The following is a 60948-nucleotide window of genomic DNA, read 5'->3' as shown; positions in this document are numbered from 1 at the left end:
ATCGGCTACAAAACGAACATTTCAACTGAGAAAAAAAAACATAATAATATAGCTAAACAATTATGACAAACGATTATGACAGACTTGAACCAATTAAACCAACGAAAATGTTTGTTTTTCTCAAGTCAAACCCGTGTTTATGTTAATAGGTTTTTTTTTTATTCATTCACTACATGTGTTTCAATTCTTCAATTCTTACATTTGAAATGTTAATGGTATTCATCTTCTTACTTGTCGGAATTTTAACAGTTTTTAGTCACTTCAAAATTTAACTATTCCAGACTGAATGTAAAAAAAGGTGGGCGTCCCCTGGGACTTTTTATACTAACGGAACTCGTCTCTTATCGATTTTTAGTATAGACACTCAAGTCTCTGGCGTCCCCAAAAGAACCGTTTATGTAAATTTTGAAAAGTCCCTCCCACTGGGTGAGAAAATCCAGAGTCTAACTTCCAGCTGTGACAGGCTATTAGCGGTCCGACAGTTTGAACAAGTGTAATAAGACCTATATTAATTATCAATTATTAATCGACTTATCATAATTGTAAATTGGTGTGCAAACAAATAAGTCGCGTGGGATTCAACTGTCCAGAGTCTTAATCGATATTTCTTATGTAATTCAAGGATTTGTATAGTAAGTGTAATTTAAGAAGGTAACTGACAAATTGTATCTTGTAGTGAAGGTTGTGAGCTAATACTTTTCTTGAATACGTTCATTAAATTGTGCAGTGAATTTTGCATTTTTAAGACATTGGATATTTTCTCAAGTTACTTGGAAGAGAGTAATTGTTGGACAAATCGGTAAAAAGTAAGTACGCAGAAATTTCATTAGTACAATTTTATTGTCACTGTCTTTTGTTTGCATATATATCAGAGATTTCCAGTCTGCATCACCTAGATACAAATGTAAATATAAACTACTTCGGATCTCTCAGTGTTTTGTTAGATTCTAATATTTTTATTAGTTTTCCAATTAATATTTATTTATGTTTTACGATTTTTTCCTTCAAATGTTTTTGTAATGATTCGTAAACTTCAACATGTTCAATCTGGTACGCATATCCAGCTTTAAAAAAATAAATAATTAAGTTTGTGACCAAGTAAAATTTCAAAATAAACTCTAACTGATAATTCACATGTAACACAGAAACGTCTATATGTATATAATTTCTTTGCTGGAACAGGAAGCTTTTTTAATTATTTTTTTCACCTTTGCTATGTGTATGTATAAAGTTAATTACTCATAAATTTTAAGTTCTTAATGAAGAAAACAAAATTATTTGAGTTGACAACAATGATATTTGTCTTATATTAAGTTTGACAAATAACAAAGAACTGACTCGTTGCCTCGAGGTATTACATATAGTAGAGTGACCAATTATGACAATTATCAACAACAGAAATATCGATGTAAATTACAAATTATTGATATACATCAAATTTTATGAAATTACATATGTCATGTGTTAATTACCGGAAATAATTTGCCGATAAGAAACTTGAAAAAACATTTTTTTTACGGTAAATTTAATACCGGATTAGAACTTTTTATTTACAAGTTATAAAACAGGTAACATTATTTAAGTCACTTTGTTTACATTTTTTTCCCTAAAATAATACCAAAAGTGGCATTGGCGTTATAACGCGTTAAAATCAATGTGTATTACTTTGATCAGCTGTTGTCAAATGAATGAATCGGCCCTTCTTATGTACAAACAATGTAAATGAGCAAAAATTCTAAAAATCTGAGAAAAGATTTTGTAAAACTGGAATACATTTTAGCACTAATCTTATTTGTGACAATTTAAACGATTAACAGCTCTTTAGACAGTCTTTTTATTGAAGAAAACGGGACAATTTACGTTGTTTTGTGGCAATATTGATGGTACAGGGCCGCTTCAAGTGATGTCATATCGCGGGAAATACAATTTCGCGCCATTTCCAAATTGCTTTGTTCGTAATCTCTTGGTCGGCTGACAAGGGTTGTTTACATTTGGACATTGCCTATAATCTTTTTGCATCTGGTGATTTGTGATAACGGATTAAGTGATTACTGCTTATATTTGTTTACAGAAATAATTAGTGAATATATTTTTAACAGTATTAATGACATAGCATCGTTTATTTCTCTAATTTATAGTTTTTAATGAACCGGAAGTTGACTGTCATTGTGTCGGCGAAACTTCAAACAAAGAATAGAGACATCAATATTAGACCGATCTTCTAGAAGATGCCACGGGGAGGTGTATTGGAAAATAGGGAATTTTGTACAGCTATTGTGAAACAAGAGCCAGAGTTTAGCATCGAATCTTCACCCCAGATCTTAAATTTAGCCAGTATTTATCGCCAACCTTTGAGTGCAACTAAGGACACGCAAGCATATTACCAGAGTACCTACACTATACAACAGGGTGGCCACACCCCACGGACAATCTGCCTCAGTCCATTAGGACTAGTTGAGGATGTGAAACCGTCATTTGGAAAACAGGTAGTTCTGGATTTTAAGAATTTCGTGAAAATCGCTGAAGTGTGCAAAAGTAAAACTAAACTATTTCCTGGAAGGTGGGCGTTTTGACGGCCAACTCAATATGCAACCAAATAATGTAGTTTTTGTCTTATTGAACATTATTTACGAATAATTTTGAAATGTATATTCTAAACTTTATCTTTGAAATGAAATGTATAACATAAAAAGTGAATATTATTGTATGAAAAGTTGCATACATGTACACATTTTTTTAACTCCAAAAGCAGAGATCTGCATAATCCCAGATAATCCCATGACCATGTGCACATTTCAGATAATAAAAAATCAATACATCTTAATGTTTTGAGAAATAAAAGGTGTACATAATGGAACAAAGGGGTCTTGTCAACAGGATGTTAGATTTAATATCTTAGTATGCAAGTACAAAATGTATAGATGAGGGGGGATAGGACCTTTATCTGGACTGTGGGATTGGGTGTTATTAATTTCTGGATCTGGGAATTCTTTTTTCAAATCTTGGGACCTGGGGATTTCGGGGATCAGAACACCTCCTACCCTCCCTCATAAATCACTAGATTTTCAATTAATTACTGAATTAGTATCATTACTGTAGATCAACATATATATGAATCTATTTGGTAGCTACATTTGTAACTGACTGCCTTGGTTTAAAAATATAAAATAATGATTTCAGTATGACAAAACAATAACGGGATAGGGGCAAATAATGTTTCCCCAATTTATAATTTTTTGGGTTCAAGAACTTGATATTAAAGCAAGAACGTATAACTAGATATAGGAAGATTTGGTATGAGTGTCAATGAGACAACTCTCCATCCAAGTAACAATTTATAAAAAAGTAAAGTATAATAGATCAAGGTACGACCTTAAACATGAAGCCTTGGTTCACACCGAAAAAGAAAGTTAATGTTATAATGGACCCCAAAATTTCTAGTGTAAAACCATTCAAACGGGAAAACCAATGGTTTAATCTATAAAAAAACTAGAAGCACTAACTAACATATATACATCCTTGTGATATAATAAAGTAAATATATAACAGCTTTCTAAAATGCAAAGCATTTTGATTTCAGGTGAAAAGAAAGTTAGACCTTGAAGCTGAGACTATTATAGAAGGCTTTAAAACTCCAGCAAAGAGATGTAAAGGAAGAAGAAAGACCTCTGATGCTAGTCCTAAAGGTAAATATCACTCGAGATTATCATTAAGGCCACGTTTTTTTAATTTGTTGGTTTACGGATTTTCCCCATGAAAAAGTCGAGTCGGTCGGTCGGAAAAAAAAGAAAAAAAATATCTTTCAAGACAGAAAAAAAAAATGCGAAATAAATATACATTTCACCTTTCTAACAAAATGTGTTTTATGCTATTTTGTCATCATTTCAAATTTTAGATCGATGAAATATTCTTGCTCAGCTGTCATAAATATCGCATGACATTGTCTAATGATTTGCCGTAAAAAAGGGGGGGGGAGGGGTGTTCATAGACAAAGACGAAATAAAATCGTCTTTTCACAAACAAGAAAAACAAATTCGCATAGCTCTTAATCAATTCCAGAAAACTTGGTGAGTAATGATCTTCAAAAACGAAAATTGATAAAGAAAAAAATGTTAAAAAACGTCGTACGAAAATAAGTTTCAACACACGTGTCAAAAACGTAATAGACTCATCCACGGAAAAAACGAGAATATTGAGTTAATCTAGTGTCATGCATTCTCGTTTTTATTCCAAATGGATGATATTTTTTTTTATTATCCATGAAACAAGAAAATTCTAAATGATTTGTTGATATTCAGAACTTTTACTTCCAAGGTGCTTTCCACCTGTCCACAGCAGAGTTCGCGAAAACTTCGTTTGACCCGTCAGACATTGGACCGACAAAGCAAAATTTATTGTCAGTCCTACAAAATTTTTGCCAGTCCTAAAAAAATCTGTCAATTTGATCCTAATATAAAATAATAACATATTTTATCCAAAAATATCTTTATTATTATTTTTAGTTTTATTTTTCACAGCCACGGACAAATTAATAATGAAGGACACATTCTGTTCTTCTGATTGTTCTTATAGTCATCTTAACTATCAATTTCATCAACTGAATAATTTTCTCAGTATTTGTTATCTCCATCTAAGATTTCAATCGCCGATTGTTTGCCAAGAACAAATTTAGCAGGCCACATGTAGATCGGCACTAAGTTTTCCATAGGTTTCAGCTTGTCTATAATAACAGGAATCCAGTACCGGAAATAACCTGCAGGTACATCTGAAGACCGATGTAAACACGTATTGGAATTAGTTGCGATACAACTAATTACCGATAAAAAGGGAACTACAACGGCCGTTTTTACATCGGTCATCAGAACCGGCACTAGGTTTCAAAATACTGGTCCGAGCCTCATTTTGGCGGTCAGGACCGACCATTTTCCCAAACTCTGCCACACCTGGACAAGTCTATTTCTATGAGATTATGCATCTTACAGACTGATGACAAATAAGGGAAACGAACTTATTGTATAATGGGTTTTAAACACAGATTTTGTTCCGCAAAATTATTTGCGTAAACGACAATTCAAGGTCAGTAATAATTGATTTGTTATACGACTGCAAATTTTGAAAAAAAATTTCGTCGTATATTGCTATCACGTTGGCGTCGTCGTCCGAATACTTTTAGTTTTCGCACTCTAACTTTAGTAAAAGTGAATAGAAATCTATGAAATTTTAACACAAGGTTTATGACCATAAAAGGAAGGCTGGTATTGATTTTGGGAGTTTTGGTCCAAATATTTTAGGAAGTAGGGGCCAAAAAGGGCCCAAATAAGCATTTTCTTGGTTTTCGCACTATAACTTTAGTTTAAGTTAATAGAAATCTATGAAATTTTGACACAAGGTTTATGACTACAAAAGAAAGGATGGGATTGATTTTGGGAGTTTTGGTTTCAACAGTTTAGGAATTAGGGGCCAAAAAAGGGCCCAAATAAGCATTATTCTTGGTTTTCGCACAATAACTTTAGTTAAAGTAAATAGAAATCAATGAAATTTAAACACAATGTTTATGACCACAAAAGGAAGGTTGGTATTGATTTTGGGAGTTTCGGTCCCAACAGTTTAGGAATTAGGGGCCAAAAAGGGACCCAAATAAGCATTTTTCTTGGTTTTCGCACCATAGCGTTAGTATAAGTAAATAGAAATCTATGAAATTTAAACACAAGGTTTATGACTATAAAAGGAAGGTTGGTATTGATTTTGGGAATTTTGGTCCCAACAGTTAAGGAAAAAGGGGCCCAAAGGGTCCAAAATTAAACTTTGTTTGATTTCATCAAAATTGAATAATTGGGGTTCTTTAATATGCCGAATCTAACTGTGTATGTAGATTCTTAATTTTTGGTCCCTTTTTCATATTGGTCTACATTAAGGTCCAAAGGGTCCAAAATTAAACTTAGTTTGATTTTAACAAAAATTGAAACCTTGGGGTTCTTTGATATGCTGAATCTAAAAATGTACTTAAGATTTTTGATTATTGGCCCAGTTTTCAAGTTGGCCCGAATCAAGGTCCAAAATTAAACATTGTTTGATTTCATCAAAAATTGAATAATTGGGGTTCTTTGATATGCCAAATCTAACTGTGTATGTAGATTCTTAATTTTTGGTCCAGTTTTAAAATTGGTCTAAATTAAAGTGCAAAGGGTCCAAAATTAAACTAAGTTTGATTTTAACAAAAATCAAATTCTTGGGCCTCTTTGATATGCTGAATCTAAACATGTACTTAGATTTTTGATTATGGGCCCAGTTTTCAAGTTGGTCCAAATCAGGATCTAAAATTATTATATTAAGTATTGTGCAATAGCAAGTCTTTTCAATTGCACAGTATTGTGCAATGGCAAGAAATATCTTATTTCACAATATTGTGAAATAGCAAATTTTTTTTTAATTAAGAGTTATCTTTCTTTGTCCAGTAAAGTAAGCAAGAAATATCTGCAAGATTTTTTTTTAATTGGAGTTATCTTTCTTTGTCCAGAATCAACTCAAATCTTCGTTATATACAATATACAATGTGTATTCACTTTTTACTACCAACTGATAAATTTAAATAATATTTACCATTCAGTGATAACAAGCAGTTTTTTTACATCTTAATATTTTATGATGTATTTAAATGAGTAGTAATTGTTGCAAACTCCATTTGAATATCTTAATTGAAATTAGTTTTGGAATAAGGGAAAGGGGATGTGATTAAAAAATTGGGTTCAATTTTTCTCATTTGAAATTTCATAAATAAAAAGAAAATTTCTTCAAACATTTTTTTGAGAGGATTAATATTCAACAGCATAGTGAATTGCTCTAAGAGAAAACAAAAATTTTAAGTTCATTTGAATACATTCATTCTGTGTCAGAAACCTATGCTGTGTCAACTATTTAATCACAATCCAAATTTAGAGCGGACTCCAGCTTGAATGTTGTGTCCATACTTGCCCCAACTGTTCAGGGTTCAACCTCTGCGGTCGTATAAAGCTACGCCCTGCGGAGCATCTGGTTTTTTTTTAGAAACGTAAACTGGAAGTTTTATCTTTTCACAACAGAGAGTGTTATCAATTTTGTTAGTGATTCATGCATTTCATTTCATCAAAAAAGAGGAATTTAATTATTTTTAAGGGATAATGTATTTGTTTGGGTCGGTGGGAATAAAAAAGCATGAAAAGTCAATTTTATTTTTATTCTAGGAATCGGCAAAATCGGGTCGGCGGATCCGTAAACCAACAAATTAAAAAATCCTGGCCTAATGCAGACTAATCTTTTATTATATAGCAATGATATAAATGTTAAAATTGCCAAGAATTTTTTTAATTGGTTCATAATCTATAATTTGAAATCATATCAATCAATATTTAACAATATGTACTTTATTTTTTCAGCACGATCTCCGCTTGAGAAGACAAGATATGACACATCTTTAGGTCTTTTGACCAAGAAGTTTGTTGGATTACTTAGGAATGCTACAGATGGGGTTAGTATAAATTAATTAAGAGAATCATTTGCCATTGCTGTTTATTGTTTCAAATTGGCATAAAAAAATAAAGGTTTATGTATGCAGTTCAGATGTATGAGTTGTCATGCTTAAATGATGAATAACAGCAAAAAAAATCTTAACGTTATTAGCAGTCTTCACTGCCTAAATATAGCCATTTTAATGTCAGTTATTCATCATGGTTGGCCTCATGTTTACAGAACCTCTTGTCATTTAAAGTTTCCCATACAACTGTGAAAAGAACCAGTCAACATAAAAAATAATGCAACCACGGTATATTTTATTATCAGTATCATAAACAATCAATTTACTTACAGGTGCTGGACTTAAACAGGGCCGCAGAATATTTAACTGTACAAAAGAGACGTATTTATGACATAACCAATGTTCTAGAGGGGATTAATCTGATCGCCAAAAAGTCCAAAAATAATATTCAATGGAAGTAAGTATAAGTTGATTGTTTAAACTGGCTTAGTAACTATGACAGACACTAACTGGTATTTAAGTTGAATGCCTCTGATGACTTCATGGTAACATACTCTTCTGATATATTTCTGGTCAGCTGGACAAAACATAAATTTTGAATTTGTTAGGATAGAAACAGTTACAAAAACGATTTGGCTGATAATTGATTTATTTCGAGGCTAAAAAGATGTTTTAATACTATGCTGTTGTTGGGAGAAAACAGTAAAACATGTTAATAAAAAAATTGTATATACATTACAATAACATAAATGTTGATTTTCTTTCCTTCAGAGGATGTTCAAATTCTATAGCAGCAAATCCTGATACACCAGCTTTCTCTACAGAAATTGTAGACTTGCATTCAGGTAAGTTATAACAAAAAATACACCAACAAACTGCCAACAAATTGGTTTTAAGTATATATCAAGCTCTTTGGTTGGGTTGTTTTCTCTTAGACACATTCCCCATTTCTATTCTTAATTTTATTTCTATAGAAACAAACCAAGTGAATAACTTTAACTGTACAGTTTTGTTCACAGGTAATAAAAACATGCTTTGAAATTATCAGAAATTTCTAACAACAAAAAAACCAGGGGAGTTGAATATACTTTGAGAAAATTAAACTTGAGATGCATCTGGCATGTTTCTGAAAACCAGCTTTTAAAATAATGCCAATTCAACTTTCAATTTTTTCTTAAATAAATAACTTACAAAGTTTTCAGCAACTTGTTATAGATGTGTTGTACTGATACTAATTTGTCTGTTTTTAGATGTAGCTGATTTGGAAGCCAAGGAAAATGAACTTGATCATCTGATAGCCACCTGTACTAAACAGTTAAAGATGTTGACAGAAGATGCACAAAACTCAAAATATCCTTTTAATAATAATAATGTCTGTAACAGCAAGTGCAATCATGGTCCTAGTAGATATTCACTAATATTAACACTTTTATCTATGTCAAAATAAGAACTTCTACATGTAACTCGAGAGATTTTTCTAAAATAAGGATTTTTTATTGAAGTTTTGAACTTCCTTCAAGATTGAAGAGTGGAAACAGAAACAGTCTGACTTGAAAACCAAGTGTTCAATTTAACCAAACAAAATCCTTAAGGAAGGAGTTTCAAATGTTGGGTATGGGGAACCATATGAAAAAGAAGATGTGGCATGATTGCCAATGAGACAACTCTCCAGAAGACATCAATTGACACAAATATTAACTGCTGTAGGTCACCATACGCCTTCAACAATGAGCAGAGCCCATAAGACATAGTTATAAAAGGCCCCAAAATGACAATGAATAACAATTCAAACTAAAGGCCTTATTTCAACCACTGAATTACCGGCTCCTGACTTGGAATCTTTAGGAAATATGACCATTATGCAACGTTTATATTTAGTCTTAATCAGTTCACTTCTCCATTATGTGCCTTAACCTTATTTACGCATGCATATGTAACGTACCAAGATTTGAGAAGTATTAAATCTTTGGACAACCAAACAGTGATAGCCATTAAAGCTCCACCAGAGACCAGGTAAGATTTAGTCAACTGTTACAGCCAATTTCAATGAGTGTGTAGGTAAAGCTAATATATTTAGTTACCTTGCCTGATAGCTGAACCTAGAAGTCATTATTAGGTAAGGTATATTACTCTCCTTTCAAAGTAGTCTATTCTTACAGAGAGATTGGTTATCTGTCAGATTAGTCTACTCTTAGAGGAGTGCATTTTACCTTACCTTACAATGACTTCACAGTTCAGTAAGCAAGCAAGCTAACCAAAGATATTACCTTTGCCTACACACTCATTGAAATTTGCTGTAGTTAACTGTTTTGCCTACACACTCATTGAAACTTGCTGTAGTTAACTGTTAACTATTGGATCCACAGGGGGTTGTAAATTCTTGTGATGCTACAAAATGTATAAAAATAGTTCAGCAAGCACTTTTTGAATTTTGACAAACTCACACCTGCATATAAGCTTGTCCATCAAAGTATGAAATATAAAGATTTCAATTAAAAGGAGCAAAATGTTGAAATTTTAATATTTCTCACAGAAAACAAGGAAAATATGCAAATATTGCTGCATATGAAATTATTGTTAAAAAAATCCTGAGTACAATGACATTATCTCTTAACTACATTTGTTTTAACCAAAAAATAACACTGTACAATACAATTGATATATATTCAGGATTTTAGAGAATAAGATTATAATGAGTTTCAGATTAGGAGTTTTTAAAGAGGGGAAGTTTCTAATGAAGATGAATTACCCCCTGTCTTCAATATTAATAATCCTGTAATTCTAATTAAAAGAAATTGTCAATTTTTTTTTTAATGATTTGTGCATTTATTTGAGTACTTGAGATTTTAATAAATGTTCTGCCAGGTTGGAAGTGCCAGACCCTCAACAGAGTATACAGATATGGTTAAAGTCTCAGAAAGGTCCCATAGAAGTGTATTTATGTCCTGAAGAAGCTAACGGAGAAAATTCTGATACGACTGGTACTGTTAGTTCCAGTAGTGAAGATGAGAGCCGATCAAGTTTTTCTGCATCAGAAGATTCACGATCATGTGATGACTTTAAATGTAAGTTTGGAAAATAATTTTTAGGGTTATGACATTAATTGGTTTAGAGTTAATACCCCAATTTTACCGTCCACTGAACATAGAAAATGAAAGTGCAAGAAGGACATCCATTTACTTTTTAAATAAGTTTAATTTGAATATGCCCTATTTTAGTTAAGTCTGCACACTCCTTTTCCTACCAAGAGAGAATATGGAAAATTGTTCATTACCCTACAGAGTACAAATGTACATAAGCTGTTTCTTTTGTTTTATCAGTAGACCTTGAAGTAAACTCTAGAGAGAGAAGCACATCAGCATGTGTGTAAAACATTTCTACAAAATAAAATTAAATTTCTGTGAGGAAGTATTATTGGATTGTCCAATGTTGACAGGCTTGAAAATGAGATCTGCTGTATGTTTATAGAATAAGATGTTCAAACTTTATTATAAGACAATCAAACTCTTGTTATACCCCCGCTTTAGAAAAGTAGGTGTAAGCTGTTTTACCTCTGTCTCCCTCTCCATCAGTCCTATGAATGTTTTTCTCTGCATTTTTCTCAGGAACTACATTACTAGGATTTCTGAAGTTTATATGAGTTAACTATTCAGTGTGATGTGTATTCAGATTCATCACTCAACATCTTTCTGTTAACCTTATACATTTAACAGGGGTAAATATAATCATTAGTTGGCAGTAGCCCTGACACAGATTCATTTGTTTATTTCAATGACCAAAAATGTATTGTATATTTTACAGCACAACAACATGTGGCAACCATTCAAAGACAGATAAAACAAGAACCGGGTACGTTTCCGTCCAGTGTTAAAAATGCATTATTAGAAGACCAAGACATTTCTCCCGATTCATTCCAAAATATTTTACCACAGACGGAAGACCAGGACTTCTTTTCAATAGAACCTCCAGTCAGTTTGGACGATTACCTGTTTTCTATGGACAGTAGTGAAGGCATATCAGATTTATTTGATGCGTACGATTTTGATATACCAGTTCTTGTATAGCGATCGGTGTGAATTTGAAATCTGTTTCCACGACAACAAATGGAAATAAGAGCCTGTTCTCAGTCGGACAGCAGTAAGAAGATGTATTAATTATATAAGAAATCATGTAAATTGATATAACTAGAAATGTACCAAGTTTAAAATATAACAGTATGTATAAGGTACCTCAAATTCAAATGAATTAAACAATTGTGTAATTTATTAATACCATTTTCATTCTAACCTCACAGAACTCTGTAAGTTTGAAAATTGAAATTTAATGTCCTGTCTAAATGACCTGAACTATAAAAAAAATAATTCTAAAAATAGGAAATGCCCAACCTTAAAAGTAAACACATAATGGGAATTAGAACATCCATGAACCATATTATCAGCATAAATATTGATAGTTGTCACTGGATTTGATTGGATTAAACAGTGCTATTTATGAAAAGTTATATATTGTTGAAAGTCTCTGTTGATCCCAGTCAGATCAGTGACGGGTACTCACGTTTTCTAAATAAGAGAAGTGTTCGTGTTAATATACGTTCAGAATCATCCAGTTATTTTGATCCTCTTTGATGAGGCTTTATAATTTCTTGTTAAAAACACCAGTGGGTCACTGGTCTTGTTGGATTTTATTGTTAAATTTTTCATCAAGTTAATATTAAATTATGCTTTTGCAGTTTTTCATATTTTTCATTTTGCATATTTTGAAAATTTTCTTTTTTCCTTCATTTCATTGACAGAGGTTATAAAAATAGTTTAGGGTCAAGATATGGAATGTATTTTTTTTTCAAATGGAAACCTTTAAGTTCATGCAATTTTCTTGAATACTTGTAAGAAAAAACTCATAATTTTCAGATAATGCAAATAAAAAATCATTTGTCAGAACTATTAAAAAAATCGTGGACTTGATCACAAAGAAACCTTTGATTTTCATAACTTCACATTCTTTTGTTTTGATTTGAGTTTGTTTATTTAAGTTAAGGGCTGTTCCAGAAAATACTATGTCCCCCCTCCCCCAGGGAAGGCAATTTTTTAAAAATATTATGTGGGTGGTTGTATTTGAAATACCAAAATGCAAAGGGAGTGCTGTTCTAATTAAATTTTATTTCTGTGGGTGGTGGGGGTTAAAAAAAAAGTGCCATCCCTGGGGGGGACATAGTATTTTCTGGAACAGCCCTAAGCATTATGCAATTACAACTCAATGTAAACAAGATTCATTTGCTGCAATCAAATTTTTTTAAATCATAAAAATTATCTTTTTCATTGTATAAATTCATCCATTCATTTAATAGCGCTTGCCAACTGTGCATCGTTATGTGTTCAGATTACTGTTAATTTTTAAGTTTCTAATTACCGAAAGTGTTCTTGAATATATATGAAGTATATTTTTCACCATGTGTTCAGAGTAATGTTTATATTCAAGTATATATTACCGACTGTGTTCTTAGATATATGAAGTATATTTTTCACCATGATGTGTTCACCTAGATATATTTTTATACACATTTTTTTATTGCCACAAGTGTTCATTTTTGGTGTAGTTTAACTTTTTGATGTGTGAAAATGGGAATTTTGAAGTTTGAATGTATATTGAGTTTGCATAATGAAACTAAATGAGAAGTCATTAAATGATAAAAATAGCATCAAATATTATCATTGATATCATAAAACATCACATATTATCATCAATTTCATAAACATGATAAAGGCAAACAAATATAAAAAGTTATTTTCATTGCAAAATATCTTTACAATGATGCACCATTAAAAAAGACGTATAATTATTCATCATGATTCAAGATTTAGAATGATAGTGTAAATAATCATGATAATATACATAGTTATCTTCAACCTAAATGAAAGTAAAAATCTTATAAATCCTTGTATGTACATTTCAATACACACTCTAGTGCTAAAAGTTAATTACAAATTGATTTTGTAATGAAGCTTTCATTGCATACTATATAACATATATAAGTAGACAGGAAATTCATCAGTTATAGGACTAACAAACCATCAATGAGCTATCAACTGCTGAGCTGTTTTACAATAAGATCTTGGCACACACTATTTTTTGCTAGCAGCACAATACCTTGTACAATTATAAAGGAATGACTAATATTTTTTTCTGTGTATGAAGGAATAACATAAAGAGTGCTCGTGCACCACAATTTTTATGTTATTTCAAATAGGCAGAAAAAATATTACAGTCATTCCTTATAATCTAATTCTTTACTCCGTTTTAAACCAAGGTAAATCATGAAAAAAATGTTGATAAGGTCATGATCACATGACAAAATTCTGTCTATTAAAGCTGATAGATAAAACATCATCGGCCAATCAGAAGTCGTGTTACATTCAAAATTAAATTATTGTATTATGGGTGAATTAATGTATGCATGTAGATATAAATCTCAAATTGATCAGGAGGGCAAGTTATAAAATAGAATAAATGTACCTTTGTTTTTGTTATTATACATAAATAGTGTGCTTCTACATGTCAGAGAATCAAGAGCTTATTATTTTGTTTAAGCAACATTTTTAGTTAATTTTATTTTATTGTTATTAGCTTGTGTGTTAATCTTTGGAGCTGTGTATTTTTTTTATATATACATATTTATGTGTTTTCATTTTCTTTTCCTGAATAGTTTGTGTCAGAGTTAAATGTACTACAATATCCTGTAATAAATTGTCATTGGATAGAATGATCAAATTGTATTTTTGCATTATACTTGATGAACAGGTTAGAATATTTTATTACAGACCATCAACTCTAAATATGCATGTTACTCCAATTTGCAATTTATATTTGCTTGATTCAGCAACTTACCTGAATATTTTTATTTGAAAAACTAGACCAAGCTAAACATGCAGGGAAGTTACCTTTAGAAATAAACCTACAAATACCATAGTTGTCTAAATCCCTTTTCCTTGGTGGTCTTTGAATAAAACCTGTTGGTTCTTGCTATTATTTCTATTGCTAAAGTTCAAAATCAGTCCTTTGCCTTTTTTGTTAGTCAAAGTAGTCAAAACCTTCAGACTGATTTTGAGACCTCGTACAAATCCACACAAAAGTATCTTGTTATATAACAAAGCATACCTCATCACATGTCTTTCAAACTTCTTACCTAGCATGCCTAGTTAATTTTTAAAGTAAAATAGCCTTTTCAGATTCCTTTAAACTAGTATGCACAAAGAATCTATATTTAAATCTGATTGAACTAAATCCTGTATGCTAATAGACGTATAGTTTAAGTTTTCATCATTGGACGGGTAATAATGTGGTAGCAGTCTTTCTGCATTATATAGTAATCTTCGCTGTTAATTAAACAATTGTAATGTGGAGCTATTATCTATTAACTATACAATTGCAATGTGGAGCTATTAGATGTTAACTACACAATTGTAATTTGTAGCTATTAGCTGTTGACTACACAATTGTAATGTGGAGCTATTAGCTGTTAACTACACAATTAATTTGTTTGTAATGTTCAGCTATTAGCTGTCAACTACACAATTGTAATGTGGAGCTATTAGCTGTTGAATACAAAATTGCAATGTAGAGCTATTAGCTGTCAACTACACACAATTGTAATGTGGAGCTATTAGCTGTTAATTACACAATTGTAATGTTGAGCTATTAGCTGTTGAATACACAATTGTAATGTGGAGCTTTTAGCTGTTGACTACACAATTGTAATGTGGAGCTATTAGCTGTTAAGTTCACAATTGTAATGTGGAGCTATTAGCTGTTAACTACACAATTGGGGTGTTCAGCTATTAGCTGTTTATTACACAATTGTAATGTGGAGCCTGTAATTAGTAGGAATAACACCATAGCTAGTCAGACATATCTTAATAAATAACAAAATAGTATTTTTTTAATTTATAAACATTTGTTAAGTAGATGTAGGTTTATATATAATTTGTATTATATAATAATAAGTTTATTTCTGCCTCTCCTGCCCCCTCTTTTTTTTTAAAGAAAGTCCCATTATTTCTTCAGTGATTTTTAAACTGCACCTCGAAAAACCTTAAGTTATACGCAACAATGACATAATATGAATAACCCTTTAGTCCTAAATTTTAGATGTTTTCATTTGTAAAGTCTTGAATATGCATTTAAACATTAAAGATTTATTTTGAGTACTTGTAAGGTGCTAATTCAAAAGAATAGAAAAATTGATAAGATAAAGCACAAGATATGCAAAATGTTTTGCTGTTAAAAACTATGATTGTGAATGTTTTTGTACTGTAATGGATTAACACACATTTTTATTTTTGTTTTTGTTTGGTTTTGATTTATTTATTCTATAGATTCACCTGTATTTTTTTAATTTATATATTATAGTTGTTGTGGTTTGCATGCAAGTTTTTTTGTTCCAAGTTTTCTTCAGACGTTTCTGTTGCAATGGGGTGGGATTTTAGTCAAATTAAACATAGTACTCGGACCAAAACGTCATGTTCAAGATAAAATTTTGAGTCAACAAGCCCAAAGCTCAATTTTTTGTGGAAAATTTTAGTTTAATTTTGTTGGCTTTCAAGCTTTCAGAGAAGAATTTTACAAGCCTGAATGCAATATTTCAAGCCTGGGGCGTAGGACTTGATGTTAAACATTAAGACTGTTTATATTTTAAATGACTATATTGAAGGATGGGAGAAATTCCTTTAGCCCTGTTCTACAAAGCCCTTGTTCAAGTGTGAAGACTGTTTCGTCTGTCTTACATTTAGTTAAACTTTGGCATGATTTCAATTGGCCTTTTCAGAATATAAAGCATCATGGGTAATTTCATTGTTCATACACCAAATTGAAAATAATTTCACATCATTGGTTAAAATTCCATTGTTTACTACATTTTAAGGACCTTTTTGGTGTTCACTTTTGAAAGTATTACCCAGGATGCATTAGAATTTAATTTCTATAAAGGTGAATCACATTGTTTACTTTTTAATGTGATCAAGACACTCAAATTCACAATTTTCATTTATAAGTTGGGGGCAAAGAAGCAACAAGATGTTGAAGAAAACTTTGAATAGAAAAGAGGTTTGGAGTGAGTAATGTTGTAGGTAACACAGTTAATGCAGATTTTGACCTGCCAAGACCAAGGTTCATACAGGTCATACAGAGTAAATTTCACGAAATATTTTCTTCCCTGGTAGTCTGAAGTACTATTTTATTGAAAATACCAAAATTTGGACAGTCAAGGCCTAATTCACCACTTTTTTCAAGAATTCTAGGGAAATGTTTCTTATGGACCCTGTTTGGGCTTGATATTACACTTAAAAACTTAATTATGAGCCACAATGAAAGACTAGGACATATTTATTGAAATTTAAATGAATTTTGGCATTGAAAAGTCTTAAAAGTGATTTGGTCTTGGCAACTTCAGACAATATGTGTATGGTGTATGGACCCTGGAAAAGAGAATATGTTTGGTCAAAATAGAATAAACTATCCTTTGGATTATGATCACATATTTTGAGCAATTTTGATTGTTTAGATAAGAATGAAAATAATGTTGTAATCACACTTTGTATAAAGACAGACAGAAATTAATTCAGAATAATTTAACCACAATTTGTCCTGAATAATTCATGTAATACTTGTCACTGGATGTTGAGTAATTAATTAATAATTCCTGTTCGAAAGTATCTATTTTGTTTTATATGTCTCAAAAAGAAATATACAATTTTGTCATTTATTTAAATAGTGTTTTGTTTTGTCAACTACAAACCTTGTAAATACAAAAATAACGTCGTCAAATCAACATGTGATATGAAAAACTGTTAGAGGCCTTATCATGATACCAAAAACGATCACAGAAGTGAAAGAAATATATCAAAACATAATATTCATTGTTGTTATGGTGTGGATGAAGTGTGACTGGTAATTATTGTTGTGCTTGAAATAAAATTATTTAACACCTACCTGCTGTTACGATATTCTTCATTAGCCCTATTTTACAAATTTAATACTGACTGAAATTCTTTTTTTCAGCACAGTAGACTGATATGAAAAATTTTCGCAAGAAAATAAGGGTGCATGTGCCATTGTCAATGAAATAAACAATGTCATTGTAGGTGAAATAGCGATAAACCGATTACAATGTATTATTGGTTATCTTAAGCGAGAAAATCAATCTTGATGAAATACCTACCTACCTACCTAGTCCTTATTATGCCTGGGGGCACATAGGGCAAGGACTAGTTCTTTCCACTCATCTCTGTTCTGTGCTTTCTTTTCTATTACACCCCAGCTGATTCCATGTTCTTTCATTTCAGCTTCAACTGTTCTTCTCCAAGTTGTTTTGGGGCGTCCTTTCTTCCTTTTCCCCTCGGGTGTCAAACTTAGGGCTATTCTGGCCAAGTCCTCTGTTGGTCTTCTTAGAACATGGCCAATCCATCTCCATCTTTTCTGCTTCAACAAAGTCTCCATGATGAAATGGCCAAGGAAAATCCATAATTATTGGGGTAAAAATTGCATTTATGCTATCAAAACCGTTGTGGTATAGACTTGGTTTCTTTTTTCTCAAGGCTTTATTAATACCTAGGACATTTAACACACCTGGTGACTGATGCAGTATGCAAGACATAGGAATATTAAGCTTGTGTTCACTATTGATGTTTAAAAGGTAGAAAACTTGCAAATGCTTTATGGTCAGAAGTTTACAACTAACATGTGTGTTTTGTCATTGGCTTAATTTCCATATTTCCATAACTGCTAAAAGTGCTTAAAACTAGAGTTGCTGTCTGGCCTGCAACATTTGGCAAAGCAGAATGTGCTACATTTGGATGGTTATGTACTAAGTTTTATAATCCTGAAGTGCAAGGCCTTGGTACTTCATATTTGGTACATAGATAGATGATTTATGTTCTGAAGTTTCTGTATGGCATATGTATTGTTCGAGATCTCATTCCATTATTCAAAACTGCTTAAAAACTAGATCGTTTTGGGATATAGAATCCTTGCAATGTGTAAATGCAAGCCATACATGACTTGTCTCAATTCAAGGATCAGTTTGCAGGGTTGAGATTTCATGGTAAAGACCATTTATGTCTCATTATTTTTATAAAGCTTAAATTTCAGATACTAGTAGTAAACACGATTTGAATGCCTCAAATCCCTCATGAAGATCATCTAGATGTCTTCGCCTGTAATGTCCTTGGCCTATTTTCGTGTTAAGAAACTGCATGAATATTTATTGTTTTTTTGTCATGTGAATTTAACTTAATTTGGGAAAAATTGATTTACCTATATGGATAAATGTAAAATCGATTTTGGATTAACAAAACTTGCAGCAATGTTGACCCCACCCCCCAAACTATTTGATATAAGTTGTTTATCCTACATCGATCTTTTGATGTCGTCCCTTACTTGCAAGATCTACATGTCTTTTAGACAGGTTTTATCTGAATTGGACTACATGTCGGGATTGAGACCGTGCCCGAACCGTCGTTTGTTGGAAAAAAATTTGGTTGATTAAAGAATCACTGGAGTATGCCCCCTACTAGGCTTGTGATGCCACACCTTATCACAAAAAATCTGGATCTGCCTCTGTTGGTTACATTTCATTGACCAGTCACAAAGGCTACGTTTTTGCGGTCCAGTCCATTGCTTAGATACTTGGAAGTAAGTAATATGTCAGTGTATGAAATTATTGTAATGTGTGCATGTCGAACTGACGGGGTCTCATCGGATCTTGACCTTATAAATGTAAGGTGTGCATGTCGAAAGGACAGGGCTCATCGGAACTTGAACTAATTATTGTAAGGTGTGCATGTCGAACGGACAGGGTCTCATCAGACCTTGACCTTATTATTGTAAGGTGTGCATGTCGAACGGACAGGGTCTCATCGGACATTGACCTAATTATTGTAGGGTGTGCATGTCGAACTGACCTTGACCTACATTTGTAATTATTGCTCTTGGTTTGCGTTAATTTTTTTTATCTCAACACTAAGCAATAGTTCAGCTATACTTGTGTATGTTATGATTAGTAAATAGGTGTTTTTCTCTCAGATACAAGAAGCAATAGGTCAATTTATTTTGTGTATGGAATGTTTGTACGGTGTACATATTCGTCTAAGTTTGGGGTTTAACCTTCAAACCTTGAACACATGATCAGTATTTTAATGAAATTGTAGCTATGAATGACGCCATCGGTTGTTACACGACATGACATATTTTACGTGTTTTTGTTACTTGAAGAATTTGGTGTTGATAGCATAAACATTTTTATGCCCCCGCAACTAAGTTGGGGGCATATTGTTTTACCCCTGTCCATCCGTCCCATTATGGGTATATATATAGTTATTCCGCATACTTTCTCCTACAGTTTGAATCCAAGGGAGTTTTCACTTGCTGTGTGTTCAGGTCAGGGTTATAATATTTATTAATATTTGCTTTTTTGTGAGATAGTTTTAACTTTTTCCCTTCTTTGGAGTATTTACTTGCATAAGAGGAGGGTTTCCGGAAAGCTTCTACAGTTTGAATGCTAGGAAGTTTTCACTTTGTGGCTGTTTGAACATATATTGAAGGTGTTCATGTGGTCTCTGTAACTTTTGTACTTGCATGGTTTTATGAGAATAAACTATATGTCAGGGTTTTGATTTTTATTAATATGTTCACTTTAGGGAGATAGTTGAACTTTGTCATTTTTGGGGTATAAGCAGTTACATGTTATAGTTCTGGATAACTCTAACAGTTTGAATGCTTAACTTTGTGTATTTTAAAATAACACTTTGCATCTGCGGGGGCATCAATTGTGTCTCCCAGACACAATAATATCTCAATGAAAGTCGTACAGAATAACTTAATCTTATCATAACACAGTTACTTCAGAGCAGAGAGCGGGACATCACATATAGACATATGGCTATCGTTGAAGACCGCGTGTCGACCTAGCTCTAGATGTCTTTCGGTTGAGTCTTTTCGTTGGATCATTTCTGTCTCATTGACCTGTATACCATAAGTATGCAAATAAATCATCATCACCGATGTTTACTCATGCATGCATCTCCTATAAAAGTTGAGACAATAGTGTTTGGGAAAGATCAGGCTTGCTTATGGCTTTGTATTATTTATAAGATCCTTGTTTTAAAAATTTCAATAGGGAAAATTCTTTTTTGTTGTCTCTTTGGCACATTCCCTATTTCCATTCTCAATTTTATTTACATTATTGTAGTAATAAACCAATTTTTAAAACGTTTCGCCATAGGCCATCTTCGGTTCTTTATTTGACTTCACAACTATTCATGTCTGACATGGTTTTTCTTTCTTTTTTCAATCATTAAGATGTTATGTCATGTAGTTGTGAAGACAAAGAAAGAAATGAAAAGGCCAATGGCCGAAATGTTTAAAAAATGGTTTATTCCTTATAAGATTCAAGCCATGCCATGATGCCATAAAATGATCATAGGGAAGATATTTGATGTATTAACACATACACAACAAAAGATTTTTATTCATACAAACTTCTAAATTCACAAAAATGACTAGTAACTATAAAAAATAAAAATTGGCACCAAGCGCTGAGCATAAACTTTATCACAGACATAATTTTATAAATGATACGGAAATTGGGTGATAATTTCAAAAGTGAGTACAACAAATAGTTTGGATTGGTTGACACCGTCCTTAGCAATGGATATTGGACCAATGGCGTAGTAAACATTGTTTTGGTTAAGATGTTCAAGCAAGAAACTATTAACATAATTCTGTAGATTTGGAAATGGCAAATTTATTGTAATTTCTCTGTAGTTCTGGGAAGCTCACAGACAGTCACATGCAAGCAAGCAAAGATTTATTAATTTCTTTTATAATTAAATAAAAGTGCAAAAGACCAAAGTTTTCTTAATTAAAGCTGCACACCATAAGTTTCCTAAGCTTAAGCAAGCACACGCGCTAATCAAAGTTGAGAAAGACTTCATGTATTTTTTTGTCCTTAATCAAGGCTGCACACCGTAAGCTACCTAAGCATACGTAAGCACACACGCTACTGAACTTGTAAATTAAACAGTTTCTAATTTCCTTTTCTCTAAACCAAAGCGATTCGATTTTCTTTTCGAAACTATTGTCATAGTAAAACAAAGTGTTTCCAATTATAATGATTCGATTCTTCTTGAATTGCATAATATTTAATAGCAGGGCTCCGGTGTTGAGTCTTTTTTGAAACCGTGATTTACAGGCCTTTTCTGTTAGCAATATTGATCAATAATTCGCAAAATAATTTACGTAGACCAGACTAGTTTCCTTCATACTTTCTAATACTTGATTTTCAAACCCTTTTTCGCGCTTTGGACCATTCTTTTACATGTTGTATTGTTTCCATATACCATGTGACCTTCTCATTGTTATTTATACTCTTATTTGGTCAATCGACTACCAAATTAATAAACAATTTTATTGTTTATCTATTGACGATGTGTTAACGGTATTTTTGAATAAATCGAAGTTATTCCAAAAATACATTCACAAATTTTCACTGCTTTTGTTCAAGACTCTAGAAGAACGTAACATTTAACTATTCGCTTTTACCATACTTGGCAAGGTATCTAGTACAATATAAATAAACGGACAATAAGTAGAAATTTTAATTGCGCTTACAATATTGCTGAAGGCACTTTTAGCGCTAAGTGACCGTGAATCGCCCACTCTAAATTTTTGACTGGACTAATTTCATAAGTTTCGGTAATATTATATCTAACTTTAAAAAGCAAACGTTTTAGGGAACACAAATTGCTAGCTACCGTCTTTGTGTCAGGGCTTTTTATGTTCGTAATTCTTTTTGCTCACGAATGGTTTGATTTCGTCCGTCAACTCCATTGAAAACTTCAGATCATGCAAATCAGGGAAAACATTTTCACTCTGTCCGTACCTGTGTAACTTCGGAAAGCCTTCATCAAGTTTGGATTTCGAAACGGAGATAAATAAAAGTCTATCTACTAATTCAACATTTTCCCCTTCATACTTAAGAATTCCCTCCGATAGTTCACGCACACCGGAAGTTATTTCAGAATCGCTCATAATTTCCATCATTGGCGGAAACTTTTCCTTCAACATAGAAAACCACTTGCGTTTTGAAATTATTAGAGGCAAGCATTCCATTTCCCACTGAATGTCAAGCTTACATTCTTGCAAGTCATTAATTATATCCATATAAGGCGTCTCGTTGGATTCCAACCTCTCTTTGGCATCACCAAATAGTGGCAATGTATTTAGGTTGCTCGGTCTGTGAACGATAAGGAGTTGTCCACCAGGAGCCAAGCATCCCATAATATTCGCATACGTCTCCTTGGGGTTCTCAAAGTATCGGATAGCATCTTTTAACATAATTTTGTCAAACACTAGTTTGTCTGAATCTTTACTTTTCTTTAACTGACGGAAATATTCCTCGGCGCCAGTTTGTGCAATTCTAAGGGAGAGAACTTTCTGATTGTCAGTCTCCACATAGCTGTAATGACCGGGTATTACAGTCATCACAGGTTCCAGTAGACAAAACTTGTCAGCAATTTTCTCCACAAAATTTTCTTTGACGTCACCCACGTAACAAAAACGGTCCGTGGTGTCTAAATCGGTATATTTCTGTAATAAATTATAAAACGCATTGTCATATTCCTTTCCAAAGTCATATTGCTCACTTCTTGAATACGTTGGGATGCAAAGTCTGTTTCTATATCCTTCAGAAATGACAGCATACGGCCTCGGAGATTCAGGTCCTAAGAAGGACGAAGCCATATCGATACTAAATTGTCTTTCGTATTATTAATTACCTAATTGATAAAGTGTTCCTAAGTTGGGTCTAGGACGTAACTGGGTTGTCAGTAGATAATACAACTGTTCAATAAATCCGTTCCTAATCCATTAGCTGTTCTTTTCATTGCACTTTTCATAAACCAATGTCGCTCACATTCGATTTCTAATCCACAACTGCATATGACGATATTGATTAATTTATCCAAGTTCTTGTCAGTACAAATAAATTACTTTAAAGTTTACCTTAGCATAGAAATGCAAATATGTCTTATTTGTAAAGCTTTTAAAATCCAATATTTTCTTTCATTCACTTCCCGCACAGTTTCAAAAAATCTAAACAGATTAAAAAGATATTCTCTTAATTTTTTACGGTCACATTGATTTTCATTTACACATTTTTTATCCCAGGATATTGACAGACATATTTCAGTGCTACGATGAGCCTACACACAAATAGTGTATTGCCAAATATATAACGATTTGTGTATTGGCTTCATTGATCCTATTAAACACGTTATTGATCCTTTTAAAAGCCTTTGATCGTGTGCAGGTGACAATATAAAGGTGACACTTCCGGTTCACCCATCCGTTTCTAAGGGGTATAGTCAACACGGTTATCTCTACGCAGAACAATTTGTTTTTAAAAATCTTTTAAATTTAAATCGACATGTGAACAATCAAATTTATATATTTAAATTATCTATATCAATATATGCCCAATTGGATGGAAGTTTGTCACTTATAAATATGTTACCAGCATATTAATTTTGGCTTCGAATCTAATCGGTAACCGTCACGAAAACTTTAATTTATCATATCAATCTACTTAACACTAAGATTAAAAACGCATTACGAAAGAAAAACCATTAAAACATTTTTGAAACTCGGTCAAATTTTTACTATATTTATAAATTAATCAAATTAAGATCTCGTCAGGGTTATAAGTTAATGTATAATACTAATTTATTTAAGGTGCGCACATACGTATTTTTCTGAACCACTCTCCAAGAAAATACTGATGAGACTTAACGTTATAGATATAGTGTTGTGTCGTTGTTCTCCTCTTATATGTAATGCGTTTCCCTAGGTTTTATTTTGTTACCCCGATTTTGTTTTTTGTCCATGAATTTATGAGTTTTGAACAGCGGTATACTACTGTTGCCATTATTTGTTAGTTAATATGACAAGTAACGTTACTTCTGATTGGGTGACGTCTGTCTGATGCAATTCGCGATTGAAGGTCTGATTCAACGTCATTTACATCGTGACTTATGATTGGATGCGTCTGCCCTTCCGCTGCCAATCAGTATGCTACGGTAAAAGGTCAGATTAACCGTCAATTTCGATTGGATGGCGTCTGCCCGCAGACGATTCCACGATTGAAGGTCGAATTTAACGCAACTTGTGATAGGTCATTCGATTGCATTTGCATATATATACGCTGTCAATTTCACGATTGAAGGTGACATCGTCGTATACAATAAACTTCAAAATTAGTCAACACCCGTCGTTTCTATATACTAGGCTTAAATAAATCATGAAGGGATCAACCAATTATTTCAGTTAATGGACATACTTGTTTCAAGGACTTTTCCTGTTTGTTTTTGCAGTTTATTCCTACCTGTTTAAGTTAACAGGGAAATCACTAAAATAATCTAAAATAAATTGTCATTCAAGGACAATAACTTATCGTGGCCTATTGTTTTGGTCACTGGTATCCGTGTTTAACTTGTATTGCTTATCATTTTTTCCATCACCATATTCCATATACCTATATATCTAATATATAGTTTATAAGATAAAAGATAAAATGTTAGATCGATCTTCAACTTGCAATGAGCTGAGAGACTTTTTGCTCTGTGTTGTAGGTCTCAGTATGGCTTAGATGAATACCGTGACAGCAATGAAAACGCTTTCGGTTTTGGATTTTTGCATGTTTTTGCAGTACATGATGAATTACTGATGTTGTGTCATGGTTGCGGGATACCCCATATTCTTGGTATGAAAACTATATAAAAAAACATCATTAAGGAAGGGCAGTTATTCCTTGAGGAGTCATTTGACAATTTTGGCGCAAACAGAAAGTAGGTCGATCTTGACAATATAATAAGGTTTTTTCCTTTAAGATTTTCAGTATAATATATACAGCTGCTATAGTTTTCAAGATATAATATATTCAAGCTAATTCATTGTCGGCTAAAAAAAAGGCACCGACATCAAAAACACGAAACAATTCAATTGAGAATTCTAACGGCCTTCTTTATAACAAACCGATGTACGAAAAACGAATATAACAGACACGAACCAACGTCAATCACTGAACTAGAGGCTCATTACTTAGGACAGTCACAAAAATAATGTTGCGGAGTTTTAATAGGGGAGAGTTGGGATCCCATTAACATGTTTAACCCCACCACATTCCGTATGTATGTGCTTGACCAAAGTCAGGATCCTGTAAATCAGTGGTTGTCGTTTGTTTATGTGTTACATATTTGTTTTTCGTTCATTTTTTGTACATTAATATGGCCGTTAGTTTTCTAGTTTGAATTGTTTAACATTGTCATTTCGTTTTTGTCGAGCCTGCAACATTTGTTGCAGAAAGCTCGACATAGGGATAGTGATCCGGCGGCGGCGGCGGCGGCGTTAGCTTACTTCTTAAAAGCTTTATATTTTAAAAGGTAGAAGACCTGGATGCTTCATACTTTGTATATAGATGCCTCATGTTACGAACTTTTCATGGTTCAGTGACTACTTGAAAAAAAATTAATATTTTTTGTAATGTTAAATTCTCTCTTATTATAAGTAATTGGATAACTATATTTGGTATGTGCGTACCTTGCGAGGTCCTCATGCCAGTCAGACAGTTTTCACTTGACCTCGACCTCATTTCATGGATCAGTAAACAAGGTTAAGTTTTGGTGGTCAAGTCCATATCTCAGATACTATAAGCAATAGGTCTAGTATATTCGGTGTATGGAAGCACTGTAAGGTGTACATGTCCAACTGGCAGGTGTCATCTGACCTTGACCTCATTTTCATGGTTCAGTGGTTATAGTTAAGTTTTTGTGTTTTGGTTTGTTTTTCTTATACTATATGCAATAGGTCTACTATATTTGGTGTATGGCATGAGTGTAAGGTGTACATGTCTAGCTCACATGTGTCATCTGACCTTGACCTCATTTCCATGGTTCAGTGGTCAAAGTTAAGTTTTTGAGTTTTGGTCTATTTTTCTAATACTTTATGCATTAGTCAACTATATTTGGTGTCTGGAAATATTTTATGATCTATATGTCTGTTACGCAAGTTTTATTTGACATTGACCTCATTTTCACGGCCCATTGCTAAGTGTAAAGTGTTTGTTTTTTGGTTTGTGCTTCTTAATTTATAAACAATAAGTCAACTTTATTTGTTGTATTGAAGAATTGTTAGCTGTACATGTCTGCCTGGCATGGTTCATCTGACCTTGACCTCATTTTCGAGGTTCATTGATCAATGTTTCGTTTTTTTTGGTTCAGTAATGTTGAGTTTATGTGACAGTTGAAATAAAGCTTTATATTTAGGTCTATCAACATAATATCAATGATAAGTAAAGAAGGCGAGACATTTCAGCGTGTGCACTCTTGTTCTATGTGGTATGAGTTTTGCTCATTGTTGAAGGCCGAGTTAATCTCATTGGCAATCATACCACATATTTGTTTTTATATTACAAGCCAATCCTCCCCTTTCCGTTGTACAGTGATGTTACAGTACAACATAAGAATAAGCTACAAATGCTATAGATGAAAATAAAAGGTAAACTCATCACTTCTATTTTTAGCAGTTGATGTCTTCAAAAAACAATTTTCCGATTTGTGAAATTAGGTCCATTATCATCAAAATTTCTTTATCATGACTATTTGTTTTTGTTTATCTACGATTGATTCTTTCAATTCTAGACTCTGTGGAACTTATATACCATTGTTGTATTGTGCGTGTTAGCTTATAGCCCTTTCCATTGCCGATGATCGGTGAAGTTTGCAAATAAAATCATATTCACATTTAATAGTTTGGATTCCTATAGTCTTTATATTCCTTGATAAAAATACCAGGTTTTGTTTATTTTTAAATATTCTGTTGTGATTAGTTATTAATACAATTGAATTAAAGTGTAGGAGACACTTGTTTAGTAGGCCAAAAACAGGTCGGGATAAGACTTCACTTTATGGCTTAATTCGGATTACGCTTAACCTTGATATCTATATTGCATGAATTGTTAATAATAAAATCTTGTTTTTGCTTGTTTGCAGTTGTGACGGTGTTAATTTCAATTGAATTTTGTAAATAAAGTATAAATCCAAAATGTAAATATTTCGAAGATTGTTCGCGGATATACATGTAACAATAAGTAGGAAAAAGAAAAATACGACCACAAAATCGTTTGTACGTTTAATTTAAAACTTTGTTGTTATGAATTCAAGACGTAAAGGGTAAATTATGAATGAATTCGTGAGTATGCTTCTAAACTGTATTCAAGACGTAAAATTGCATATAACACTGTATGGATGTATGCGTTTCAATTGCTTTCCTGGATTAGCCTTCATCGGATGCGCTCAAAGCCGAATGTTTTAAAGTCAAGGATTTTAAGTACCGAAAAACACAAGGAGCTGTATGACCAATGCTCATGTAATTTCACCAGTAACTGCTTGTGTCTCTCGTAGTTTATGTAACCATTTTTCCTGTTTTGAAGCACTTTGTACGATTAGCTTTATAAAGACTTTTAAAAGTTAAACAAAACCCTAATTAATGTATCTGTGGGTCCTTAATTTCTGGAGTCTTCAAATTTTGAGGCCATTTTTTTCATCTTTAAATATAACGCTTAATATTCTGTGAAATTCTCATATAATGATTTCTCTATTGTTTTTTTTCTACAATCATTTGATTTTTTTTTTTATTCTAGTTTAAACAACATTTTTTTGAATGCTTAAGGTTGCACCCTATAGTCTTATTATGTTTTACTTATATTTTTCTCTTTTAATTTTTGTTTGTTTAATTAGTATTCTCTATTTTGGCATCCAGAAACTCATAGGGCTTGATATTAGAACTTATTCATGGTGGTTATATATGTATAAAAGGAACATTGTAAATATGCTAAATGCAGGTATTGCCGGGCTGAGGTTTGAAATTCGTATATTACTTGAATATTAAACTTTATTCAGCAAAGGAAAGTTTTTGGATTGAAATAAGAAAAACAAATCCAGCTTTAAAACATTGTTTTCTCTTATGTCACTCTAATGCTCAATTATTCGTGTTTTTAATATAAAACTGAAACCCATCATTTTGCTGATTCATTGCAAATTTGTAATACCAGCATGATTATAAAAATCTTATTCTGTATCCGTGCCGATAAAAATGTATGCAATCAAATACATAGCTTGAATTGGCCCGTTCTTCATTTGTTGGTATTTGGTGATATCTGTGCGTGGTAATTAGTTCGACCTAAAAATTGACCTCATTCGTTGGCGGTCAAAAAACATAAACATTCCTGACTTCTCTGAAGAAAGAGGCTGTGTACTTTTAAACAAGCTTTCGCCACTTTCTTTTTCCAATTATTTTACAGAGAATATATATGAAACTACCAGAATAATGTTCCTATCTGAGATGAAAAGTATGAAATAGATTTATACGACCATGATAATCAAAAACAAGACAACATTCTCCCCCTTTTTCTTTTTTATTTACATTTCTAGTATGATATTTTTAGACAAAATATATGCAGATGAATACTAAATTGAAATCCCTAGTTCCCTAGATGAGTTTATCCGCTTGCGTAATATGACCACAGCCACTTAGTAGACATTCTATCAATATTACACAGGCCTTCCCAGGGATAGAAACAAGTGCCTGTGCAATATAAGTAGAGAAAAAGCCCATAGGAAGAAAAAATTGTGCAACTGACTTATAAATTCTCCATGTTCTCAGTATAGATAACATTATATTCATTGTACATCGTGACACTATTTCTTACCATTGACACTGTTCCACTTATTAATTTGGAAATGATGTCTAGTCCCTGTAAACTGAATTAGACATAAATCGATTTCATAAACGGTGGTCTATAAAAGTGCACGAGATACATGTTGGGTTTATTTAGAGTTTTTTTAGATCCCTCTAGCATGTCTATAGTGTAAGCCTGGGAAGGATCTTCATGAAAAGGTCTTACCTGTTTACAACCAAAAAAAAAAAGTTAATGAGGAATAGCCAATACAAGAATTCGATAAACCAAACAATTTTGAATTTTTGCCATGAAAATATAATGAACATGATGAAAAACAAAAAAAATCGATAGTAATGTGTTGTAATTATTAAATCTTTGTAAACAATGAAACATGGCATGGCTTCATATTTCATGAAACAAATAAAAAAAACCTACTAAATACTTGATCTTAATATTACTCTTACTAAAATGGAAGGCTTAAAACCTTGATAGTTTCATTTGTCATCTAAGCAATCTAGGCTACAACTGCTTATAGGCTATAACTGAAGTTGTTGGTTCACTAGACTAATTTATTTAAAATACAGTTGCTCAAATGTTTATCTTAAGATTTATCATTTTATTTGTTCAAAATTACAAAAGTTCCTTAAATTATGTTATATCTTTAATTTGATTAAAATTTTCAACATGAAAAGACTAAAATGTCTATAAATATTAACTAGAGAATGTATTTGTTCCAGAACACTTTTGCACATGAATATATTATACTGACACTAATTTTTGCGATTGCATTTATAATCTTTCTTTGGTATTATATTTTTTCTACAATAACTCTAAACGTACATGTACAATAAAAGAAGACACTTTGGAAAGGAGAATATGAACATGTTTAGATGTGTTAGTAAATTTAAATGGTAACCTGAAAGATTTAAAGAACATGAAGAAGAGCTCAGTGTTTAATTTGATAAAATTTGGCTTTAAAGTCTGAATTCTGCTGTTTAAATTACATATATGTACATGTATAGATATAAGATGTGGTATGAGTGCAAATGAGACAACTCTCCATCCAAGTCACAATTTGTATAAATGAATTACATGATATAAATACAATGTACTATGAAACCCATATAGATTGAACCTAGTGTAAGCTGAATCCTGTTTAGATTGAAATCGCTTGTCAGAAAAATCAATTACATTTGTAATATATTCCAGCTATTTATGTTTGATATATCCAAAACACCGGTTCAATATCATAGTGGCTACGTAGTGCTACATAGATGTTTGTTTACTGAACAAGAAGCTAGCCTACATGTGGCTGCTATCAATATGTATGTAGCAGCTAGGATAGCTACACGTTCAACAGTCATAAATCTATGTACATGTAGCCGCTACAATATTGAACATGACCCTGATAACAAAATCTATTTTCAGCAAAGGGTGTTAATAGACATGTAGATTCAATGCCTTATTTTTTGAATTTTTGTTTTAGGTTAGTTTATGGTATTTTGACAGACCATGAATGGTGGTTCATCTTCTTGCTATTGTTGTAAGAAAACAGGTAATGAGATGGATGTTGACTCTGCACTGGATGAGCTTGGGATGTTGAGTTCCGTAACAAACAGTCGTAAACAGTATCTCCGCGAACGGATGAGGACAAGGAGTGAGCCAACAGAATCTAGGTCACTTCATATCTTACAGATCGATAAAAGTTATGTTAGCGACATTTCCTCTGGAACATTTGGAACATTTTATCCAACTTTAGACCCTGGTGAAAATATTGTCGTTGATCCAAATTCACCATCGTCCAGCAGAACTGTAAATAACGATCCATATCAGGATACACCTACTTCTTCAATACCTCGAGCGAAAATGAAATTAATTAAACGGTCACTAGTGAGGAAAAATCGATACAAAAAACCTTACGAAGTACCGTGGAGACTTAGCAATTCTATGCCAGAAACTGTTATCCATCATGAAGAAAGTGTTCCAGGTCTTTCAAAATCTAATTCCGAGTCACCGATAAAAGGAGTAAAAGTTAATGAGAATCTTACAAGATCTAGGTCATTAGAAAACATTGAATTAGCCAGAACTAGGTTGTTAGAAATATTTGAAAAAGTACCAGATGCTAAAGAGAAACAAGAATTGGAAAATGTTTCTAGGAATTTAGAAAATATGCATGTTTATGATCAAGTTAGCTAATAATAGGTGTACACTAGGTACTATTTAACAAAATTGTTACAGTTGTTGTGTGTGTAAAGTTAATTTCAGAAAAAAATCAACTTTGCAAAAAATATTTAAGCCTTTACAATAAAAATTATCTTTAAAAAATAATTACTGTAAACCAACTTATTTTTGCGAGCGATTTATTTTCGCGACTTTCGCGAGTAGAAAAATAACACAAATATAAATCGTTGTGAATATGTAAACCTCGGAACTTTCCTTATTAAACCTCATCAGAAAATGGCGAAATTAAATAGCCCCGAAGTGGTCAAGAAAGGGTAAAACGTGAAATAAAGTATCCGCGAAAATAAGTTGGTTTACAGTATATATATAAGTAAAAATTAGGATTCAAAAACAAACAAATTCAAACACTGCATAACAATTAACACTGTATCTCATCAGAGACCAACATGGGTGGTATGTAACTGTTGTTGCTTACTGTAAATTCAGCTGTTTATCTTTAATTATTGTGACATTTTGAAGAAAGGACAAAAATCAGGGGTTGATTATTTTAAATTCTTTAAATGCTGCTTGCAGATGAGTTGCTTTCGTAATTTAAAATGCATTTTTTCGTATTGTGAATAAACAGATTTTTCATTATGTCTTACTCTAGGGTCAAATTGTTACACATGAGGTTTTATTTTTTTACTTTTCTTACATTATGATACTGATTTGAGTAAGTTGAGAGGTGACCATGAAGGTTTTCTAATGAGAAAAAGCAAGACGTAATCTTTACTCACATTAATTGTGAAATATACATCACATGTAACACATAGCATACTTCTATTTATTGAATTATTTATGTTTTGGTAAATCATAGCCTCATATTAACTCCAGAAGAATACCAAGTTCTAGAACAAAACATATAGACAGTTTAATAAACTATTCTAGCCAGAATCAGTTTTCTCCTAATGAACTTAAAGGACATAGAGCCTGTGATGTTTTGAGCATGCTTCTACTGGTCTTAAAGTAGTCTGTGGTTAAATACTTGTCTGTGGTGCATAGACATTTATATATTTCTACAGATTCTCTATCAAAGTTCTGTAAAAAAAAGTCCCCACAACCTGAAGGTAACAGCAATCTTTTTAACTTAATTTTGACCCTCTTCCCTCAAAGTTGTCAAACAGTGTAGCTGTCTGAAATTTTATAAACATAACTGTAGTACTTTCCAATACACAGATGATTGAAGAATAAGAAAACACAAACTTAAAAGATAAATCAAGACTATGTTTCTTTTCATTCAGAAGTTGTGTTACTAAAAAAAAATTTTGAGTAGTATATTTTGGGTCATATTTAAATGAAAGTATATTTAGAGATTTAAGGTGGTACCTAACACTACAGGGAGATAACTCTGTAAAGTCAGCTAAACGTTTTAATTACGTTGTGTTGTAAAAGGAATATTTAGCTTCTCAATGATCAAAATTGTTGTTTGTCAAACTGCTATTTAACCAGTGTAATTTTTCTGACAAAACGATTGGTTCAACATTTTTGAAATTTGTATATACTTGTTTTAGGGTCAAAGTAAATAATTTGTCAAAATTTTATGAAAATTAAACGAGCCAAATTAATTTTAGTGAAAGTGTTGGGTACCACCTTAAAAAGATGCAAGTCTTACAAATCACCAGCAATTACTCTGATTCACAACAAGTAACTCTACATCAGCAAAAGTGATTTTTGACTTGTGCCTACTGAATATATGCAAAGTGGTAAATTGTTTATGCATTTGCAATATGATCTTTAATGTACATGCTCAATTCAAATATTTGAAATGCATATTTCATGAATGCAACCCTTTATATATGTAAGTCCATTGAGGAATTTGCAAATAATTTTGAAGTTTTCAGTGATGGGGAAAATTTTAGCAGGATGGACATGGCAAAATTTAAACTGACATTTATTTTAAATTTGGGATTCTATAGATAGTTATTTAAAATTATTAAACTTGTAAGTACTAACATCGATAACAACAGGACACACAATTAACAATATATATATACTTTTACATTATAAAATTGAAAAAAGTACATGTATATTTAAATGAAGTTTTATATTTTTACAACAAAATACACATGTTTTTTCATGGAGTAAAAAAAGAATGGCCTACCCTTTTTTCAAATAAATATCAAATATTCTGAGAGGCCTACATTTTATTTTGAGGGGTTAAGTTGTACATCTGTTGTTTTATTTATTATGTATGTGTTATTTATTGGTGGTATTTTTTGACATTTCTTCTGCTTCAATAAACTATAAAATATTTTTGTTTTTTGTTCATTTCCAGCTTCTTTTATGTTTTAATAGGTGGCCGAGTGGTCTAAGTAGTTACTACTGTATCACTAGCCAGTCAACACTGAGGTTGGAGTTCGAATCCTGCTAGTGTGTGTGCACTCAACTCCAATCTTAATTGACTATCATTTTTAGTTATCCTATTGAAGGTCGTGGTTTTCTTCAGGCATTTCTACTTCCTCCACCAATAAAAACTTACTGCCACAAAATAGCCTAAGTGCAGTGCCTAAAAGCATATTAAAAAATATCAATCAATCTTTTATGATTTTCAAAAATATTTTTGTGCCCAAAATCACATCAAGCTTCTTTCTACCTGTCAAGACTTCATGTCATATTCTGTGCACATGATAAACGCACATACTTTCATTTTATCCAACTTTTTAGCTCACCTGACCTGAAAGGTCAAGTGAGCTTTTCTCATCACTTGGCGTCCGTCGTCCGTAAACTTTTACAAAAATCTTCTCCTCTGAAACTACTGGGCCAAATTTAACCAAACTTAGCCACAATCATCTTTGGGGTATCTAGTTTGAAAAATGTGTCCGGTGACTTGGTCATCCAACCAAGATGGCCGCCATGGCTAAAAATAGAACACAGGGGTAAAATGTATATTTTGGCTTATATCTTTGAAACCAAAACATTTAGAGCAAATCTGACATGGGGTAAAATTGTTGATCAGGTCAAGATCTATCTGCCCTGAAATTTTCAGATGAATCAGACAACCCATTGTTAGGTTGCTGCCCTTGAATTGGTTATTTTAAGGAAATTTTGCAGTTTTTGGTTATTATCTTGAATACTATTATAGATAGAGATAAACTGTAAACAGCAATAATGTTCAGCAAAGTAAAACCTACAAATAAGTCAACATAACCAAAATTGTCTGTCAACCCCTTAAGGAGTTATTGCCCTTTATAGTCAATTTTTAACAAATTTTCATCAGTTTTTGTAACTTGTACAAAAATCTTCTTCTCTGAAACTACATGGCGAAATTAAACCAATCTTGGCCATAATTATCATTGTGGTATATAGTTAAAAAAATGTGTCCGATGACACTGCCTACCAAACAAAATGGCCGACATGGCTAAAATTAGAACATAGTGGTAAAATGCAGTTTTTGATTTTTATCTTTAAAACTAAGACATTTAGGGCAAATCTTTCAAGATTTAAATGTCCATCAGAATAAGATCTATCCCCTCGCAAATTTTCAGATGAATCTGACAACTTGTTGTTGGGTTGCTGCGATAAAATTGGTAATTTTAAGGAAATTTTGCAGTTTTTGGTTATTATCGTGAATACTATTATAGATAGAGATAAACTGTAAACAGCAATTTTGTTCAGCAAAGTAGGATCTACAAATAAGTCAACATGATAAAAATTGTAAGAGTACCCCTTAAGGAGTTATTGCCCTTTATAGTCAATTTTGAACAATTTTCGTTATTTTTGTAACTTGTAACTTGTACAAAAATCTTCTTTTCTAAAACTATGGGCCATTTTAAACTAAATGTGGCCACACTCATTACTATGGTATCTATTTTAAAAAGTGTCTAATGACCCCACCTACCAACCAAGATGACCGACATCAGTAAATACAGTAACAGGTGAGCGACACAGGCTCTTGAGAGCCTCTAGTTTAATGATTTTGAATACCTGTTGTCTTTATCTATCACTTTTGTAATGTTGTGTTTGGCATCAACAACTGTTTAAAGTTTGTGATTACATCAGTTACAAAGATAGATCAGTTACAAAGGGGCTATTTATGTTTTAAAAAGTGATTTTGCAATGCAATTGTTTTTATACAGCCACTAAAAAAAAAAAAAAAAAAAAAAATTTTATTGGTATCTCGTTGTCGTCTTCGTCAGCGTTGTCTGAAGACAGATGGTTTCTGGATAAAACTTTAGTATAAGTAAATATAAATCTATAAAATAAAAAAGCTTTGAAAAATTAAAAAGAAACAGACTGAGATTTAAAATTGTCCAGAAGTTCTTTTAAGAATTTTAAAGAATCCACATAGTGCTAAAACTGCTACGTGAGTAAAAGAATTTTGTCGTTCCAAGTACCAGTACTTTAAAATTTACAATAAAACAATAACACAATGACATATAGTAGAACAATAACATAATGACGGAATCTTTTACAGAACAGAGTCACATTTTAAGAACCAAAGAAACACAAAAAGTCGCATATATGAAACACACCAGCAAAAATTAAAGATAATACAAACACATTGACAAGATGTAACAGCACTAAGCCACATCAAATGGATATCACAGAAAACAAACCAAACAGTAAAAGTAATATTAATAATAGAACAAAGACAAATGAAAATACAATATAACACGTTTTTTAGATGATAAACAATGTCATTACACAGAATCAATACATCTAGACCATCATGTGTTATTTCTGAATTTGATACTAAATATTTATCAACAAGGTCTTGGTACCTTCGGATGAACTTTTTTTTTTAGAAAAGGGACTTTGACATACCCCTGGTTCATCAACCTTTTGCTCATACACTGGTGATATTTTACAAAGTCTGAGTAGGAGCTGCAAGATCTTGGATATCAAATAAGTTGGGAAATGTATGTTACATATGCAGGTGAAGTTGGTATATTGCTACTAAGATGGGAAAAATTTATAATTTCAAAATTAAAATCGTTCCGTTTGTTATAGATTTTGGTAGTGAGATGACTGTGAATGTCAAATTCCAGATATAATATTAGTCTAAAAATGAGGTGGAGAAAGCCGTGTCTGTTGTTTCTATAATTTCTATTTCTTGGGGATATATAAATGGAACCCAATCAGAAAAGTTTGGATTGTTATGGAAAGAACATCATCAATATATCTGAAAGGGAAATTAAATAATATACCTTCTTTGATCTTGTGTTTGACAAGTGTCTGAAGGAACTCTGATTCATATGAAAATAAGAAGAGGTTGGCAAGGAGAGGCGCTCAGTTTGTTCCCCATAGACACTGGCGACGTTTTACAAAGTCTGAACAGGAGCTTCAAGCTATTGAATACCAAATAAGTTAGGAAATGTATATCCCATATGCAGTTGTACTTAGTATATTGCTACTAAGGCGGGAAAAATTGATAATTTCAAAATTAAAATAGTCTCGTTTGTCATATAATCTGAAACTGAGATGACCGTGTATGTAAAATTCGAGGTACAATGTATAAATGTAAAAATTAGACTGAGGAAACCGTGTATGTTGTTTCTTTAATTTCTATTTCTGGGGGATATATTAATGGAACCCAATCAGAAAAAGTTTGGATTGATAATGGTAAGAACATCATCAATATATATCTGAATGTGAAGTTAAATGACCTGGCTTCTTTGATCTTTTTCTTTTTTGAAAATTGCTAGAAGGAACTCCGATTCATATAAAAATAAATTATTTTTTTTAATATTAATTAAATGATTAATAAAACATGAGAGACAATTCAGAAGGTGCAAATATTTTTAAATATTGCATTTTGAGAACACCTTAAATGAAAAAGAAAAGATTGTCTCCTGACATAGACAGCATTTTCAATTGTTTCAATTGGAACTAACAGGAGTTTACAAATTAAATGGATTGATATTTATCATGTTTATATTAAATCAACTTAAAAGGGGTTTAAGTTTCTTTTAATGTAGCCATTTTGAGGTGAGATAATCTGATACAATCTAGTCGTATAAACAATATCATTTACTGTATGATAACACTTGTGACATTCATCTTTCAATTAGCAAACAAGATACATCATTTACCAGACATCAGTAAGTCAATTATTTAAAAGTTTCGTTTATTTTCTTTAAAGCGGTATACTACTCTTTCCTATTTTTTTTTCTTTTTGTTTTTTGTTTTTTAAAAACTAAACAAACAAAATAACGAAAAAAACTGTCAACATGTATCTTGTTCTTTAAAAGCTTTATTATAAAATAAATCAGTATAAGAAGGACATTCATTTTTTGTTATTTATGTTCACAATTCAGCAATCATGATCAACTGAAAATAAAATAAAGGCATTTGCAGAGAGACGAGTGACTATCATCATATACAAACTCATAAACGATTGGTTCGAAACGAATTGATTAATTCGAAAAAAAAACCAACCAAAACCATGACAAAAGAAAATAAAATAAACAGAAAAGCAAACAACAGTTGCTGGAATTTTGCTACAAAGTTCACAAGCTTGGAAGCTTACAACTGACAAGTTAGAGAGAGAGAGCATCACGAACTCCATGAGACGAAGTGCATCGACTTGGTATGTGTCTCCTGCTATGTATGGATGCTTTAATTTACAGAACAGAAGACTTTTCTGTTGTTTACAGATCTAAAACCGCCAAAACATTTCGCTAGTAAATAGAGACAGACAGTGACTATTGACGGAGATAACATTATCAATTTATGTGTATTTGAAGATATTCGACAGATGCAATTTCTATTTGACTTTTAGAAAGTTCTATATGAGTTTTGCTTCCCATTACAATACAAACAAGTCGGTCAATAGGGGTACACAAATAGCGTCAATTGGAAGAATGACTCCTGTATAATATATCAATCCACAAATATGTAGTCAGCATTTTCATTTATTTGTTTTTGAAATCCAATGGTTCTTCCCAAAACAATATTTTCATGACATAATTTCTTTTTGGTCTTATAGTTCCTATATTCTTTCGGCTCGAATAAATTCCTTGTTTTTAAATATTTGGCTTTGAGAGTTTCTGATGAAGGTAAAACCAGAAAGCGCACCGAACGCCTGAAATTTTTAAGTGTCTTCAAATTCGATGTCATGTTACACTCGGGGACTGACTGTCCACCAGCAGCGGTATCGACCCAATCCTATTAAAACATCTGAACACTTAACAACTCCCTCAGGCAAGGTCGACCTCAAATGGAGTTTGCTACTTTTTATATTTTTTTTATTTACTGTAAACCAACTTATTTTCGCGGATACTTTATTTCGCGTTTTACCCTTTCTTGACCACTTCGTGGCTATTTAAGTTCGCGATTATCTGATTTACTTGATGAAATTTATTGAGGTAAGATCAAAGATTGACATATTCGCGACGATTTATTTTCGCGTTATTTTTCTACTCGGGAAAGTCGCGAAAATAAATCGCTCGCCAAAATAAGTTGGTTTACAGTATATAACTCTGCAATTGTATTTGTTTTTCTACATCCTTGGCTTTCGAAAACTCGTTCCTGATGAAGGAAAATCTACAGAAGCTCTTCGGACGCATGAAATTGATAACTTTTCTGGACAAACCTTCATCAGAAACTCAACGTCGGACATTTGAAAACCATAGATGTATATGAAGCGAAGCATTTACAGTTTTTCTTAATAATATTTATTATTGCTTCGAACAGCGGTATATTACTGTTGCCTTTATTAGTATCTTTTGAATGTATTTATGAAAGACGCATTCGTTAAACATCTGTCACCTAAATTTATTAGACGGCTCAGTTGATATTAATGGAGAATATGAATATAATATATATTTTATAGAAGGGAAATATCAAATGGACTACAATTTGTAAATATTGTGATTACTGATTTTAGAGAATTTCTTTTGAATTTCAAGAAGCCACATCTGATTGACAACATTGGTTGAATATAAACAATCAAAATCGTTTTCAATATCATCTTTTACTGATAAATATCAGAAAGATGTATAGTCGAATATCTAGACAAACAGGCTACATATCGTTCTTTATAAGGATTTGCCCACTTTCGGTATCTATTTAACAGATGGAAAAATCCAATCATTTTACGTAATACCAAATGGAAAGGGCATATTAATGATCTTTTAAAATCACTATTCCTCGAATGATGTTGGGGTGAGATTTTTCAATTTAATTTTCTTCGAAATCTGAGTTCTGTAGACAGATATTAAAAGTTATGATATTTATTACAGCATTGTGTAAAACTGTGATATCTTAAATAACAACATTTTTTAAAGAGAGATCAAAGAACTTATTACCGCTAGCTTCACGAACGGGCAAGAAACTCAAGAGCTCCTGATCATAGTTTGTAAGGCACATATAATGCATGACCGAAACATTTTGATCCATTCCTTCTTTGTTATGCTATCGAAATAAATGGCCATCCGTTTCCGACACCTCATAGACTGCTACTTATATTTATACTGCACTCGTTCTATTTGAGCAGTCAAAATGCGTTGACTGTATATTTCTATGTCACACACAGTCACTGACCTGATATCCCTTTTCGTCATGAATATTTAGATAGAAATTAACGAAATTGTAATTTATTATTCATACGACCTATTCAACCTGTTCTTGTTTCCAATGTATACAACTACTCAAACTTATTTCTTTTACAATTTTTAGAAAAAATATTTCACTCAAATCATTATGTTTTATGCTTATTGTTGATACCGGTATTATAGTTCATTCTCAAACAATTCCTTCAACATCGATTAAGGGTTTCATCAGGAAATGTACATTTCATTGTGTTCAATGTATATTTCTCCGCCTTCATTACATGTATTTGATGCCTTTTTATAAAAGGGGGAGTTTCCCAATAATTAAATCAAATAATAAAATTAACTCATTTAACAACAATTGAATTTTTTTTAGATTGCAGTATAAAGACAATAATAGTGCATTGACTTGACATATCAACGACATAAGGATTCGGCACGAAACGGGGAAAATGCTCGGCATAGCCTGGCTTTCCCCGTTTCTAAGTCTCATCCTTATATCGTTGATATGTCAAGTCAATGCACTATTATTGTCTATCTCCTTCGTGCAGTAGCAATACAAACACATCGATATATGCCATCAATTGTAGAATTCATACATACATGTTTGGATTATTCGATATCAGTAAATTGTGTGTTCTCAGAGATCAACATTCCTTCACCTTTCTCTTCAACTTCGTTCTTTATTTGACCCGTTGACCTTTATCATTTGAACGTCACTGATGAGTCTTTTGAAGACCGCAAATATAAAATTTCAATACTGTTATCTGTGATGAGTAAATTTGATACATTCATTTTTAAAGTATATGCTATATATAGTTAAAGCTTCATCCTTATTGTTTGATAATAACTTCACGGTTCAGCTAGCAGGCAAGCTAACCAAAGATATTACCTTTAGCCACACACTCAATACAATCAGCTGTAACAAAGTAATATAAAAACTATAAGGGCCATATCCAATGATACGACATATTGATAAATAGGTTATTAGAACAGAAAGTAGAATACGTTCTTTGATAACTTCAACGAGGAAATAAAGTTATCTTGCATAAATAAATGAATTATCTACTGTAACAAAGTCCGTTACAGATTGTTTTACTATCTTGAACGCATTCTTTACACAAAGCATAGTTACGATAGGTGGTCGCTTGCTATCAAATATAAACTGGATATAAGTCAATGTGATGTCAAATAAACAAAAACAAAAACAAAAAGTCATGGGGCAGGCAAAATTGCCTTCCTTTTGACATGTATATAATGTGTATGTGTTTATCATAATGGTCATACGTTGCCATGGTTGCAGCGTTTAGCGCATTTACATTTTTTGTATCAAATTTATCGTTTTGAGCGATCTTGATAAAGTTAAGTCAAGGAGGTCCGTTTAGAAGCACGAAATAAATAAAGTGTTTATTTTATGTTTAAAAAAAAATCACAAAGATAGTGAACTCCTTGAAACATTCAAAACGAAAAGTCCTTATTCAAATGGCAAAATCAAAAGCTCAAACACATCAAACGAATGGATAGCAACTGTCATATTCCTGACTTGGTACATACATATTCGTATGTAAAATATGGTGGATTCAACCTGGTTTTAAAGCTAGCTAAATCTCTCACTTGTATGACAGTCGTATCAAATTGCAAAATAGAATCTTGTTAATAACTTAGAAATTTATATAAGTATGTTTTGTAAACCCTTTAATCAACCATTTAAAAAATGCATGTACCATGTCAGGAATATGATAATTGTTTTTCATAAATTCAATTTTTTGCTTTGGCTTTTGTCATGTTTATGTAAATTAATCTAAGAGCATTTTTGTGATGTTTTTTTTCAATGAAGTATCTTTTCTAAAATTTATAACCCCTTGCAAACATAATTACTAAATTCTCATCTATAAAATGGAGTGCCAATTAGAATCCCAACCTAGGAGTATTATGTTTTTGGTCAGTGTGTCCGCTTCTTTCGTTCGTCCGTCTGTCTTGCTTCTGGTTAAAGGTTTTTGCCAAGGTAGTGATTGATGAATTTGAGTCGAATCAACTTGAAACTAAGTACACATGTTCCCTATGATATGATATTTCTAATAAGAATTTTGACCCCAATTTAACGGTCTGCTGAATTATAGTACGAGTTGGGTGTCCGTTTACTAGGGACACATTCTTGTTTGAAATAATTTCTTGCAAAACAGTAACTACTTATATATGCTGAAAAATAGATTTTTTTGATCCTTCACCATGCGATTGGTTTACAAATATAGTCCCCTGTATGGACCTGTACATTTGATCCCATACATTTTCCAAATCAGTCTACTCGTGCTTATGTACAAAACTGAGGCAAAAAGGCTTGGAGAAAGGGGAGCCACACTGTCATAATTTTGTTTGGATCACGAGTTCTTAGGCAAAAAAGCTATCTGGTTCATTCGAAAAGTGAAAAACAATTAAGAACGTCTATATATGTCCTAATTAAAAAAAATAATATTTATATGAAATCCCGAGAATGAATGTTTTCATGTTGGTTGTTAATAAAACAGTTGCTTAATAATATCTACTTAAATGCAATGTATTAGACTATATACATTGTCTTGTTTCAGATCACAAAAATGGGACCTTTGACAAGGAAGTATATAAAGGTTATTTTATTATTGTGGATTCATTTAGCTGTATATCCCTGTAACTTTGCACAAAATATGAACATAATGTGTCCGCAAAATTTCCAGCCGCTAGCTGTGGAATCAATCAGTAATTGCAGCATTAAATTGTCTAATGATAGCAGCAATTTTGAATATGCATTAAGAAACAGAATAAGCTGGGAAGATGGGACTATTCAACGTATTAATACAGATATGAAAATACCAAAATATTACAAAACAGACGAAAACAATAAAATGATCCTTCCTAATAAATGGCTTTTGGCATATATCGATCCAGACGGACCGTTCAATTTCGTATCATGGAGCTCAGATTTTAGAGTTCTTTCTTTAGGACTATTGGGTGATGGCAATACTGAACCGATTTATGTAAAGATAAACGACACCACTGCAAACTGTGATGTTAAAATAGGGGGCAATTACATGATCACTGAAATAGTTAAATTGTTCACAAATTTTATTCGGGAAAAAGTAGAACTTGATAGGCACTATGATTACGAAAATATACATTTATGTTATCTCTCAAAATTTGGATGGTTTAAAGAAAGTCTTTGGTATGAGGCCAAACAGATGTTCGGAATACCGTTTCAAGAATTTGGATATAAATGTTGTATGGTTAGAGAAGAAACAGTGTGTTGCGATGATAAACTGCATCGAGTAGAAGGTTACAGACTATTTCCGTATATAATTTCAATTTGTCTCCTTTCATACTCTCCAATTCTATTATTGCGATTTGCTATATTTGCTAAAAAGGATGACGTTGATAAATCGCAGAAAGAATGCAGCAAACCATCAAAGGAAGTTTCAATTTTTCTTCGGTTTCCGTTTTTTCTCCGATTTTGTGATTATAAATATCATCACAACAATAACAAGAAAACACTTATAGAAAGCGAAATAGTTAATTGTGGCATACAAGCACATGGAGATAGGCAAAGCCTTCTAGAAGAAGGACATAATAAAAACAAACCAGAAGGACATAATCAAAACATACCAAAAGAAGAACATAATCAAAACATACCAGAACGAGAAGACAATAAAAGCACAAAGCCAGGAAATAATCAGAGCATATCAGAGTCAGCACATATTAAAAAAAGTCAGAACAATCCACTAATGGCTTGTTCTATATCTGTTTACAATTGGTTTTTAGAAAGACTGAAACGGCTTACATTTTTACTATTTTTTCCAAGTATGATATATTTCGAGTTTATTCTTTTAATGTCAGATGTTGAATGGAAAGAACTTTTACAAACAATTGGAAAAGACAAGTTGCTTTTCGGTTTTCCAACAATGTTAGGAAGCGTAAAAAACACAAAATTTTTACCTCCAGAAGGACCTATGGGTGCATTGATTATATATTATTTTTTTGGCTTTTTCATCTTTGTTTTACCGTCTGATTTCGAAAATTCGGTTTTAGGGCAAGGTATTTGGGTATTTGGTAAAAATACTGTTGAAATAAAGTCATCCTATAACAAAATTAAAAAAATCCTTCTGAAATATATGTTCTTTCCTTTGGATGTAGGCTACTGGACAAGAGGGGAAAATCGTACACCTATTGAAAAGGTGCGCAGATTTTGCCCACTCTTTTTATTTCCTATCATTCCATTTTCTTTAATTTCTTTGGTTGGATGGATACGATACCTACTATACGAAAAGCTGAAAGATTGTCGTTGCTGTTTAAAATATTCTATTTTTACTTTTTTAGTCCTGTTTTTTTTAACTTTTTATGGGATATTTGTTGTAATGCTGTCATATTCAATTTACCTCTTGTTTTACATATTATTCTTTACTTCATTGGGATTTATAATGTCCCCCAACAATAAATCAAAAACTCTTATATTCATTGTCGGGGCACTTGCATTTGAATATCAGATAATACGAGATTCTGTTCATTTGTATACAGAATTATTTAACTTAATCGTGGAAATTTGTGAATGTGATAATAGTTTAAAAGGAAAATGCATAACAGACCACGAGAACGAAAAATGCATTAAGGAATACTTGGTAGTTGAAGTTTTCAGAAAAATTCGCCCTGCATTTGTTCAACTAGGTCATATAATTATCAAAACAGTTATTGTCGTTCTTATATATGTTTCTGCATTACTATTCATGCTTAAATTTAATGATAAAATATCTGACATCATTGAACGTGTGTCAATTTTGATAACTAGCGTAACTCCAATCATTCTACAATGGAGGTTCAAAACAGTATGTCCGAAAAGACAACGAGTTGAACTTATCATAAGAGAATGTGTAAAAGAAGCTGAACAAAAAGCTAAAGAAGCCAAACTAGATGCCGAAAAAAATGAACAAAATGCTCAAGAAGGAAACGATGAAAAGAGTCATAAAGAAGCTGAACGAAAGGCGAAAGAAGCTGAACGAAAGGCTGAGGAAGCTGAAATTAGTGCTAAAGAAGCTGCACTTAATGCTAAAGAAGCTGAAAGGAATGCCAAAGAAGCTGAACGAACGGCTAAAGACGCTGCCCGAAATGCTAGAGAAGCTGAACTAAATGCTAAAGAAGCTGAACTAAAAAGTAAAGAAGCTGAACTTAAAATTAAAGAAGCTGAACTTAAAACGAAGGAAGCTGAATTAAAAGCTAAAGAGGATGAAATAAAAATTAAAGAAGCTGATTATAAAACTAAAGAAAGCAACCTAAACACTAAAGAGGCTGAACTAAACACTAAAGAGCGTAAATTAAAAACTTAAATATTAAAATTTGGGGACGTTGAACGAAAAACCTCTAAAGCTGACCGAAAAGCTGAAAAATCTGAACGAAATGCTTTACAAGATGAACAAACAGATACTTTTCATTATCAGTCCATATAATACCTTGAGTCTATAGCACAGACAAGAAGGAACAAAGAATGATTCACAGAAATAAAGCATGCAAATAACTGTCTGGGCGCATGAAATGGGAATTCGTTGTTTTCATACTGCCAGTTCATGGGAGAAAATTGATCAAAAATGTACAAAGAATGTGAAGTTATCTCCCTCAGTAGAATTTCTGTAGTGAATTCGATATAAATCAAATTTACTATTAATGCGGGTGAAAGTAGAAAGTGTATTAAGCTCTTACTAAGATAAAAAGTGAACAAATGCATTTGTCTGCATGCAATTTTTCAAAAGTCTAACACCTCTTAAAATATTCTTCATATATCACTCTTGGGGTGTAACACAGATTTGAAATTTTGCCCTACCAGCTGATGGACTATTAGTAGTTCAAACTAGTACAGGGTGATTAACGTAAATGAGTTGACTATTCGTTTAGATTAAAACATTATTTGAAGATATCCGTCATCATCATTTAAAATCTTATGGCATTTTATTATTTCCAAACTCAGTGAGACCGGACGTTTTCGTATGATAAGAGTCTTCTGTTAGCATGCATGCACCACCAAGTAAGATATTATTTTTTTTGTTACGATCGGATATAGAACAGATAAATTTAAAGAATATAGAAAAATGATCCCAAACAAACTCTAGATTTGAAATTTAAATAGTAATCCCCTTGGGTATAATGACGTATATCAATGCACACGTATTCAATGTATTTTCAGGTATGACACCTAGGAGCTTCTTAGATAGAAAGATACTTCTTGACAAGTTAAGCTCCTGGTGACCTTATTATCTTGGATGTCAATTTATCTTGTACTCTTAAAAAGAGGTCTAAATAGGGGTTTTTATAAACATAGATAACATGCTTTTCTCAAATTATGAACCAAAAGTGTATTATAAATTGCGGATTGAATATATGGCTTTTCATATGTTTGATATGCCTGCTTATTATTTCACTGTTGTGCACGATTGTGTTCTGCATTTTGAATTGAATAGTACTCGTTTGCATCTTCAAGATTATTGTTTTCCTCACTTACCAGGTCAATTTATTTTCTTTTTTTCAAAATCTTCCTGCTCTTAAACCAGATTTTCGCCAACCTTGAACCAGATCTATCTTATCCGCGGTTATAAAAGATATTTACCCATTTATTTATCATTTTGGTGGAAATATTAATAAAAGTTGTCGAAAGATGCTTCCTTGTAGATATAAATACAAACTTACTTTAAAATACAAGATACTGACTGATAATTTACTTGGAAACTCACTTATTCATAACACATTTAGGAAGTTTTGTTTTATTTTATTTGTAGATTTGCATAAGGGATTTAATGAGAAACAATTTATGTAATGGGGTGAAATAGCTACCAATAGTTTTTACGAATCTATATGTTCGTTTTCAACGGATATATATATAAAAAAAAATATAGTTGAATAACTTCTTTCATAAAAGTTAAGAGACGGTATTGTTGTTTCGTAGGAAAATAAAAGTAAATTATATCAACAGATGTCTAATGAATAAATATAAGATCGAAGATGAAATCGAAAATTTTGGAATTCCGTTTTTTGAACCATTCTTTTACATTCATCCTTTCAATGTTTGAATAATAAACTGGTATTTGCTTTTAAAACTTTCTAAGTAACCCAAACTGGCTTTGTATTCGTGTCTTCAAAAGAAGATTCATACCAATGAAAGTTATCTGAAAATTGTGTACATACTGACATAAAAAGTAAAATCACAAAAAATACTGAACTCCGGTGGAAATTAAATCGGAAAGTCCCTAATCACAGGACAAAATAGAATGACAAAACACATAAAAAACGAATGGACAACAACTGTTTGCTTATAATAAAGATTGTTATTGTAAGTATACTTTGAAACTCAGCTATTAAACATTGATCGTTCATGATTAAAGAAATATCAAGACTTCGTATCGGTAGTTTGAGAGATATTTTGCGATGGGATTTGACTTGATCAAATCTTAAATAAAGAATTTAAAGGGGAATCAGCTACGAAATTGAATAGCGATGATTAACTTTTTTTTCAGCCTGTAACATTAAGTCAAACAGATCACGGACAGTCCAATTTCACAAAGGTCGTTATGATTATATCGGGTTATGTGACCGTCGGTAGTCTTCGGGGATCATAACGATGGTTAATAATAACATTAACGGTACCATATTTCCTGCACAAGATGCGCATTTCGACAATACATGTCTCTTCAGTGGTGCTCATGGCCAAAATATTTGAAATAAAAGATGAAGAGCTATAATCCAAAGGGTCCAAAAAGTATAGCCAAATCCGTGAAAGGAATCAGAGCTTTGTACGAGTGAGATACATTCCTTATTTTATAATAATTTTTAACATTTTGTAACACCAAATTTTAATTACACAAAAAAAATCCGTATTTTCATGACAGTACCGAAGTACTAGCTTCTGGGGTGATACCCTCGGGGACTAACGGTCCACAAGCAGAGGCATCGACCCAGAGGAAGTAATAACGATGACCTTCAATTGTTTTGATTATTTCATAAAAGAAATTTTATACATTATAATACATATAATATATCCGAAATAATTCCTGTTTTCGAGCTGTCGTGTTTTAACATTTCAATGCCACGCAATGACTAAATAGCGACAGTGGGGGGAAATGAATGATAAATAAAAAGTTGCATAGCCAAAGAGTCATTACAACCGGGCAAATGATATTAACTACAGAGTTTGAAAGGGTTAGTTCTTCAAACTAGTATAGGATGATAAGCGTCAATGAATTAATTATCCGTTTAGATATTTGAAGATATCCGTCATTAGCATTGGAAAAAAAACTAAAAACTGACCAGCTGAAAGACAACTTCGGGTGCGGCAAATTCTCGCTGCATTGAAGACCTGTTGGTGACCTTCTGCTGTTGTCTGCTCTATGGTCGGGTTGTTGTCTCTTTGACACATTCCCAATTTCCATTCTAAATTTCATTATGGTATTTTATTATTTTCAAACTCAGAAAGACCGGGCGTGATCGCATGAAAAGCGTCTTCCGTTATACATGCAATACCAAGTGAGATCATTTAAACGTTTTGTTACGATCGCATATAGAACAGATAAATTTAAAGAAATAAAAGAAAATTGATCTCCACCGAACTCTAGTTTTGAAATTCAAATTTAAACCCCTTTTTTGGGTAGTATGACGTGTATCAATGCGCACATATTCGTAGGTAAGACACCTAGGGGCCTCTTCACAAATGAGTTTAACATTTAGATAAAATATACTTCTTTACACGTTAAGCTTATGGTGATCTTATTATCTTGGATGTCATGTTATATTGTACTCTACAGTAAAAAAAAAGGTCTAAATATGGGGTTTTATATATATTGATAAAATGCTTTTCTTAAATCATGAACCGAAAGTGTACTATAAATTTCTGATAGAATATATTGCTTTATATATATTTTTACTGTTGGACACGATTGATTACTGCAGTTTGTGTTGAAAAATATTCATGTGCATCTTGTTTTGGTCAAGATTATTGTTTTCATTTTTTTCCATGTCACGATCAAGACATTCTTTTTTTCAAAATCTAAGAACAGGATTTTTGCCAACCTTGAACCAGATCTATCTTATCCGCGGTTCTTAAAGATATTTACCCATTTATTGACCAATCATTTTGGTGGAAGTATAAATAAAAGTTATGAAAAAATGCTTCCTTGTAGATATAAATACATACTTACTTTTTGAAAAATAGAAGATACTGACTGATAATTTACTTGAAAACTCAGATATTCATATATCAATAACACATTTAGAAGATTTTTTAATATAACTGTATGAACATTTGATTTATATTTTGCATCGCGATATTTGTAGGTGTACATAAGGAATTTAATGAAAAACAATTTATGTAATGGGATAAAATAGCTACCAAAAGTTTTTACGAATCCATATGTTCGTTTTCATCGGATATATTAAAAATCAAAGTTGAATAACTTCTGTCACTAGCATTAAAGGTAAGAACAAATATCGTTGTAGCGCACGAAAACAAGAGTACTATAGGGTTATTGCATGATTATTGGGGAATATTGTCCCGAGTAGAATTTTATATTGCACGAGCTTACGATATTCCCCAATAGTCATGCAATAACCCTTTTATTGTATAGTAATATAATATTTGAAAGTAAACAAATGGGTTTAAACTAAGACTGGCGTTGATGACGTCATGAATTTTGAAGATTTATTGCAAGCCAACTTTTAATTACTTTCTGTTGGAAATATTATATTGCTATACAATAACAACGTATATATCTTACAGATGTTCAATTAATAATTTAAGATTGAATGAATATAAAATCGAAAATTTTGGATTTTTTTTAACTCTCCGTATTTACAGTCATTCATTCCCTCAATGTTCATTACACTGGTACTTTTTTATTTTATGTAGGTAATCTCAAACTGGTTTTAGTATGCGTGTCTTTAAAAGTTATGGGGAAATAGTGTACCTACTGATATAAAAAGTAAATAAAAAAAATACTGAACTCCGGGGGAAATTAAATCGGAAAGTCCATAATCAAATGACAAAATCAAATGACAAATTACATCAAAAACGAATAGACAACAACTGTTTTCTAATAAAAAAGACAGTAACTGTAAGTATTATTTGAAACTCAGCTATTAACCATTGCTCATTCAAGATTAAAGAAATATTAAGACTACAGATTGTTGCAATGTGTTAGTTTGCGTAATAACTGTAACCTAGTCTTTATCTTCCTCCGCTAGCAGGAGCTTCGCTTCTTTAGCGTACTTCAACTTTGCACCCTTATTTGCACCCTAACCATTACACACGGGGCACTAATAAAATCAGTATACGTAGTTATTATAATTCATAACGAAGTTAACTATATATAAATTACACAGTCCAATCGATCATAGCCGGATCACTATTTATATCTCCATATCACATAGGCTTAACAATTAAGTCTATAATTATAACACTCCTGCCCTCGCATTAGCGTTTACTGTTCAAACACTCACTGACTATCCTTGTTATCTTTAAAATCTAAAAACTTTCCACTGTTCATTTGGTAAGCAATTATTCCATATATAATACGCAAATAAAGAACTTAAAATCTAAAACCACTTGATATCTTACAAGCCTTGGATACGAGTTTTCAGTTTAAACACTATCCACCTCTTAATATTGCAGAATAAGAATCACTATATATAAATCCTGACACAATCTAGTAAAATGCGAATCAAATAAATATATGTATATCGAATTGTTATCTTATATGTATTATTATATTACGATGTGATTTGACTTTGATGAAGTCTTAAATAATGAGTTTAAAGGGGAATTAGCTACAAAATTTATTAACGACGATTAAATCAATTTTTTTACCTGTAACATTAAAACAAACAGACCAAGAACAGTCAAATTTCACAAGGTCGTTTTATTTATATTCGAATATATATTATCATCGGGTAATCTGACCGTCGGCAGTCTTCGCGGCCATTTCGATGAGTATATATAAGTAGATGAGATATAGACTAAAATAGACACGAAATACTGAAATGTATTATCAATTCCATGTATTGTTAATTGTTTATTTCAGACTAATTGTAATTTGGATATACGTGTTAATATGTTATAAATCAAAAACGAAAAGTGTCAAATCGGTGAACATGAATTTGACAGCTAGTATCCTTGTAAAAAAACTACTTCTTTTTTGTTTTCGTTGAAAGATTTAGTTAATTCGGTGAAAAGGATAATATAATGCATAGCTTAAATTTTTAATTCGAAAACTCAAACGAACATAAAATATTTATCAAATAACCACAAACTCTTACATGGGAGACGCCACTCGAGATACAAGCGCACATTTTATTATAAATATGAGTATGATATTGTGGTAAGTTCATATACATACACAGGTACATTTGTATTAAGCAGCGTGTACATGTACTGGTTTCCCCATACTAGTGGTCTACAAATCTGAAAATAAATAATATAATTAATAATATTATTTATTTGGCAAAATTCTACTGTACACTTTGACTGCAATGGCTCGAACGACTTCACACCACATGAGTTCACTCGTGCATGAACTCAGTAGCCCAGTCGAACCGACCTTACTATCATTAATTAAACACTAGTCAACTATAAACAAACAACATTTTTACGTGTTTGATTTTTGTACAACTTTGATAAATACATAAATTATAAACCTGGGGCAGATAACAAGAAATTTCATTAAGAGCGGTCGTAAGTATTGAATTAAGGTTCATCATAAGGAATTGAAAAATATGGCCGTGTTTACACCTCAAAAATTACTAAGAGTACAGACAAACTGGTACATTTAGGAAAGTTTTAAGGCATGGCAGGAACTAGATATATAAAAGTTATATGAAGTCTACGTTTCAGAAAATGAAAAACTTACCTGCATTTTGATGTGCATTTTTTTCCAGTCTGTAGAAGATAGCAAAATAAACAAACACCCGAGTTTCATTTGATACGGTCCACTCAGTTACACAGTTTAAACCTGTTAAATCACCTATTGTTTACAGGTGTCTATTGTCCATCTATTGTCCATTTAAATCAAAACTACTCACAACATTGATTATATGAGGGGAGCTTCTCAATCGTTTTCACTACTTAGTTAATTTTTGCACCTTCTGCAGGAACGAAAAAAAATGGATAGCAAAATCTAGAAAAGTTAATAATTTTCTGAAACATAAAATGCATTTAAAATTTATATATCTAGTTCCTGCCATCCCTTAAAACTGTTGCAGGTGTATAGGTTAGTCTGTACTCAGAGTAAAATTTGGGGTGTAAATACGGCCATTTTAGCCAAAAGGTTATGATGAACCTTAAGGGGAAGATAAGATCATTCTAAGAACACCCAAAGAGTGTAAATCAAAGCTCCCTCAGGTTGTTCGTAGATCGCTCTTATTTCTCCCTTAAGTTGCATCGTAATAGTTTTCAAGTTATGTGTTCTTAATAATCGTCTGGTGTCTCCGTTTTTGATTCCTCGCAAATAAATAAGAATCATCTAAAATGAATCATAGTAACGTTTTAATGAACGATCAAATGCGCATAACAATCAACTTCCCATTTAACCTAAGGAAAACAATTCTGGCTGCAGACCACCATTATTCTTCCGGCCCTTTTTGATAAAAGTAAAATTGAATTAAAATATTTGCACCGCTTCAAACATGAAATTATTTTAACTGCTTATAGAACATTATTATTTTAATAAAAATATGCTTGCCTCAGGACAATCCTTTTGAGGGCCTTATATTCACCAGGCCAATGGTAGGATTTGAATCAAGTATAAATGATGAGTCTCATATGACGTAGGCTTATTTTTCTATCCTACCGTTCATTTCGGAGTAATAACTACTAGAATGGTTTACTTTTATAATTTGTAATTTGGATGGAGAGTTGTCTTATTGGCACTCATACCACATCTTCTTATATTTTTTCACTTTAAACAATATTTTTTTTTCACATTTTAAAAGCCTTCTTACAAAAAATATAATCAAAAAATTACTTAACTCCGAGGAAAATTCAAAACGGAAATTAAGTCCTTAACCAAATGGCAAAATCAAATGATGAAACACATCAAACGAATGGACGACACTTGTCATATTCCTGACTTGTTACAGGCATTTTCAAAGTGTAAAAACATGATGGATTGAACCTTGTTTAAAGAGATGAACCTCTCACTTGTATGACAGTCTTGTCAAATTCCATGATATTGATTACGATGCGTGAACAAACAAGACACAATAGGCAAAAATGTAAAAAATACAGTTATACAAAAACAACACTCAACCCACTAAAAACTGAAGATGATTTTAGATGATTTGGAAGGGTAAGCAAATCCTGCTCCACGTGTTGCGCCCATCGTGTTGCTAGTTATATTACAAAGCCGGTAAAAAATTGGTCAACAAACTCCTGATGGCTTCCGTAAAATTTAAGAAGTGATGATTTGAACTTCACCATTTGGAACTCTTGGTTTAAAATTGAAAAAAGTCACAAATTTCTCCTTGCCTTATATTTAACACTTCTCTCAACAAGCCAACATTGTAATGACTTACACAAAAGAGAAACAACCATCCTCCACATACATGACCAAGAAAACACTGATATATAATTTCCTATTCAGATGAATTAATAATTAGAATAAAAAAGTTCTAAGGTTAACGTATTAACTTTTTTTAAGCAACTTGTTCTTATATTAACAAGTGAATGTACAGCTAAGAGTAGTCGGGACCACTCTTACAAAAAATGTCAAGTGAAGCTATTGCGAATTGTTCTTGGTACACCCCTAAGTTGCTAGTAAGTTTGTTTTTTGGGAACACTTAATAACTGACCAAAATTTAAAAAATGATTTTGTGTTACCGGAAATAGTAAGAATGCTTTAAGGTAGACGTAAGAATCGTTCTTAAATCATGCACTTTTTCAAAACATTAAGGGCTGTCAATCATTATAAGATAGGTCTGAGGAAGGGTCTTGTTACATTCTTAAATCTTAAGACGCCCTTTAGACGTTCGTAAGACATACGAATGCTTCTTGTTACCGGCCCCTGGTGTGTACGTTCAAGTGACTTGTTTCTTGCTTACGCGGGAATATCGACAACCTGGGTTTGAAAACAACAACAATATATTTTAAGTAGATTTAAAAGTAAAGTTCCCTTGAAAAGGCAAGTGCTATCAAGACGTAATGTTTACGACAAAAGGACGTTGACTGATCAGTGAATAGTGTTAACTAAATAAAAAAACATATTCTATGTCTTTAGAATGGCGGAGTTAATTTTAGAAAAATATTATGTGACGATCGAAGTGTCATTTTGGAAAATTAATTACCATTGTTATGACAAAAAACAGCGGGTAAACTTTATTCACTGATATTTTTGATAGTTGGAGGAGTTTTTCTAATTCTATATTAGAAATACATAAACTTATCGTACTAGTATTCAAAACAAAAACAAGTTAACAATGCTATTATATAAGTACTAAAAAAATGTACTTAAAAAGAATCGAAATGTTAAACTTGATATGAGTCTATCATGTTAAAATGACGACCAGAGTGACTCAATTGAGGACAAACACTACTTTGTAACATATTTCTATTTTGGCATCACACTTTATCTGTAGCAAATGCCTTATCTCATTTATATCTAAGACTTTTAACTTAAAAACAATAAATAGTACGAAAAATAAAATACTTTTAAAGAAAGGCTGCGAAACTACCAAACCTACATCCTAACGCCAATTTACAAAATTATAGATTAAGACGACAGTAGTTTATTGGTGTTCAAATTACAAAAATTGATTAAGAAAAGACGATATAAAGATGAAAAAAAAACAAAAAATAAAAAAAATGAGGGATTTGCATGAACGCCAAAATGATTCAAACTAGAGTAAGTTAAGTATCACCTGATTTACATACATAACCCGCCATGCGTATATACTCTAAGTCATAATGTCAGGAAAAGGACAAAATCAGTAAAATTGCAGATAATATAAAACAAAACATGTGGTTTTGTTTCCAATTATAGCGTAAAAGTTCATCAGGAAACTAGACATTTTGAGACGAAAATTAAAATTTCCAAAAACTTCAGTGCAAAAATTGAAGAAATAGATCACAAATACATTGTATTTACGTCTTTGTGATCACTCGACACTTTTTATAACGACTTTTTTCATTGGTCGAGAATAAGAATCTATTTTAACACATCTGGTATTCATGGAACCGGCAAAACATTCGCCAGTGTGTTCAGTCAGTTTAGACACAGAGACAAACAATCAGTCAAGTAATGCATGATGGTGACCTAAAAATAATGTAGTAGAGATTACAATCGTTCTTCCTCATTGTTCATTGCTCGTTTGGACCAGTTGTTGTGTAAGGAAACGATGTAACTGAACTATGTGCGGTGCAAACATGTACAGCATAGTGACTAAGACTAAGATATGATATACGCCACCTTAAGAAGCAGAGGGTTAGTGACGGGATTTGGTTTTCCCATTCTTTCGTTTTCTATGTTGAATTGTTGATTGTCTTTTAGTAGTTTTCAGTTTTTATTTTAGTGTTTATTTTAGGTATTTAGGTCATGTAGCTCTTCAACAGTTTTGGTATCTTGGGGTTTTTAGATGTTTGGCTTTGAGCCTTCCTGATGGAGGTAAATCCAGAAAAGCGCTTCGGAGGCACGAACTTATTCAACATGTTGTATTTTAACGTTTGAAGGGACGCCTAAAATGTCAACGAACGTCTTTATATAATTTTATTACAATTATTATATTTACAAAAGAGGGGCGAATATTTACAACAATGTACCTTATACTATTAACTGCACACAGCTAATACTTAATTGTATCATGCTGTCAGGATTTGTTATGGAACAACTTGCAGGTATAGGATGTTAATTGGTATTCCATGGTTATACTGAGTTTAGCTTTACCGTTAAGAATATTCTACTATTTATTAAATCCGATTAATTTTTCGTTTCAGATCCACACTAAAAATGAAAAAATCAACAGGAAAATGTTTCAGAATTTATATACTCCTTTGGATTCAATCAGACATCTATCCCTGCATATCTGCAGATTCAGAGCAAAATAATAATACACTATGTCCGACAGGCTTCAGACCATTAAATGTTGAGTCTCCAGGTAACTGCAGTTTTAGCTTATTTAATGATAGCAGTAATTTTGAATATGCATTGAAGAGATTAAAGTGGGAAGATGGTAAAGTTCAGCGGATCATTACAGATATAAAAATTACAAAAAATGACACGAGACGAAAATCATGTCAATCAATGCTGCCGAATAAATGGCTTTTGTCATATATTGATCCGAATGGACCATATGATTTCGTATCTTGGAGTTCAGACTTCAAGGTTCTTTCTTTAGGACTTGTAAATGAGGATCCAGATATTACAGTTAAGTTAAACGAAACCTCTGGACACTGTGCCGTTGTAGAAGGCGGCAATTATATGATCTCTGAAATAGTAAAATTGTTCACAGGTTTTATTCGAGAAAAGGTAGAACTTGATAAGCGGTATGACTACGAAAATATAAATTTATGTTATCTCTCGAAATTCAAATGGTTCGAAAAAAGTGGTTGGTATTGGGCTAAACGGTTATTTGGAATACCGTTTCAACAATTTGGATATAAATGTTGTATGGTAAGGGAAGAAACAGTGTGTTGCGATGATAAATTACATCGAGTAGAAGGTTATAGACTATTACCGTATATCATTTCAATTTGTCTCCTTTCGTACTCTCCAATTCTGTTAATGCGATTAGCTAATTTCTGTAATAAGAATGACGATAACACGCCGCAAAGAGGAGACAACAATCATACACAACAATCATCTAATCAAGTATCAGTTTTACTTCGGTTTCCGTTTTTTCTTCGATTTTGTTATTACAAAGATAATCACAGTAATCAATCAAATGCAGATAATGGTCATCAAAGCAATCCAGAACGTGACGCTGACACTGCTACCCTCCTTCAACCAAATGACAATAATAGTCTTCAAAACAACCAAGAACGTGGCTCTGGAAATGCCAACAACAGATAGAAATGGTATAAGAGAATGTGATGACAATGATGATTATGATTATTATTGTTTTCTCGATTACCAGTGTTGTTTTGATATTCCAAAATGCAATTGCAATTACTCTCCATGTTGCGATTATTTTTTCAAACGATTAAAAAGGCTTACTTTTGTCTTCATACTTTTTCCAAGTATGATATATCTCGAATTCTTACTTCTTATGTTCGATGATGATTGGAAAGAACTTTTACAAACCATTGGAAAAAACGATTTGCTTTTCGGATTTCCAACCATGTTAGGAAGCATAAAAAACACAATGTTTTTACCTCCGGAAGGACCTATGGGGGCATTGATTATTTATTATATTTTGGGCTTTTGCATCATTGTTTTACCTGAAGATTTCGAACATTCGGTATTAGGACAAGGTATCTCGGTATTTCGTAGACGGGCTGTAAATCAAAATTCAGCATCAAATGGGCCTATGCGACATGACGTCGAGCAAGGAACAACCAATCAGTCAGAGGTGTTAGAACACATTTCAAAAGGGTATTTAAGAGTTAAGATAATTCTTCAGAATTTTATGTACTTACCTTTGAATGCAATGTACTGGAAAAGGGGGAAAAGTCGTATAATGAAGATGTGTAGATTACTACTGTTACCTTTGTTTGTATTTCCTATCATTCCATTCTCTTTCATGTGTTTGGTTGGATGGATACGATACATTTTCAAAAAACTGGCCATGGATGACAAATGCAATTGTTATAACGCTTTAAAGATTTTTGTTCTTTTCATTTTATCCTGTGTATTTATGATTTTTTATGGCATATTTGTTGTAATGCTATCATATTCAATTTATCTCTTGTTTTATATATTATTCTTTGCTTCATGGGGGTTTGTTATTTCTCCTAACATCAAATCGAAATTCATTATCTTCATTTTAGGGGCACTTGTATTTGAATTTCAGATTATACGAGATTCTATTCATTTCTATACCGAATTCTTTCACTTAATCGTGGAAATTTGTCAAAGTGATAATCGTCTAACAGAATACATAACAGACCATCAAAATGGAAAATATGTCAACGAAAAATTAGTGACTGAAGTTTTCAAAAAGATTCGTCCTGCATTTGTTGGTCATGTGATTATTAAAACAGCTATTGTTAGTCTTGTGTATGCTTCTGCATTTACATTCATGTCTAAATTTAATGAAAATATATCTGACATCATTGAGCGTTTGACAATTTTAATAACTAGCGTCGTTCCTATCATGCTACAATGGAAATTCAAAACAACATGTCCAAAGAGGTTACGTGTTGAACACATCATACTAAAGTATAATGAAGCTCAACCAAACGCTAGTGAAGCTCAACCAAACGCTAGTGAAGCTCAACCAAACGCTAATGAAGCTCAACCAAACGCTAGTGAAGCTCAACCAAACGCTAGTGAAGCTCATCCAAACGCTAGTGAAGCTCATCCAAACGCTAACGAAGCTCAACCAAACGCTAGTGAAGCTCAACCAAACTCTAGTGAAGCTCAACCAAACGCTAGTGAAGCTCAACCAAACGCTAGTGAAGCTCAACCAAACGCTAGTGAAGCTCATCCAAACGCTAATGAAGCTCAACTAAACGCTAATGAAGCTCAACCAAACGCTAGTGAAGCTCAACCAAACTCTAGTGAAGCTCAACCAAACGCTAGTGAAGCTCAACCAAACGACAATGAAGCTCAACTAAACGCTAGTGAAGCTCAACCAAACGCTAGTGAAGCTCAACCAAACGCTAGTGAAGCTCAACCAAACGCTAGTGAAGCTCAACCAAACGCTAGTGAAGCTCATCCAAACGCTAATGAAGCTCAACTAAACGCTAATGAAGCTCAACCAAACGCTAGTGAAGCTCAACCAAACTCTAGTGAAGCTCAACCAAACGCTAGTGAAGCTCAACCAAACGACAATGAAGCTCAACTAAACGCTAGTGAAGCTCAACCAAACGCTAGTGAAGCTCAACCAAACGCTAGTGAAGCTCAACCAAACGCTAGTGAAGCTCATCCAAACGCTAGTGAAGCCCAACCAAACACTAATGAAGCTCAACCAAACGCTTGTGAAGCTCAACCAAACTCTAGTGAAGCTCAACCAAACGCTAGTGAAGCTCAACCAAACGATAATGAAGCTGAACCAAACGTTAATGAAGCTGAACCAAACGCTTATGAAGCTAGACAAAACGTTAATAAAGCCGAATAAATGGTTAAAGAAGCTGTACAAAAGATTGAAGAAGCTAAACAAAAAACAAATGAAGCTAAAGAAGCTGAACGAAATGCTAAAATATATGAACTTAAAAGTAAAGAACATGAACTTAAATCTAATGAAGCTGAACTAAACACTAAAAAGTTTGATACCGATACTAAAGAAGGTGAACTAAACAATAGAGAAGACAAGTTAAACACTAAAGAAACAGAATTAAACACCAAAAAAAAACTCAACTGGGAAAAAAAGAGGCTATAGTAGAATATGAATTGACTGAACTTTTAGCTCAAAAAGCAAATTTTGAGAAATTCAAACTAAAATTCCCACAAGATTACCAGTCCATACCTCGAGTCAATAGCACAGATAAGAAGTCACAGAAAAGTATTCACATAAATAAACCCTTCAAACATTTAATTGTGTTATTTGACTAACTATTCGGATACATATTATGACATGTATAGAAAGTATAGGAAGCTAGAACCATGATAAATAATGGACAAATTCATAATTTGCATGGTTTTTGCTATTTTAGTGTGCTTGGAGTTGTAAATTATTTTATTCTGTCATAATGATCTTGTTGTTTCAATCAATTGCACCCTCAAAATTATATTGTAACTCTTCCATGTTAAAAAAGGGAATTTGCAAAACAGCATGTATGTACCAATCAGTCTTAAAGTATAATCTAAGTGAATATAATAATACTTGTATCTGAGTTTATGTTTTGTTTATATGTTTTCCGTTTATTCGGTGAGTAGATATAGGAAGATGTGGTACGGTTTTCAACTCGGAGCCTAGGCTCACACCGAACAGTGTTTGTATCTGTGTATTTTTATTTGTTACTCTGCTTTCTTTTTTGTTATTAGCGGAACTAAATGCTTTGGTACTATCTTATAATCGCATTAGTTTACCGGGATAACACTGTACCAAAAAAGTGTAAATTATAGCAATAAAGCTAATTCTACTTACCACGATGAAAACCATGTATAGCAAGATTTTCAAAAGTAACATCAAGTATCTGTAGATGTAGTCTAGATGAACTGCTTTAAATAAAGGTTTTATATAGTCTGTGTTGTTAAACTTCATAACATGATCTTAAACTAATATCTACATATAAGCATCGCAAAGCTAATAACAACATCAGCTTCTAGAAAAAGGATGGAAACACGTACTGACCAACAAATCGACCAAGAAAAAATACACGTCCCATGTCATACCTATACTGGATTATGTTATGCATATGGGACCCATAGCAACATAAGGATTTCCACAGATTGGAGATGGCTTAAAGAAGGACAAGATCTCAAATGGCAATAAAGACAATATATAATTGTGGCGAGTTTTACAATTAATTAAATATTTATATGTATACAGTAAAAAATTGAAAACAACACGTTTAATAATTTCTTACGTCCGACGCGCTTTTCTGGATTTACCTTCACCAGGAACGCTCAAAGCCAAACATTTGAAATCCGAAGATGTATAAGTACCGAAAATCGTTGAAGAGCTATAAGAAGGCAACTAAGTAAGTAAATAAATGAATGGTTTATAACAGTTTCACAATCTACTATTTATACAATAACATCCGAAGGCTGTTAATTGGTCAACGTAGCGAGAAAACCCCTGACTCCGGGGGTGATCTTCAGTTGTCCCCTAAATAAAACTGGGAACTAGTTCAGTGAAAT

The 60948-nt window shown here is 32.3% G+C and overlaps 4 protein-coding genes across 10 annotated transcripts; 3 read left to right on the top strand and 1 right to left on the bottom strand.

The window, feature by feature from the left end:
* Positions 1-524: 524 nt before the first annotated feature.
* LOC134691115 (transcription factor E2F3-like) lies at positions 525-17490 on the top strand. Of its 4 annotated transcripts, none has more exons than XM_063551373.1 (10): positions 525-632; positions 2139-2486; positions 3581-3686; positions 7413-7504; positions 7843-7967; positions 8282-8355; positions 8761-8860; positions 9434-9523; positions 10376-10575; positions 11312-17490. In XM_063551373.1, the coding sequence occupies exons 2-10, from the start codon at positions 2229-2231 to the stop codon at positions 11572-11574; spliced, it is 1308 nt and encodes a 435-aa protein (XP_063407443.1). In that variant the 5' UTR covers positions 525-632; positions 2139-2228; the 3' UTR covers positions 11575-17490. The 4 variants fall into 4 exon arrangements, with proteins under 4 accessions (XP_063407443.1, XP_063407444.1, XP_063407445.1 ...); XM_063551374.1 differs by having other exon boundaries at positions 612-806; XM_063551375.1 differs by lacking the exon at positions 525-632 and adding an exon at positions 1477-1568.
* A 3516-nt stretch (positions 17491-21006) lies between these two features.
* On the bottom strand, positions 21007-23902 carry LOC134691114 (uncharacterized). The gene has a single exon (XM_063551371.1). The coding sequence runs from the start codon at positions 23297-23299 to the stop codon at positions 22322-22324; it is 978 nt and encodes a 325-aa protein (XP_063407441.1). The 5' UTR covers positions 23300-23902; the 3' UTR covers positions 21007-22321.
* A 3736-nt stretch (positions 23903-27638) lies between these two features.
* LOC134691113 (uncharacterized) lies at positions 27639-33739 on the top strand. 4 transcript variants are annotated; one of them, XM_063551370.1, is made up of 2 exons: positions 27639-27701; positions 30778-33739. In XM_063551370.1, the coding sequence occupies exon 2, from the start codon at positions 30804-30806 to the stop codon at positions 31485-31487; it is 684 nt and encodes a 227-aa protein (XP_063407440.1). In that variant the 5' UTR covers positions 27639-27701; positions 30778-30803; the 3' UTR covers positions 31488-33739. The 4 variants fall into 4 exon arrangements, with proteins under 4 accessions (XP_063407440.1, XP_063407438.1, XP_063407439.1 ...); XM_063551368.1 differs by having other exon boundaries at positions 27651-27736; XM_063551369.1 differs by having other exon boundaries at positions 27681-27802.
* A 24558-nt stretch (positions 33740-58297) lies between these two features.
* Positions 58298-59906, top strand: LOC134690054 (circumsporozoite protein-like). Its single transcript, XM_063550026.1, has one exon. It carries the CDS (start codon positions 58298-58300, stop codon positions 59261-59263), a length of 966 nt encoding a protein of 321 aa, XP_063406096.1. The 3' UTR covers positions 59264-59906.
* Positions 59907-60948: the final 1042 nt, after the last annotated feature.

The sequence above is a fragment of the Mytilus trossulus genome, chromosome 11 (assembly GCF_036588685.1).
Source record: "Mytilus trossulus isolate FHL-02 chromosome 11, PNRI_Mtr1.1.1.hap1, whole genome shotgun sequence".
In the NCBI taxonomy this organism is placed as follows: Eukaryota; Metazoa; Mollusca; class Bivalvia; order Mytilida; family Mytilidae; genus Mytilus; species Mytilus trossulus.
Note: the sequence above shows the minus strand (reverse complement) of the source record. Positions and strands in the feature narration are given on the sequence as shown.

Bases quoted from the DNA above. Each gene is read 5' to 3' on its own strand.
- LOC134691115 (XM_063551373.1), top strand. From the start codon at position 2,229: ATGCCACGGGGAGGTGTATTGGAAAATAGGGAATTTTGTACAGCTATT. The intron at 7,968-8,281 runs GTAAGTATAAGT...TCTTTCCTTCAG, and splicing joins AAAAATAATATTCAATGGAA to AGGATGTTCAAATTCTATAG. The intron at 8,356-8,760 runs GTAAGTTATAAC...GTCTGTTTTTAG, and splicing joins AATTGTAGACTTGCATTCAG to ATGTAGCTGATTTGGAAGCC.
- LOC134691114 (XM_063551371.1), bottom strand. From the start codon at position 23,299: ATGGCTTCGTCCTTCTTAGGACCTGAATCTCCGAGGCCGTATGCTGTC.
- LOC134691113 (XM_063551370.1), top strand. From the start codon at position 30,804: ATGAATGGTGGTTCATCTTCTTGCTATTGTTGTAAGAAAACAGGTAAT.
- LOC134690054 (XM_063550026.1), top strand. From the start codon at position 58,298: ATGCTACAATGGAAATTCAAAACAACATGTCCAAAGAGGTTACGTGTT.